This window comes from Adiantum capillus-veneris, chromosome 11 (genome assembly GCF_014529385.1).
Source record: "Adiantum capillus-veneris isolate H3 chromosome 11, ASM1452938v2, whole genome shotgun sequence".
Taxonomy (NCBI): domain Eukaryota; kingdom Viridiplantae; phylum Streptophyta; class Polypodiopsida; order Polypodiales; family Pteridaceae; genus Adiantum; species Adiantum capillus-veneris.
Genome location: NC_140941.1, coordinates 33,113,099 through 33,185,187, shown reverse-complemented (window position 1 = coordinate 33,185,187; position 72,089 = coordinate 33,113,099). Strand labels below are relative to the sequence as shown.

The 72,089-nt window shown below is 41.4% G+C and overlaps 1 protein-coding gene and 1 pseudogene across 1 annotated transcript; both read right to left on the bottom strand.

The window, feature by feature from the left end:
* Positions 1-15,168: 15,168 nt before the first annotated feature.
* LOC147447079 (uncharacterized) lies at positions 15,169-16,455 on the bottom strand. The gene has a single exon (XM_086523571.1). The coding sequence runs from the start codon at positions 16,453-16,455 to the stop codon at positions 15,169-15,171; it is 1,287 nt and encodes a 428-aa protein (XP_086379697.1).
* A 4,833-nt stretch (positions 16,456-21,288) lies between these two features.
* LOC147447078 (uncharacterized) lies at positions 21,289-66,976 on the bottom strand (annotated as a pseudogene).
* Between the last annotated feature and the right edge of the window lie 5,113 nt (positions 66,977-72,089).

Below are 72,089 nucleotides of genomic sequence, written 5' to 3'. Positions count from 1 at the left end.
AGCATTGAGAATAGTGCGATTCTTTCGTTCAGCAACACCGTTCTGTTGAGGCGAATATGGAATAGTGTGTTCATGATGAATTCCACTGTCAGCACAGTAACTCACAAACTCTCGAGAAACATATTCGCCTCCATTGTCACTACGAAGCTTCTTAAGGCGACGACCAGTTTGAAGTTCCGCAGCCTTGTGGAATTGTTTGAAAACAGATAAGGCTTCAGATTTTTGTCTAAGTAGAAATACAGTCGTATACCTTAAGAAGTCATCAATGAAAGTAATGAAGTAGCGATATTGTGATCTCGAAGAAGGTAGAGGTCCACATATATCAGTATGAACAAGATCCAATATGTCATGAGAATGAGTTGTATTTGAAAGAGGAAAGGGTTTGTGATTGTGTTTCCCAAGAGCACAAAATTCACAAATTCCCATATGGGGATGGGCTTTAAGATCCATGCCATGAACAAGATCACGACGTTGAAGATCAAGGAGTTTTGAGAAATCAGCATGAACAAAACGGTGATGCCATACTTTGCAATCATGATCACCTGGAGCACTAACAACATTTGCTACAGCATCGTTGAGAGAGAGTTCAAACAAATTACCATTTCGAGGAGCAGTGGATATAGTCTGTCCATCTTTCTCAATTCGGCATTTGGTATGATCAAATCCAACAAACAGACCAAGATCAACAAGTCTAGCAACTGAAAGAAGATTACGTTGAAGATCTGGTACATGTAATACTCCTCATAAAATTCGAGTGGAAGAAGATAAGGTACCAAGATATAAGTCTCCAATACCCTTTACTTGACAAGTAGTATCATTGGCAAGATAAACAACACGTTGAACTGGCAATGGATGATAGTTATGGAGCCACTTAGACTGATATGTCATATTTCCTGTAGCACCAGAATCGACAATAAAAAGTGATCCATCGCGTACATGAAGTATTTTGTCTGGAGCAACTGAACATAGGACGCAGCTTGTTTCTCGTACAATGTTGTTTCGATGTTCAGTAGCATATGCTCTATTCCGATCTGTGTCGAATCGACGCTTATAGCACATATGAGTGGGATGATCAGATCGTCCACAATATTCACAAGAAGAAGAAGAAGAGTCTCTAGATAAACGTGGTTGTTTTGTGGTAATATTGTGTTCTTCATCATATTGACGTGCCCAACAATCATCTTCAGTATGGCCATTTTTGTTGCAGTAAGAACATTGCTTATTAGGAAATTTGAGACGAGAGAAAATATTACCGCGATGGCCAGCTCTGCGGTTTCCTCGTTGAAATGGACGCCTTCGAGCATAAAAAGCCCGTTCCATCTGTTTTGACTCAGTCTCCTCTTGTGAAATCATAGCTGTATCATGACCAGCATTACGACGTTCTTGACGTTGAGAGTATTCAATTAAAGACATGTAGGCTTGGTCGAAATCAAGACCATCTTTATTAGAGAGAATAGTAACAATGTTATTATAAGAAGAGTCCTTCACCGTATCAAGGGAAGTGTAATCAGGTGCTTTTGTGGAACAGGATCACCGACAGTAGCAAGTTGATTAATAATAGATTTGAAAGATTCAATATGTCCCATCATGGCAGTACCAACTTCATATTGTAACTTGTTAAGCAACCCTCTCAAATAAAGTATTTCTGTGACAGATTTCTTCTGAAAGTTTGCAATAAGGTACTTCCATACGTCGTGGGAAGTAGGAAGTTCATACATATCAAGCAAAAGGGAATCAGTAAGAGCAGAAAGAATATACCGACGAGTTGATTTATCACGTCGTTGCCAATCCGTATAGGCAACATTCCAATCTTCAAATATAGGTCCTTCAGTGATAAGCACGTTATCATTATCCGTATCAACAGGCTGAGGCGGACAAACACGATTTCCAAGAACAACATCGGACAGTTCATCGCCTTCAAGAATTAACAACATCTTTGCTTTCCAGCCTGGAAAACCTTGACCTTGGAAAGGAGGAATAGAACGCTGGCCAGAAGGAAAGCCGTTGACGAGAATATTCATAGCCATATCTTGTTGCGAGAAAACGTATAAGATAAGATCGCAGAATTTGCACACCATATATGGTGAAGGCCGCAATTGAGAATGAGAGAGATATGAGGACTACGTTCTGTCAACGATAAACGTAAGAAGGATGCTCAAGGAACGTCCAAAGATGTGAGAGGCGTCACCCAAAAAAGGCAGGGTAAAGGAGACGTTAATAATAAAAGATTCCTCAAAATAGAGTGGCGTGAGACGTAAGATTGACGACCACAATACGAATAGCAAAAAGCTAAATCTTCTCGAAAAAGTTAACGCCAAAATAAGAAAAACGATCGTGAACGCTTCACGAAGAAGTAGGACGAAGAAAGCTGCGTCAAGCTCAATTGCAGTAAAAACATCATAACTTTCTGCTGCGAACTCCGATTGACGCAAACCTAGAACTCAAATCGAAGATCTTGAGAAGACAAACAAGTTTTGGATGAAAAGTACCATTGTGCTACGCTCCATTGCGCTATTTCTCCAAATTTTGAGCAGAACATCAAGAAAAATTGAGATGAAATTCAGGGTGTCATCAACAAGAAAACGTAATCAATGATTAGATTGATTAGCAATAAACGCCACACAAAACACTAACCATATTCTTCTTAACACAAAACAACCACTGTTAACAAGAATCAATGCTCAAAAATAAAATTTGTAGCAATTTTGAATCTTACATGCAAATCGCATACACATACTGTTTTGTCACCATGAATTGAATCGGCGCATGATCGTTACTGCTCTGACACCATGTTGAGATGTAGAGAGAAAGAGAGAGAGAGACGAGACAAGAGACACACCATATACGCTCCCAAAGACTAATTCATATTGAGGACAATTAAGATACAAATATATAGGTGAGACCAAGTTGAGTAGAGTGAGCCATATATAGCTCCAACAGCATATACCAAAAGGAGACTAACAGTGATTGGCTTGCAATCATGTACTTGACAACTAGAGTGTCAAGCGTGACCTCGCACCGTATGCCAATCTCTTCCTTTACATACCATCCTCTATCAAGAAGTTTGTCACAGGATGACTGCTGAAATGACTTGCACATGAACATAGTTTTCGTAACACGGATATTGTAGCTATGAAACAACTCTATGAAGAGTGCAGCAGGACAAAAGTTTGCAATTCTAACCATTTTGGTGGGAATAGAGCTACGTAGAGACCTCTGTATATCCTTGTAGAGATTACTTCGCATTGCCTCCACCATTGTTTCCTCGGGAACTGGCCAGTCCACAATGGTCCAGTCGGTTGGTAGAGGCAGTTTCACCAACATGCCATTCTTATTCCCTGAGTTGAGTTGGTAGAAGTGGTCATAGAAAAATATTCCTTCATCAGCCAGGCTTTTGCTGCTCCTCCCTGAATATTGTAGAGAAGCAATGTGGGCATGAACAACAAGGAAGAGGCCTATTATGCACTCCACAGGCTCCCATTGCTCATAAGAAGAGGGATAAACATCTGCAAAATATATAACAAGAGTTAAACTAAGAGTATCAATAAGTAAAAATGAAAAATCTAATGTAGTTGAGCTGTGAAGAATGGAGACATTGCTCATAAGAAGAGGGATAAACGTTGCAAAATATATAAGAAAAGTTATAATGAGAGTATCAATAAGTGAAATGACAAATCAAATGAAGTTCATATGTCAAGAGTACTTACAATTGCAACGTGGTTGATGTATATCTGATACATTTCCACCGTTGCTATCACGTCTGGATGGGTAAACACATGCTGAACAAGAACTTCCTTTACAGATCTTTTGCCGATTTCAACTTTGAAATCCAACACTCTGGCCTTCCATGTTGAGTGGTAAACATTGATACCACTAGACCTCTTGGGTCTTCTTGGTTGCATGAAAACCCATGAACCTTTGTTTATCCTTTGTCCAACCCATTGGTTCTCAGCACTTATTGAAGTTGATATTGTAATTGAGGATATTCTACTACTTGGCCTTCTAGGAAAAGTGCAACTACTGGTTGTTGGTGTGAGAGACAGTAAATACCTAGAGCTTCTTGGGCGAGAAGACGTGGAAGCCATAGCTCTCAGAGAAAAGATTTAGTAGAGGGAGATTCACTTTCAAAGCATTCTAATGGAGGGAAAGTGTTTTAGAATTCCAATATCTTGTGCGGATGGCATAAATCCAATTGGTCAGAGATCAATATCTTACAGTGTATGGCCTATTGTCCTCGTCAACTACAACATTCCCCTGTGGTTGACTACCAAAAAAGGGGCACCTGTGGCTAAGTTTGATTGTGCCGGGGGGATATAAAGTAAAGAATATGGATGTGTGTCTTCGTCCACTATTGGAAGAGCTACAACAATTGTGGATTGGCATAGAAGTGGTGGATATGAGCTGACACACAGGTCGACGGAATGCTTTGATCACAGGAATTCCAATGTGGACCATGCATGACTATCTCGGACTAATAGAATGTTAAGGTGATTTACACTCAGACTCAAACACTATAAATCTTGGTTTTTTTTAAGCTTATCTATTGTCATGTGTATACATGCAGCGCTTCAAACAAGCGGATATAGAGCATGTGTCACATGTAGACCTAGACTTAATGCACGTCATGCGCCCACATTGAAGAATCAAATCTATGAAGGTCATCAAGCTTATCTTCTAGAGAATCATGAGTTACGCGATGGCTTTTTGGAAAGAGAGCCACCAAGAATGTTTGCACAAGCATGGTTAGAGCAGAAGGAGATGTGTGATGACGGTTTGCCCCCAGGGATGAAGAGACTCTCTCTATGGTACGAGTTACCATATTGGCCCAGACTCATGATCAATCACTTGCTCAATCCAATGCACATATTCAAGAATGTGGGTAATCTGCTCTGGGACCATCTGATCGGCAAGAAAGATACTTTGGGAGCCAGGGTTGACCTTAGAAATGCGGATCGTCTGGAGAAATATTAGTTGCAGACAGCATCCAATGGATTGATAAAACTCCAGCAGGTATGGATGATGATGAGTTTCTTTCTTCTTTGTCACCCAAGCATAGAAGGTGGTACGAGGACTTTCATCGCTCTGGAGCACCATCACGTCGTTCCACTCCTTCAGTGTCTGCCTCTGTTTTGGAGCATTCAGCATGCTCTGAAGCTTTGGTGTCGACGAGATTATCTTCACACTCGTCTAAGCATCGACGCTCTAGTGATGGTGGCGGCAATTGCTGTGGGGATGCCGCCGCCGATGCCTCGACACAACCTCATGTTCGACGAGACTCCTTACCTTCCCCTTCATTGCCCACCCCCACACCAGACCACGGTGTCGCCATCTACGCGAGGTTTTGCGCGGCTATCGGCCGTTCCTGGCTACACACCACTAGCTACTCCTCCGAGAGTCACCCCGGTCGACACTCTTTGCTTCGAGGCCCAGAATCCAATGGAGACACCTAACATCCGTACCCCCATTGAGATGCCTCTAGAGACCTTGCCGAGACACCCAGGTTCACGCATCACAACTGAGAGGACTTGTCGTACAGGATCAATATCAGTGGCAGCTTCATCTTGGATGATGAAGGTAAGAAGGTGATCTCGCACATGTGCGGTCTTTGCTAAAACAGGTGTTTAGACACTACATACTAAACACCTGGAGTGAAGTGCCAAGTGAATTAAAAGACAGAGTCATCAGCATGCTGCATGACGAGTTTCCCGTGTCAAGTCGGGATGAACGCTTCGTTGAAGACCTGATGAAGGTTCGAATATGCGAATACTGCAAGCACAAGCATTCTGAAGTACAAAAAACAATAAAGCATGTGTGGAATAGACCAGATTGGCTGGCCAAAGAAGATTGGAAGAATTTGAAGCCAAAAGCACGCGAGAATCCTGACAAGAGGAAGCAACAAACGGAGGCAGCCAAAGCGCGAGTAGAGGCAAGGAGTGGCACACCACTTGGGGAGCGGCGGGTGGGCATCATTTGAGGCCGATTTTGTAATTTTTTTTGCATTTCTCTTTAGGTTTAATAGTTACGTCTATTTGTACTTTTAAATTCTAACATAATGGAATCTTTGTAGGTTTTGAACAGTGGTCGATGATAGGACGTGACCCCACACCGTACGAGTGCGAGTACGCAGGCAGAAAGGGCTTAAATGCCCTGATGGACATTCTGAGTCCTTGTGGCGACATGATTAGTATTTCACTTTACTATTTTACATTTTTTGTATTTTAGTAAGCTAAGAAAATAATTTGTTTTGTAATTATATGTTTATACTTACAGAAAGTATGTCTTATTGGCTTTTTCTGCAAAATCGGACAAATATGCCGCTTGGACGCGATGAGACGTCTGATTAGATGACGTCAGTCTATAGCTGTAGCCATATCCAGATAGCATTATTTTCCTTTTGTCATAGATTGTATATTGAGATGATGTGTATATGTCGTTTTGTAACTATTGGAAAACCATCACTACAAGAGGTTGTGTGCTCTTGTGACGCTGTTAGCGACGGAAATACACTGGGTTTTTATAACCCCCGGCGTCGCTAAAACCGTCGCTACGAGCGTCGCTACGATAGCGTCGCTATATACGTCGCTATAGGAGTCGCTATATGCGTCGCTATATAGTGACGCTCATAACGACGCATATAGCAACGCCTATAGCGACGCATATAGCGACGTTTACACAGAAGACTATAGCGACGCTACAGAGCCATAAATAGCGACGCTTATAGCGACGCCCGAGAGAATTTTTTTTTGGTGGCAGGGCATTGAATGCCCTGCCACCCATCAACCATATTGTGCTTGATTCACTTTTTAAAAAAAGTGCAAGGGTAGATAATAGACCCAAAATAGTCACCCACAAGACGCATTGTTTGCAAAATTGACAATTGTACACATCATAGGCAAAATGAATTGATTGGCAAATGTAATAATGACAATTGTACAACATCATAGGCATAAAGAATTGATTGGCAAAAGGAACTGCGGTGACAAATGTAATAATATACATGGTTCAAAAAGACGTATAAAATCCGTCTCATGATACATAAGCTATGAGAAACCCTAAACTAATGCTATCTAGCTACGGCTAAACTGACGTCGTCTAGTCAGACGTCTCATCGTGTCCAAGCGGCGTATCTGTCGGATTCTGCAAAAAAAGACAATAAGACAGCTTTCAGTAAGTTTAAACATATAACGACATTTATAAAACAATACAAAAAATAAAAAAGAGTAAACCCTAATACTAACCATGCCGCCGCGAGAACTGAGAATGTCCATCAGGGCGTTTAAGCCCTTTCTGCCTGCGTACTCGCGCTCGTACGGTGTGGGATCACGTCCTGTCATCGACCACTGTCAAAACATACAAAGATTTCATTATGTTAGAACTAAAAAACTCATAAACCTTAAACTATCGAACATAAAGAGCAATGTGAAAACACTTACAAAATCGGCCTCAAATGATGCCCATCCACCGCTCCCCAAGTGGTACGAGCTCCCTGCCTCTACTCGCGCTCTGGCTGCATCCTTTTGTTGCTTCCACTTGTCGGGATTCTCGCGCGCTGCATTCTTCGCATTCTTCCAATCTTCTTTGGCGAGCCAATCTGGCCTGTTCCACCCATTCTTGATTGCTTTTTGCACTTCGGAACGCTTGTGTTTGCAGTATTCGCGCATTCGAATCTTCATCAGGTCTTCATTGAAGCGTTGATCCCGTGTTGGAACGGGAAACTCATCATGAAGTATGTTGATGACTCTGTTTTTTAAATCACTTGGTACTTCACTCCATTTGTTTAGTATGTAGTGTCTAAACAGCTGAGAGCAAAGACCACACATGCGCGAGATCACCTTCTTGCCGTCATCATCCATGATGATGCCGCCGCTGATGTCGACGGAGTAAGGCAAGCCCTTTGGCCGGTGACGCGTGAACCTGGGTAGCCCAGCAGGGGTCTCTAGCGGCGTGTCGATGGGGGTACGGACGTCAGGTGTCTCCACCGGCGTCTGGGCCCCGAAGCGAGGAGTGTCGAGTGGGGTGGCTCCTAGCGGAGTACGTAGAGGTGTGTAGCTTCTAGGAACAGTCGGCCTTGCAAAACCTGGCGTAGATGGCGATGCTGTGGCTGGTGTGGGGGCGGGCAAAGAAGGGGAGGGTAAAGAGCCTCGTCGAACACGAGGCGGTGTGGAGGCATCGGTGGCGGAGTCCCCACAACAACCGCCACCGCCACCACTAGAGGGCCGGTGTCTAGACGAGTGTGAAGCTCGTCTCGTCGACGCCGAAGCTTCGGAGCGCGCCGAATGCTCCGAAAGAGAGGGAGATACGGATGGAGTAGGAACGCACGATGATGCGCCAGAGCGATGACGCTCCACGTACCACTGTCTCTGCTGCGGTGACAAAGAAGAAAGAAACTCCTCATCATCCATACCTGCCTTTCTGAATCCATGATCGTCTCGATGATTTCATCAATCTCGGGCTCAAACATTGCCTCGTTGGGAATTTGCTCTGCATGATCATCCCCCGAGCTGTCAGAGGCTACATCTTGTGGCCTCACATATGCTGCTTGACCAAAGCGCCTGCGAACACGTCTATTGGGTTGCAAGATTGCTGCTTGTTGGCCAGCGTCAGAGTCCGACGAGTTATAATTGGCAACAACTCGATCTATAATAGATGGATCGAACTCGCCAAATTCGTGAACGTGCTGCAAAGAAACACGTCTTGTCCGTCGCACAGCATGCTTGCATTGATTACAAGGACATAAGACCCTCGTTGAGAGATAGGTGTTTCGGTTGGACGGTCCCACATCCTCGTCGCTACTCATAATGAGGATAAAAAACTTATAACCTGGACAACAAATTTAATATTCTATTGGCATTCTTCGTCTTATCTCTCTCTCTCTCTCTCTCTCTCTCTCTCTCTCTCTCTCTCTCTCTCTCTCTCTCTCTCTCTCTCTCTCTCTTTACCTCACATTCTCTAGTCATGTCCAATCCCCGCACACCTCGGTCTAGAGGTGCACGGAGATCAGAACCACCGGGTTATAATCTCGTCTTTATTGGTCAATACCTATATTTGTGGGTACAAGAAATCTACACACCCACGTCTACATGATACTGCATGTAGTGGACAAAACCCCTTTGCCTCTTCTCTAGCTGTAGCACTTCACAGCATCTTAACATCTTTTCACAGTAGATCTTTTCACTGTTCGTCTAACTCTAAACCCTAAACCGTAAGTAATTCTTGCGTGGACTCGATCTAACGTAAATAAGCGTAAATCTAAATAAACGTAAATCTAACTAAAAATAAAGCTAAATCTAATTTAACGTAAGTCTAATGACTAGAGGTTGTCTAGATGGTCATTGTGTCGGGGATGTAGTGACTCTTGCCGCCCTGAAGATCCACCTTCTTCCCTATCTTCTGAAGACATTTCACCAGTACTTTTGGATCGACAGAGCCCACCATGAGTGAAGGCAGCAATACCCTATATTCCATTGAGGGCTTTCTTCACCCGCTTCATGTAGGCATCGTAGTCTCTTGAGACCTAAATCTAATATAATATAACGTAAATCTAAATCTAGCTTAAATAAACGTAAATCTAGTTAAAAATAAACCTAAATCTAATTTAATGTAAGTCTACATATAACTTAATCTTTAACGTCTTTTAAGATAGTTTGCTACGACGTTATAACTCTCTTCTTCTTGTGTGTGTGCGCGTGTGTGGATGTGTGTGCCAATAAAAAGAGATAAATGGTATAACCTTTCTATCACCCATGCCAAGTATGATAGATTGATTATGCCATTTCCCTTTTGAATAATAGGTCTTGAGTTCAACTCCTCGTCGGCTAGATCTTTAGGTCTTTTAATTTTAATTAGTTTCCTACGACGTTAAATTAGTTTCTCTCTCAATGTGTGTGCGTTTTTTTGGATCGTATGCATGTTTTCTCTCTCTTTTCCTCTCCCAATGTGTGCGTTTTTTGTTTATGCATGTTCTCTCTCTCTTTTCCTCTCTCAATGCGTGCGTTTTTTGTTTATGCATGCTCTCTCTCTCTTTTTCTCTCTCAATGTGTGTGTGCATTCTTTGTTTATGTATGTGTGTGTGCGTTTTTGTTTTTGTTTGTACTCTCTCTCTCTCTCTCTCTCTCTCTCTCTCTCTCTCTCTCTCTCAAAAACACTATGTGTGTGTGTGTGTGTGTGTATGTGTGTGTGTGAGAGAGAGAGAGGGAGAGAGAAAGAGGGGAAGGGAACATGAGAATGAGGAGAGGGAAGGAGCATACTTGGCTCTCCTTCCTCTCCTCGTGTGTGTGTGTGTGTGTGTGTGTGTGTGTGTGGAGAAGAAAAAGAGAGAGAGAGAGAGAGAGAGAGAGAGAGTGAGGGAGAGCGTTACCTGCTCCTTGCTTGAGGGCGCCGAAAAACTCAAATTTGAGATCTGAGTTTTTGGGCGCGCTCGGTTATTTTTTTACCCCAGCCGGCGTCGCTATGAGCGTCGCAAATTTCTTTGTAAATTTGCGACGCTCATAGCGACGTCGGGAATTTTTTTTTTGAGCGTCGCTGTGTGAGCGTCGCTAATATGAATAGCCTCTTGTAGTGCATGTATTTTCTCAATAATGAAAATTGTGTTGTAACTATTACATTTTCAAAGCTTAACAATCAAGTGATTTTTCCTATGATGTGTATAATTGTCATTGATTTACTTTCGTCAATTTACTTTCATCCAATTACTTTGGTCAGTTTTGTATCTTTATCTGCAAACAATACTATGCATGATGGAGTTAATGGTTATATTGTCTTGTGGGTGACTACTTTGGGTCTATACCTTGCACTTTCTTTCAAAGGTGAATCTGGGCTTATCGTGGATTCATTTAGGTTTACTCTATTATTGAAACATTCAATATGGTTGATGGGTGAATGCCCTGCCAACCAAAAGTTTTTACTCTTGGGCGTCGCTATAAACATAGAGCTCTATATAAGGCTCTGCAACGTCGCTATGAGTGTCGCTATAGGAAGCCTGCAACCATCGCTATCAGTGTCTCTATATAGAGACGCCTATAGCAACGCATATAGCGAAGTTCCCCTAGTGAAGCTGTTAAGACGGTCTTAATGACGTCGGGGAGTATAAAAACCCAATGTATTTCTGTCGTTAAAAGCGTCACAAGTGCACAAAACCTCTTGTAGTGAACCTCAATTATTAGTTGAGGGTCCCATTTGGGATTAGTCCCTCCTCTAGCCTTATACCCTAGTACCTTACCTAGGACTCCATGGTGGGTAAAATTCTATAAGTAAATCTAGGAAATCAACCCATATAGGGGCCTTGGTGGGTTTTTCTCGTTTGGGATTGAAGCCCTTGTACCACTTAAAGAATGAGATCGAGGTATTCTTAATTAGACATTGGCCTTCCGTGATCACTTGCAAATCGCTATTAGCGTCCTCAAAGAAGAAGAGGTAATAATTATTGGATGTGTGGTGGAAACAGATTTTGGTCCTCCCAGTTGAGTGAGATCCAGTTCTTTAAGTCTTCAAGAGAGGGTCTAGGGCCACGACAGAGGCCAATAATAACCCTATCTAGAAATTGGCTCTGCCAATCTTCTAAATCATGTTTTTTGATGGTTACTACATTAGAGCTTTTTGTGTAATTAGGTTCATCATTATGAGATGTATGATATGGTTTATGAAAAGACTGAAATGCATCATTAATGTGTTCATGATAATTAAAGATCACCATTTGCTTGATATGTAGAGGCTTACTGGGATGATTGAATGTGATTCCTTACATCCTCGCCATGCAATTTCTAAGTATCTTCTTCACGATAATTCTAGTCATTGTGGTAAAATAAATGAGATATGAAGCCCATACATGGAGTAGATTGTTGAGCTGCTTGGAACAAGGGATTGGTGAATCTATCTTTAGGCCCTTTAATAGCTTCTACATAGGACATTGACGACATGGGGCATGAGTCATGACTTGTGGGTGGTGAAGATGATGGAGAGGTTGAAAGTTATTCACATAGTAGGGATTGCATCCTCTTCTACTTGAAATCCGTGTCGCAATGCTTGTCCATCATGAAGCGGTTGGGTGATGACAGTTGGAGCAGTAGAGAGGGAATGTGCCAGAGGAAATACTTGAGTAGTGCGGGTTGGCGATGCAAGCCTTGCGGACACCATGGAGGCAGTAGGATTGCCTTGGTATGAAGAGCCATCTGATGCACCCCCAGAGCCTCATGGAGGGCCATTGGGGTTTCCCCCAAAGGGTAAAGCATTTGGCAGTGTCAGCAACAAGGATGAAGGAATGAGTGTGAAGGAAAAGATATAGCTTGTCGCGGTGACGATGGCTTGTTCTGAGAATCCGTACCCAACATGAAGTAGCTAGGGTGAGGGTTCAAAAAATAGTTTGCAAACTTTTGACTACATATGAGTAAAACCATGTACCAACAAGAGCAACAAGGGTTGCATTTTGATCAAGGTACAATGCAAATGTTTCAAGAATTTGTTATGTTTATGCAACAACAACGCGCTACAAAAAGAAGGGAGGTGTCAGCAATCAAAGCCCTCCAATCGATTGTGAGCAATATGGACCATTTTGAAGGAAAAGATTTCACAAATGATTTTTATGGTTATGTGAAGGAGATGGAGTTACAACAAGTACCGGAGGATGTGGCATCTCTCCCTGATATTAGTGAATCCCTCGTGCAAATGCTATGTATGGTAGCATTCATCTTATTATTATTCTTATCTACCCTAATCTCATCGATGGTAGGGTCTATGGTATAAGAGAGGTCCACTTGCATGTCCTAGCGATATCGAGGGGTCATAGCATCGGGAGTCTTAGCAGGAGTCTTGGCAAGGGTGAGGCCAAGAGTGGCAAGCGATGTGAGGTAAGGTGTGCCCTATGGTGTGAAGGTAGGAGTGGCTCATTGTCGAGCAAAAGCTAGAGTAGATGGTGACTATGTAGGAGGTGTGGGAGCACCAAACGAGGGGGCAAGAATGGTGCTTGAGATCTGTGAGGCAGTGTGGAAGTATCAGTGGTGCCACCACCGATACTTCCACCACCACAGCATCCCCCCCTTCCATCATTGGAGCGTCGGGCCCAGAATGTCTCACATGAGTGTTCGAGGGAGACGGATGACTGAGAGCGTTGTGATTGCTATGAAGATGTAGAGTGTGAAGGCAATGGTTGGTGTAAAGTACCATCACTATGGTTGTAAGCTGAAGAGGATGGTCGGTGTACATGTGAAGTGCTAGCAGCATGTGATGGTGTTGCGGATGGTAACTATGATGGGCCAATGCCTTGAGGTGGGATAGAGTGAATGTCTTGGCTTTTCCTTGTTTCCTTTCCCAAAAGAAATGTTCTTAAAGCTCTCCCAATTTTCTTTTTGAGGACCCTTAACATTTTAAAACTTTACAAACTACTCATATCTTTTGACCCTTGGATTTTTGCAATTGCCATACCATAGTGACATAAATTTCCACATACTTCAAATTCTGTTAGCGTCTCGTCCAAAACTTGGGAATGGTTGCAAAAGCATAATTTATGGTGGACTTGGAAATTTAGAAGTGAAGTGGAAATGTTGATCCTTTACATGCTTTTCCAAAGAGCCTGCAGCATTTAGCTACCAATGTCTTTAGAGACAATTACGATGTTGGCGAAGCTTACACTACTTTTGGGATCCTAAGTTCCCCATCCGTGGCAGAGATGGACTCAATTAAATGGTCCAAAGTCTAATTAGCCAAAAGATTGACTCCTCTCTATATGGTGTCTAGTCTATATGAATGTGTCTATGTCCTGAATCCTTTTCCCTTTGGTGGCTATGCTCTCGCCATCATAAAGTAAAGGGCTTCTAATCCTTATCTTTTTTCTTTTTATCTAACTCTTCTTCTGACGCAAAAAAATCACGACGGGTTAGAGCCTTTCCTCAAGGATGTGCAAGTTTAGTTGAAATAGTGCTTGCCAAAACTTCTAGGTCTAGGTGGTGAGAAAAATGACACATCTAAAATTCTTTGGTTTTGCATAAAAATATGAGTACAATGTGTGAAACTGAACCAGCTTCTTGAAGATGAGCTTGAAATCTGCCTAAGATATTGTGAGTTTTAGAGGTCCCTTTAATAGTACTCAACGCGGTCCACATTGTGTCCTCCACAACAATCAGAAGCAGACAATGACAATGACCATGAGAGTAAAACTGTCGAACCAAGGGGAGGGACTTTAGTGTGAGTGGTGCCCACTGCCCAACCAAGCAGTGTACGATTATGATATAAAGTCTTTCTAATAACCAATTTCCGACTAGTGTCCAGACTGGCCTTGTGACGTCGACGGTAAAACTGTGGACTCGTGGAGTCTGGAGTCTGGACATTATGGATAATGGGCTAGTCGAGTTTGATCGTGATTCGCCGACGGTTCCTGACTTCTCAAGCGCAACAAATCATATCTCAAGGAGGCACGTGAGGCTCGGAAGGCGGTAGCTCGTGAGAAGGGAAAGAAACGACAGCTCGCGTCGCGAGTCAATGACTCAATATTTTAGAGATTAATCATTAGAGACACCGTCGTGCCTGTAAAACACGTGGTGTCACGTGGTGTCTGCAGTGTCGTGGTGTCACACCAGCAGTGACCTGTGTCCTGTCACACCAGGCACAGCACGCATGGTTCACGAGTCTTGACTCGACAAATGGGTCATTCACCATGTGAGTCGTGAGTCCGACTCGTGAGTGACTGATTCGTCCAGCGTGAGTCTCGTGAGTCGGGAATTGTCGGGACTCGCAGTGGCGCAGCCTCGACACTGCTCACTCACCCTCGACACTGCTCACTGTACTGAGCCTGTGCACCGGCTCACTACAGTTGTCAATAATCGTTCCTGTTTTTTTTTTTTTTTTTTCGAGAAAGTTGAATTGGATTAAAAAGAGCAGAAATAAAAAGGTACACAGAACCCACAGGTGGGGGGTGGGTTAACGCTTATCACAAACTCAAGGAGCCATAGCTTCCTTCATCCTGATTCTAACAGCTTGGGTGAATCTCGGCACACAATGTCTCCATTTTTGCCATCTCATACTTTTTTGGAGCATGGTGCTGGTTACATTGTCAGGCAAGGGGAAAGAGGCCATATTACACAATTGGACAGCTGAAGACTTGAGATCTTTTTTAAGGATAGACAGGGGAAAGGAGGAGGGTTGTAGGAAAACAGTAGCATTTCTCTTCAGCCAAGTGAACTAGAGAATCTGCCCTCTCCAAATATTCCACAGGGGTACATACATTCCTTTACAGTTTCCCAGCAATAAGTCTTTGTAATCAAGCTTACTAACAGAGAATTGGGACAGAACTTCCTGCATTAACTTGATGATTCCTCTATTTTCTTTACAGTTAAACCAGAGGTGTACACAATCTTCTATGGTAACTTTGCACCGGCTGCAGATTCCATTGCCCAGACCAGCCTTCAGAGCTCTTTTGGCAGTCCAGATACCCTGATGCATTAGGAGCCACATCAAAGTGCTATGCTTATTTGAACTTGGGTAAGCCCATAGACAAAGAAATCTATAGGTCCACTGTTTACTGCTCCAGCTAACTTTCCACAGTTGATTGAGCTTTTGTTTAAGGGGGTGCTCAACAATGCCTTTATCTTTGAACTGTTTGTGCATCAGACGAGATAAATATTCCAGCTTGCAGGTAGCTTGAGAAGCTCTTATTGGCACTTGGCACTTATCCACGCAATTATTAGCCCATTGAATGCACCACCTAGCATCTGCTTCTGGTAATTGGAAGTCTCTCTGAAGAGTAATGGGAGCCTTCAGTGTTCCATTCTCCATCACATCTTTCCAGCATCTTATACCTGCTTTAAAACATTTGTGTCCTCTTCTGCCAGGACCAGCTTCATATTTATCTACAAAAAAGCCAAGCCAGAGAGAGTCTAGCATAAAGGAGCAGTAATTAGATAAAATTTCCTTTTTGGGATTCCAATTAGCTTTGACCTCATTCCAAGCATTCCACATTCTGCAGACCAGTTTGGAGCCATATGGGACACACATCACAGGGGCCAGTAGAATCTCTCTGAGTTGGAGGTTACTCCATGCTTTATAGTGCTTTAGCTTGAATTTATGAATATCCCTCTTCAGCAGTAAGGCCCAGTAGTCTACGGATTCTGAAGCTCTCCAGATCCATTTAGCTGCCATTTTTACAGCAAGATGTTTAAGGTTGAGAATGCCAAGACCCCCTTTCACCTTTGGTAGGCAACAAATGTCCCAAGAGACTTTGGATACTCTGTGCTGACCTATGCCTCCTCCCCACAGGAAGTTCCTAGCCATACTGGTTATTTGCTTCAATTGAAATTGAGTTGGAAACCAACAGGACAAAAAGAAAACAAGAGAAGGTAATAAATAACGATTAAGCACAAAAGCTCTAGATGAAACTGAAGACTGATGGTATTGCCAGTATTGCAATTTCTGTTTGAATTTATTGACAACCCATTCCCATCTCTGTGCATAGGTGACTCTGAACCCCATTGGGATGCCAAGGAGCCTGAAGATTTTCCCTTCTCTTATTTGCATACATCCAACATCCATAATGATCTATGGGATCTGATCTATGGAACATCTGTACCCAGTTTTTGTATGGTTGATTTGAGAGCCACTTGCCAGGCAAAAAGTGTCTAAGCATTTCCAAAAGGACTCAACCGATTCACTATCATTACTCATGAGAGAATTGGTGTCATCTGCAAACTGCTGGAGGACCAAGTCCTTATGAGAACCAGGGATTTTGATGCCTTTTATTTGGACCTTGTCTAGAGCATCCTGCACTAGCCATCCCAAAGAATCAAAGCTTATGGCATACAACAAAGGAGCTATAGGACAGCCCTGTCTAATGGATCTCACAAGAGGGAAAGAGTCTGAGAGATCTCCATTAATAGAAACCCTAGCAAAAGCATTGCCAAAAAGAATCTGCACATATTTTATGAACCTTTTGCCAAAACCAATGTCATGCAAAGATTGAAAAACAAAGTCCCATTCCATCCTTTCATAAGCCTTATCAAAGTCTATTTTGAAGAAAATGTAATCAAGCTCACTGTCCTGCAAGAAGTCAATGGCCTCCCAAAGTGTGATTATAGCATCTAAGATAAATCTGCCTTTTATGAATCCCTTTTTCTCAGGTAAAATGATCTGATGCATAATGAGGCTCAACCTCTTGGCTAGAGACAGGGAAAACACTTTATACACTGAAGTCAGACAGGAGATTGGCCTCCAGTTCCCAAGGTCCTCCTTACACCCCCTTTTATGAATGAGCCTAATAATACCAGTGTTCACTGAAGTAGCCAGAGCTCCTACCCTATTGGCCTCACTCCAAATGGACAAGAGATGTGGCACCAGAAAGTCCTTGTAAGTTTTAAAAAATTCATTTGGTAAACCATATGAACCAGGTGACTTGCCATCTTTAAGAGAATCAATAGCCTCAATTATCTCCCCCTCAGACAGAGGTTGATCCATCTGCTTGGCTAGCTGCACAGGAACAAATTTCTTCCTTATGCCAGCTATTTTAGCCCTTGCAGAAGTCTGATCAACACCTCTTTTGGGGGGAGATGAGAAAATGTCAGAGTAAAAGTCTTTAGTAACTTTCAGATTCATAGAGTGAGAATCCACCACATTCCCTTCAGAATTCTTCAAAAAGGGAATAAAGTCTTTAGTTTTTTTTTTCTTTAGCAGATTGAACATGTTTTTATCGGGTCTGTCAATCTTTCCTGCCCAGAATTCCCTTGTCCACTGGAGTGAGGCCTTGGCAGCTAAGAGCTCCTCTTCCTTCAAATTGTCTTTAAGCTCATTTAGGAAGGGGCTAGGAGGACTCCCTGGGACTTGGCCAGATTCTAAAGTATCAATTTTTCTCCTTATCATCATCCTTCTTTTACTCCTTAGGTCTCTAGCTTTTCTTTTATACTCGGTTAAAAGCTTTTGAGAGAGTTTCACAGCTTGGTCCCAGGCTTTAAAAGCAGAAGCATTGACAGCAAAAGAATGATTAAAAAAATCTCTGATTTTTTCTCTGATTACATCTATAGCAAACAATGATTGATCAAGATGGGGCCACCCAGCTTTATACATGCATGCTTCTTTCTGAATTTCAACAATGACAGGAGCATGATCAGACAGTAATAGAGAATTGTCCTTACTGCAAGTTACCTGCCACATAGTATCCATTACCTCAGTACTTACATAGATTCTGTCCAACCTGGCTGATCTGAAGCAATTGCCATACTGCCTATTAGACCAGGTCATACCAGTTTCCTCTGAAATATCTACAAGATGTAGCTTGGATACTGCATTATCCCAACTGACTTTTTCTTTACCACTTAGGGCTTGCCCCATCTGCTGCCATCTGTCCTTGACAGTTTCGACCATGTTATAATCACCAGCACACACACAGGGACTTGTCAACTTGGAAAGATCCTCCCACATGCCAGACCTTTCCACAGTAGAGTTGGAAGCATAGATGGACACAAGAGTGAAGTCAAAAGGTTTATCAATAGTTACAGCCACCCAGCTACCTCTAGCATCAGTTTGAACATTTTTCACCAGGTTAGCATATTTACTAGAAACTCCAAGAGCAGCTCCTCCTTTTCCATGAGTGTGAGAGGTGACATGCCACTTATATCCTGCACCCAGTCTCTACAGATTAGAAATCAAAGCTTGACCCTTGACTTTTATATCCTGCAAACATACAAAATCTGGCTTGAGGTTAGAGTCTAGAAACCAGTTTTTAATAGCTTGGGCTTTGAGAGGATCAGTTAATCCTTTACAGTTCAACGACACTATTTTTATGTCGGGGCACTTCATTTCTTGCTATTTTTGGTAGGTTTGGCCAATGTAAGAGAGGCCCTTGTAGGATCCTTACATACCTCTTTTTTTCTTTTAATTGAGAAATTGGGTGGAAGAGGTATCCTTTCCTCATCTAAGAGAGTCATCTGAGCATCAACAAACTTGGTAGCACCCACACCAAATTGCCCTTTAGCACTTGTATCTTGTTCTAACAGTTGGGCTTCAAAAAGTTTGTCCTCATCCTCCTGCCTATTCCTGATCTGAGAGTTAGGGATTTCCATTTCATCTGAATCTGATGAGGTAGAGTGCATCTCTCTGTCCTCTTTCATGGGACTATCTAGAGGAGAGGTTAAGTTCTGAAAGGGCTTGAAGGGTGGGTCATGGGGGACTCTAGGGTTATGCTGGGTAGAGTCTTTCCTTCCAGCTTCTTCAGACTTCTGGTCTTTAATGCCCTCTGCCTACTCACTGTTATCATAACTGAAAGGGTCAAAGACTTCTTCAAGAAGAGGGCTGAAGCTGTTCCTGTTCCTGGAGGAGGAAGGCTTATTTGATTTGAAGTTCCTCACACTATTCTTCTTGGCTACAGGCTGAAAATCCTTTTTTTCCGGTGGAATTTGAGCTTCTTGTACTGGTTGAGGGTTGAGCTCAGGACAATCCTTAATAAAGTGGCCTTGCTTTAGGCATTGGAAACAAGCATTGGGGAGATTTTTGTAAGCCAAAGATTGAAGATGAATCAGTTTTCCTTCTGAATCCTTAATGGGGACAACTGTTTTCAATTCAGACTGAAGGTCAACTTCTATAAGAAGCTGGGGATCCCACTTGGGGTTAATGTTCCCCCTTATCTTTGCCCTAGAACCCTCCCAATGCAAGAGCCAATGTTCTTCAGCCAAGGATAGTACTCCACCGGCCGGTCCGGGAAGTCAATCCAAATAGGGGCCTTAGTAGGTTTTGGACCTTTAGGGTTGAACCCTAAAAACCAGTTGAAGACCGACAATGGAGAATTCCTTATGATCCACTGCCCTTGGCTAACGATTTGAAATGCATTGCTTTCATCCTCACAGAAGAACAAATAATAATTGTTTGGAAGATACTGAACATGGCTTACCGTTATATTTTTGTTCCCCCAGTTGAGGCTCATCCAGGCCTTAAGAGCTTCAATTGAAGGTCTAACTCCATGCATAAGGCCTATGATCACCCTGCCTTGGAGTTGAGAGTGCCATTGGTCAAGTTCTTTTATGGGGATGGTGACACCATCTTCGTCCCCACTTCTCTCACTATGCATATTCTTATTCCTCTCAAGTGCTTCATCTGAGGCTTCGTGCTGCTCAGAATCTTGGGGCCCTCCGCTTTTACTCCCTAGGAGAGGATCAAAATGCTTCAGGCCTGCTTCGAACTCCAAGTGCTGAGAGAAATCCCTAAAGTCGGGGCATACGTTCTCCACTGTATTTATATCTCTGAGTATGCCTTGCTGCCCACCCATTACTCCTTGCTCATGTAGCAATGGCTCTACTGCAACAGTCTTTTGATGATCGAAGACGGAATAAAATCCTCTGTTTGGGCTTCGTGGAGGCATGCCAGCCATGGATGCATAAGACAGTGGGTGAACAGCTTTCGATGATCCTTGAATCGGCGCACTAGCTTGATACAATGGATTAAGTGAGCTACTTGGGGCAAGGTGTGAGTTCGCTCTGCTGCCCTGTGCCGTATGCACCAGCCCATTCCTCAAAGCGTCATGAAGCTCCATTTGCCTCCCTTCCCCAAGGGGGAGGGGAGAGCGACAGAGGCGACCAGGTCACGCCCCTTGCTGTTTCCTGACGAGGGCCGAGGCCTGTCAATTTGCCTTCATGACGCAAAACCCTCTCTCTTCTACTTGAAGTAATTTTTAATGATAATTGTTCCTGTTGCTGGCATCGTTCTCTCCTGTTGACAATAATCAGCGTTCCGGAAATTTCTAAAACTCAAACATCTAATTCTCCTCTCCATGTAATAGGCAGGCCGCTATTAGGTGTTTGAACCGGTTCTTGCCTTTTAGCATGCCCTGTAGCGAGCTACTCTCCCATTGCAACGATCTACAAGCGGCTTAGTTCCTTTTTTTATTAACGACCACCAACCTGCCTAGAGTCCTAGACCTACTCAAAATTAACTTGTAGAGACTACAGTCTTTCCCATTGTTATGTGTGTGCATGTGAGAGTGCCATTGTTGCATTTGTGTACTTGCATGGGAAAGTTTGTTGGGGAGAGAGAGAGAGAGAGAGAGAGAGTCATGCAAGTAAAGTTGATTACTCAATATTCTAAAACATTAAAAAAGTATTATTTCATCAAGAGACCATATCAGTAATATCATCAAATAGGAGAGGACAATGAGTTACACTACTCTATCCTTAGTTTATCCAAAGGAGTAGAGAATCACTTTTCTTTTAAAAACTCATTACAACATAGATAACAACCAGCATGGTTAAACATAAGATATCATGCATCAGCCTTTGATCATCCCTATGCACAAAAAGATGTCGTTTGGAAATAATATTCTACATTTTATGCATCAACCTTTGATAATCCCTCTGGTGCAAAAAGATGTTGTTTGACAAGATTCTTCCACATCTCAATGGCACTAGAAAAGTCCATATCAGCTTGACCTTCAATTGCAATCCTCATCAGTGTATCTAAGCTTTATGTTTCCATCCTATTACACCACTTAGTCTTAATCTTTGTGCGTGCACTAAATCCACGCTCGCATATAGCAGTACTACAACATTGAACCAGTGCTACTTGAGCAACTTTAAGCACATTTGGATACATGTCTTTCCAAGTGTCATTATTTGCAAGTAAAGATGCAACTTCAATGAGGCTCATTTTAGCAAAGTCGATACCTACTTGCCTCTTGAATTTTCTGAATTCATCTTTGAAAGCATCTCCATTGATAAGAGGAGGAAATTTAGTGTTATTGACAGTTATCTCAACCCCATAAAAGCAGCAATTTCTGAGCATTCTACATTGCCAAAGTCTTTTAATAGTTTTCCATGCATAGGATGTTGTGTAGGCACTAAGATTTTAATGCATCGCATTATAGAGTTGTCTGCAAACCTCTTTTCAAGACACTCACACACACGTCTTGCATAAGAGAATTGAAAGTCCAAGGCATGCATCATATTTGATCCATCAGCATCACGCATGACTTTTTGACCAAAAAACATGTGTCCTTGTAAAGAGCATCGCAAATCATGCAAGTGTCCCTTTTCAGGTCCATACTCGGGTATGATAAGATAGTTTCCCACACCTCTCTGTGAGGCATTCAAATCTAAGGTTCTCTCCTCTAAGTACTCATCTTTGATACACAAGATAGTACTCTGAACAATGCCATGCACGGTAGTTACATCAACATGGTCTTTCTGAAATCTTTTACTGAGCTCACTCATCTTTTCAAGTATGTCATCCAAGAAATGAATTGCATACATGCATTCAAATGTACACAACATACTATACAGGCCTATTCTATCCTTGTACAAAGCCACAAGTAGTGCATCCATAGATTTACATACCTTGGCAAGACAAGCATGCCTGCTTAGCCAACGAATTTCAAAGATACGCTGCATTTTAACCACATCACAATCCAACTCTTCTTGGAGAGCTTGAAGATTCTCCATGCGATTACTACTACTAGAGAAGTAGTTGGCAATCCCATTCACCAAGGTGTCAATTTGTCTAGCATAGGGAATCTTCTTGAAAGTATTAGATGTTGCCAGATTTGTTCTATGTGCTACACAGTGTATAGCAGTCAATCTAGGATTCACTTTTTTCAACAGAGTTGCAACTCCCTTCTTTCTCCCTACCATAGTGGCACACCCATCTGAACCGAAAGCAATAAGCTTTTTGACATATACATTGGCATTTTCCAGCTCTATTAATAGAGTATCAAAGATCCCTTGGGCCGTGCAATCTTGTGTACGCACCATTCCATAGAATGTGGTATAGGGGATAGAGTCTTGTTCCAAATAAGAAAAATGGATCACCATATGGTGATGAACGGAAATGTCTGTAGACTCGTCTATCATAACCCCAAAAAAAGGGCTTTTTCGGACTTTCTCCAAAGCATGGTTCATGATTGCTCTAGATATGAAGTAAATAATCTCAGCACATGATTTGTCATCATTGTATAGGCAAGTCATGGACCTGACCCCAGTGTCTCGCATCAGGTCAAGCAATGACAGAAACAATGCAAATGATAGATTGTTTATCCCAATAAAGTAAGCAGCCTTAAATAGGTTCACTGCCGCATCATCCTGAGTTACGCACATCTTTTTCAACCCCACTTGCAATGCTTTTCCAAACAATTTAGCATTTCATGCATCTCTGTGGCATTGTGTACGTGCATGAGACTTAAGGTTACTTGTTTTAAAATTTCTAGAGCCTTGTTTAGCATAAGTACTCTTTGCATGCGGGTAGTCTAGGCAAAATGAACAATACAATCTAACCTTTTGATTATCGTAAATCAACCATTTGAATTGTGTTAGCCAATCGTCTTGCCATAATGCCCGCCTCTCATCTTTCCTCGATAATGAATCTGACTCGAAACCTTCATCCATATCTTCGTCTGCTTCCGATGGAGGTATTTGCTCAACATCTTCAACACGATTCCGTTTAGCAAGCCGGGTGACACACCCAAAGTTGAGCATTGTAGTCTGTTTATCTTTCTTGAAAACCTAGGAATAGATAATGTATACATGATTATCTACAAACCTACCAATCATGATCACAATAAATCATTAATTTGTAGCATAGAACTCATCTTTAGTTGCTCTGTGCTCCTGTTGGAAGTGTTGGAGTTAGCTTAAGACATGATATATTTGAAGAGGAGTTACTGACAGCAAGCAAAAGAGGTTTTTTAGTCTAGAATAATAAAAATGCACAAGCTCTATACTACGACTATTATGTTGTGATGAAGAAACATTCATAACTACACTTTGAAAAGCTTAACCTTTTAAGTGAAAAATTCATTCAATTAATTCAAAACACAGAGGTAAGTTATAAGAAACCTGAAGCTTAATAGCAAGTGGTCGCTTCACAATCAGTTCATAGAAGTGAAGCCTCGAGAGCCCAAATGATGGCAAGCTCTTGTGTGTTGAGGTCTGAGGAGATGTAATAGCAGGTCGTTGCTTCTCGTTTTTGCTCAAGAAGCTTCACGAATTGTGTGGAAGTTGCTCAGTGTGAACCCTAAAAACTTGCCCCAATCGCCCCAAGGATTGGACGAGTCACAACTCACGACCTTGCCTCAAGAGCTCATGGCCTCACGCTGATACGAATCAGCAAGAGCTGAAACTTCAAAGCCTTGAACTTTGAAGCTATGCAAAATGCATTGGTGCGATTTGGCGCTCCCTCCATAATATATCTTCTTGGAGAGCTTAAAGCCTTAATACTTATGAACTTGGTAGAACCGCCCATTTAGAGGCATTAATTAGGTATTATTAGAAGTTCAGCCTATCAATATCAAGCCTAGGATCTAGCTTTGAGAGAGGGAGTCCAATAGTAGACCACTTTAGTTGCCAGCCTGGAATTTACACTTTATACATGTAATTATTTATTTCCTGTTCACCCTCCATGTATCCAGCTAAATTCCTTCTTAACCAAACCAAAGGTGTCTATATCTCCCCTTAGGCCTAAATGAAACCTTCTAAATTCCTTTTTTCTAAAAAACTCTCCTCCACCATATTCCCTTTTAGCTTCACCCTAAAGTGCAAACCTCATATCTTAGCCGGCTCAAGGATGAACTGAGACACACTTTTCCCGAACACTGCCAATAATAATAAGAATCTCGTTCCTGCTGGCGTCGTTGCAAGAGTCCAGTACGGACCTTAGCTTTCTGAGGACTTGCTTGGGGCCAAGTTCTAACCCACCCCTTCCTTTGCTGCCATGATCCATCTATTCTCCTTCTGAATATCAGTGATATTAACATTAGGGTCAGGGTCTCTAGGCTCTACTCCCCTATTAGACTCAGCATGAGGGATCTCCGTTTGTAGAACCTTTTGGGGTTGTCCCACCCCCTACCTGTGGGACCTTTGTACCTCCCTTTTTTTATTTTCTATTAATCATTATCACTCTGTTCAAAAAAAAAAAAACCACCCCCTTCCTGTGGGTTCTTTGTAATCTTTTATTTCAGCATCTTTTAATACAATTCAACTTCTCTCAAAAAAAGAAAAGAGTCTAGTACGGATCTTAGTGTTTGGGGAAAATCAATTTCACAAACACACACAATTCCCTTTAGGGCCGGGTTGCACCATGTGCTAGTGGGCGCAATGTGGGTACAGCTATGCATAATGCATAAGGTCGCACCCTTATTACCATAGAGAAAAAAGCTAAAGTTCTATTTTCAAGGGAAACCTGGGAGAGTTGTGATAGGAGAGGAGAGGCCTAAAAGTAAGGAGACTCTTTCACTCCCAAAAAATAGCTTAAACCCTTCAATTTTTAAAGTGATAGTAGGGCTAAGAATTACCTTTGACATAAACATGGATCACCTTTATTTTAGTAAATACTATCCCTACTAACCCATGGTGCAACTGAGCTCTTAGTGCCCATTGCTTACAACTCTAGCCTACCTTCCACAACCTGTTAAGCTTTTTTTTTTGAGGGAATAGGAGATATATTAAAGAAAAAGGAAAAAACTACAACAATGCCTCACAAGAAGGGAGAGAGGCATTCCTTAAACAAAGAAAAGACTAGAGTTCTAAACAGGCAAAAGCCATAAGCAGTATCTCTCTTGAGTAACATTTGAGCATAATCTCCTTCCATAGCTGCCATCTGTGTTCTCTTTAGATAAGATACATCTGGCAAAGACAAGAGATATAGATTTTCTTTTAATTGAAAGACAAATCCTATTGCATTGTCCTCCAACTTCTGCTTGAAGATAGTCTCTATTCTCTGAGTCCAACACGTCCACAAGTAAGCCAATCTTCACATGTTTCAGAGTGGAATATCCATTCTAATACAATCCCCATTCAATAACTCATGTGCTGAGAATTGCAAGGGATGAAACTCTTTGCAGCTCATGCCCCATAAGCTTTGAGTAATTAATTGGCAGGACAATTCACAAAGATGTGGTGAAGATCCTCTGGTGAATTGCATCTCTAACATCTCCATCTCCAATACAAACTTAAAGAGCTCTCTGACCAGTCCAGATTCCTTGATGCAATATCAACCATACAAGGAAGCTATGCTTTATAGGAATTGGGAATCTCCACAGGAATTTAAATCTATACACCCACTGTTTTGAGCTCCATTTGAGGCCCCATTTGTTGCTTAGTTTCTTTCTCAACCGTTCTTCCAATCTAGAATGCAAGAGAACTTTTTGTAGGCCTTCCAAGCATAATGATGGAGTGAGATGACCTTGCTATGCTTGAATACTGAGATATTAATTTGAAGATAAAATTTCAGCTCCTCCACCCTGTTTACTATATTTGCGAGACAACCAGAACAAATATTAAATTGATTAGAGATCTGATTCGGGGTTAACCAATCATTATTTTACTACAGATCTCCCCAAGTTCTGATTCTTGCTTTGAAACACTTATGGGCGTTTATTGTTATCTTTTTCTCAAGCTTATTTGCAGTCCAGCCCAACCATATAGAGTCTCGAGCAGGAACAATACTGCCAGACAAAAAGGTTGGAGGTAGATAGAGGTTCTCTTTGATTTTAAACCGAGAATCTCACATTCTGATGATAAGCTCCGAACCTACTGACCTGAGCTTCCAGCTTGAGGACATCACATCCTAGAGAGAGAGATCACTCCAAGCCTTGTATCCCTGCACATAAAATTTAGAAACATGTCTTTTTATCAAGCAAGCCCAAAAATCATTACTGTCTATGGATCTAAGTATCCATTTGCTTGCCATTTTAATAGCCATTTTGTCTAGATCAAGATACCAAGCCCACCTCTTGTTTTGTGTAGAGAACAAGTCTTCCAAGCAACCTTGGGGATTTTATTAGACTCCTCCGATCCTCCCCAATGAAATCTTCTGGTGAGAGATACAACCTGCTTGAGCTGGGAACTGACAGGTTTCCAACAAGACAAGAAATAGATCAAAGAGGGAAGCAAAAAGTGATTCAGAACAAAGGTCCTAGAAGCAAGAGAGGGCTGAAAATCATGCCACATAAAGATTTTCCTTCTAAAATTTTCCATAACCCACTCCCACCTTTGTTCCATGGTTACTTTGAAACCCATAGGAATCCCTAACAATCTGAAAATTTATCCATCTGGTATAACCTTGCATCCAGCTTCACTGATATAGGTGGGAGTAAAACCATTGGAGGCTTTGAACCTAGTTTTCTGATGATTAATTTGGGAGCCACTGGCAAGACAAAAAATATTTAGGCATTCCATGAAAGAATGAGCTGGCTAAGAATCTGAATTAGTAAAGACATATATATCATCTGCAAACACTTGCAAACAAAGAATTAGAGAAACCAACAATTTTGATGCCCTTCAACTTCCCTTCTTGCATTTTCCTCTTAACCAGTCAACCCAAAGCATTTGAAGTAATGGTAAAGAGCAGTGGTGCAAGAGGGCAACCCTGCCTTATAGACCTCATCAACCTGATCACATCTCTCAGTTCACCATTTGCTAAAATTTTGGCAAAAGCATTTCCAAACAACACATGAAAAAACTTAATAAACGTTTTGCCCAGTTCGAGATAAAATAGTGATTGAAGAATAAATTCTCAATCCATTCTATCATAGGCCTTGTCAAAATAGACTTTGAAGAAATAGAAGTCTTGATCATTTTCCATAGCATGTTCCATACCCTCCCACAGGGCAATAATAGCATCCGGAATGGAGCTGCCTTGAATAAAACCCTTTTTCTCTTGCAGAATGAAACTGATCATAAGAGGACTGCGTCTCCTTGCTAAGGGCAAGGAAAACACTTTATATATAGAAGTCATACATGTAATGGGTCTCCAATTACTGAGATCCTCCCTACCTCCTTTTTTGTGAACGAGCTTAAAAACTCTAGTGTTAACACAAGCAAGAAGAGCTCCTAGTTTTCCACGCAAGGATCAGATAAGGTGAAATATAATCTTTGAATTGCATATAGGACTCATTAGGTACACCATCAATACCTAGGGTTTTGCCAGTCTTGAGGTTGCTAATAGTTTCTTTGATTTCCTCAAGAGAGATAGGTGGGTCTAGGAGGTGTGCTTGATGAGGAGCAACAATCTTCCTCCTGGACTGGGCTATAAAAGCCCTAGCCTCTTGTATTGCTCTATCTCTCTTAGGAAGGCCAGAGAAAATATTAGCAAAGAACTCATGGACCAATGTGAGATTGTCCTTATGTGACTTGGCCAAAATCCCATCCTTATTTCTCAACAAAAAAATGAAATCTTTAGATTTTTTCTTTTTCAATAGATCAAACATGTTTTTTTAGAGGGGCCTACCAATTTTTCCTGCCCAAAAGGCAAGGGCACTTTTCACATCAAGGAGCTATTCCTGCTTAAGAGACACTCTGAGTTCTAAAAGTCAGGAGGGGGAGGGTTATCTTTGGAGAGAGATTCTTCAAGATGAAGAATTTCTCTGGATATCATCATCTTTCTATGATCCTTAATGTCATTAGCTACTTTTTTATACTTGGACATAACCTTCTTCATTTCCTTTAGGGGTGAAAGCATGTTAACCTGTCATGCTTTTTCATGTCCCGGACAATGCTAACTAGCACAATTTTGACATATGCTAACTAGTACAATAACTTGAGCTACATCTCCAAGATCTATGACATATGATATATCAATAGAAAGCACTTGAAACAAGGAATCCAAATGTACAACCTCCGACAAATTTTGATATTATTTGTAAAAAATTTACCGGACGCCCAACTTTTTGAAGATGTGCTAACTTGAAACTACTAACTAGCACAAAAAGCGCGACACGTTAACATGCTTTCACCCTTAGTGCAGTCTCCCAAGCCGTGGCAAGAGAGGGGTGTAGAGCAAAGGACTCCGACATAATGAGTTGAACCTTGTTTTTAATGAAGTCAATGTCAAATAGTGATTGATCAAGGTGAGGCTAGCCAGATTTAAAGTTATTCTCAGATCTCATGAACTCAAATAAGACAAGCTTATGATCAAATAAAAGAATGACAACATCCGATTTGCATTGTACTAACCAGTGTTCTTGTAAGACACTGGTAGACATGTATACTCTGCCTAGTCTAGCTGACCAGAAGCATTTCGCATTATGTTTATGAATCCTATGTACATGTTTAGAAACATAAATCAAATTCAAGGACTCAACCAGTTCAAGCCAGTGTACCTTTTTATTACCAGAAATGACATGTCCAAGAGACCTTGATTTGTCAGTAATTTTCTCCACCATATCAAAGTCTCCTGTCAAGACCATATTTTTTGGTAGAGAAGACAATGCCAGCACTGAGATCTTTCTGTTTCACTGAGTTAGGAGCATAAACACTGACTAATGTATAGTTTATAGGAGCTTCAAAGGTGATGGCTACCCAGAATCCTTTAGTAGAGCATTGCACATTTGATAGATTAGCCCACTTGCAAGAGATTCCTATCATTGCTTCTCCTTTTTCTGCAGTAGGAATAGTTTAATGCCATTGAAAACTAGAACCAATGCTGTTCAAGTTGAGCTCAAGATACTTACCTTTAAGGTTGACCTTTTGAAGACAAATATAATCAGGATGCAACGATAGATTTTGCATCCATTTGTTTTTATAACCACAGGTCTTACAGGTTCTGACAACCCGTTACAATTAAAGGAAAAACCAAAAATATTAGGGCAAAGCATTTCTTACTGCTTTTGTTAGGTTCGACCATTGAGACAAAAGCCCTATTGGGATCATTAGACTTCTCTACCTTTCTCTTGCTTTTGGTTACCTGCATATTAGGAAGAGACTCTTCCTTTGCTTGAGTCATGACAGTGTCAACAATAGGAATTTGGGAGTTTTCCATGGAGACTTTGATAGATTGTCTTTTGCATCTAGTTCTTTAGAAAAATGCAGGACATCCATTGAAGCTTCCTTAGTATTTAGCTGAGTGCTTTGAATGCATTCTTTAGGCTCACCATCAGATTATGACAAAACTCTTGTATTGTCATCAGGGCTGTTTGGAGGAATGTGAGTGGGATTAGGGCTCTTTAGTGAAACTTTTCCTCATGTGAATTTTTATATGCTGATCTATCAGTATTAGAGACCCCTTGGATAGAGTAAGGATCAAAGACATCTTCCAAAAATAAATCAAAGTAGTTAGAGTTATCATTGTTAGCAACTCTTCTCCTTGGAAATCTATTATTGCTTCTCTTATGTACAGGTTGAAAGGACTTTTGATGATTGGGTATGTTCTCCTTAGTAGCTGCCTGATTTTACAAAGCAAGGACATGATAATATTTTATAAGGTGACCCTGCTGGAAGCAGTGGAAGCAAGAATTTGGCACATTTTTATACAGTACTCTCTACTCATGCAACAGGTTGCCTTCACAATCCTTGATAGTGACAATCAACTTAGGGGCCTTGCAAAGATCTACCTCACTAAGACGTTGTGGGTCCCACTTGGGATTGATTCCCCCTCTAGCATTTTGTCCAAGGACCTTACCAACATAAGCACAATGTTCCTTAACCAAGGCCTAGGTAAAACTCAACTGGAAGATCAGGGAAGTCCACCCATATAGGAGCTTTAGTAGGTTTATCTCCTCTGGGTGAAATCCCTTGAACCATTTAAAAAAGGAAATGGGTTTGTTACGAATAAGCCATTGCCCTTCAGTGATGACCTCAGAGCACTATTAGCATCCTTAAAGAAAAACAAATAATAATTATTGGGTAGATATTGGATCTGCTGAGGGAAGACATTTCTATTTTCCCAGTTGAATGCTACCCAGCTTTTGATAACTTCTAGTGATGGTCTACATGCATCCATGACACACTCTTATAACCACTCTATCGACCAGTTAATTATTGCAGGAGTCTAATTATCTTTTGCTAATGGTAAAACATTCCTCCTCCTCATTTAAAGCATTAGGGTTATCCTCTTCTTGACGTATAGAATTAGTATGCAATCGAGGAGCTTTACAGTCAGCTAGAGAAGGGGCTTTTGTAGGGGAAGATAGGGGGAAAAACATTTTCTGACTCCACATGTCTAGGAACAATAGTGTTGTGGTTTGTAGTAGTAGTATTAACATTCCATTCATTGTTAAGAATGAAAAAAGACCTAAAGTTCATACCTTGATCGGCATGCAAATTTGGATGAAAGAGCGGGTTGTCGATTCTCTTTGCATGACCTCTGATAGCTTTAGCATAAGTGAGATGGGGAGCCTGATTGATACTCAATAGAAAGTAAAACTAATTGTCATAAAAACTGAAGGAGTACGAGCGGAAGTGCGATGCGAGAGAGAGTGCGAGAATAAGAGCACAACGATATGGTGAACTCGCTCTACTGTAATGTGTAGAGCATAGTGAGTTCTTATTAGGTTTTTACAAAAGAATATGTGTACATACCTATTGGCCCGCCCACTTACCTGGGCGACCACATTGGGCTTTATACCCCAACAACCTCCCACTTAAATTCCAATGTGGTACTTTGAGTGTGAGAGAAGCTACTATACAAGCTAATACACAAGAGATGTAGAGAAGTGATGTACTACCCTACACCTAACTGCTTGCGAAAATGCGCAAAGCTCTCTGAGGGAAGTCCTGTTGTAAGTAGATCAGCAGGATTTTTTGTGGTGTGAACTTTGACAAGCTGAAGTTGCTTATCCTCGAGCATTTCCCTGATGAAATGATACTTCACATCCACATGCTTTGTCTTTGAGTGATAAACTGGATTGCGAGCCAATTGTATAGCACTTTGACTATCACAATATAACACAGGCATCTCTTCTTTGATTCCCAAATCTGTTACTAGTCAATTAAGCCAAATTGATTCTTTGCATGCCTCTGATGCTGCAACATATTCAGCCTAACTACCCACTGCAGACGCATATGGAATCTTATCCATTTCAGCCTGTTCTTCCTCAGACACAGGACAATCTTGTTTGCTAAGTTTCACATATGGTGGCAATGGAACACTCAGTGCCTTTCCCTTCTCCATATTGAAACGTTGCAAAACCTTGTCAATATACTCTGTTTGAGATAACCAAATAAACTTCTTTGATCTGTCTCTCTCAATGCGCATACCAAGTATATGACTTGCCTCACCCATGTCTTTCATGTCAAACAATTTTGCCATCTTTGAGTTCAAAGCTGAAATTTCTTCCAAGTGCTTGCGAGCAATCAACATGTCATCCACATACAAAATAAGGATCAGCCAACTACCATCCTTAGCCTTCTTTGTATATAGACAGTGATCGAACTCACTACGTTTGTAGCCTTGAGAAAGCATAAACTTGTGGAATTTATGGTACCATGCCCTCGGTGATTGTTTTAAGCCATAAAGACTCTTTAACAACTGGTATACCCAATCTTCCTTGCCTTTCTCAACAAACCCTTTTGGCTGCTGCATGTAAATTTCCACATCTAAATCACCATGCAAGAACGCTGTCTTGACATCCATTTGGTGCAACACCAAATCTAATATGGCAACGAATGCAAGAAAGCATCTCAATGTAGTCATGTTGACCAGCGGAGAGAAGACTTCCTCAACGTCAATGCCTTGTTCTTGCTTAAAGCCCTTGGCAACAATCCTTGCTTTGTACTTTGGCTGACTATCATGAGCGGTGATCTTATACCTGTAAACCCATTTACAGGGTAGAGCCTTGTTGCCCCGTGGTAATTTAACTAGCTTCCATGTCTGGTTTTTATGCAGAGCTGTCATCTCTGACTGCATGGCCAATTGCCAATGCCCGGAGTCCTTCATTTGCACTACTTCCTTGTAACATGAAGGCTCATTGCAATCAGTCAACATGACATAGTTCATAGATGGAACAAACCTATCAGGAGGTCGCGTGACACGTCCAGATCTATGCACAATAGGTGGCTCAGGCTCAACCACAACTTGTGGTTCCACTCTATCCTGTCCTTGCTCCTCTTGAGCCTTGACATTTTGTCTTACACGTGCAGGTCCATCTTCTTGGAAGACAACTCTTCTAATCTCCTCAACCCTCTCTCGTTTAGAATGATATTTGGATTCATTAAAGTGAACATCATTGCTACGGACAACCTTTCTGGATTCGGGATCCCAAAGTCTGTACCCCATCTCACCAGAATTACCATAGCCTAGAAAGATGCACTTTCTACTCTTTGGCTCAAGTTTGTTCCTAAATTTCTTTGGAACATGAGTATATGCTTCACAGCCAAAGACTCTGAGATGCTTGTATGAGGGCATTTTGCCTGACCATACCATCTCTGGCACTGAATCCTTCTGCAAAACCTTGCTAGGAGATCTATTTATAAGATGAACAACTGTTGATACAGCTTCAGCCCAAAACCCATTTGGCAGCTGTGTTGAATGAATTCAGATTGTGTCCCTTCTTTCATCTTCAAGTCAACAAGCTTCTTAAGCCAGTATACCTGTGAATCTGCACTCTGCTTCTCATAAAGATCACTCAACTTTAACCATGCTTGATAAGCCGACATCTCGTCTGCTACATTGAAGTAAACGCTTTCTGCCAAAGTTAGCATAATGGTAGAAAGTGCCAATTCATCCATTTCGCTCCATTCATCTTCGTCCATATCTTTTGGTTTTATCCCCTTGAGCTTTATAGGTTTTATCTGCTTCTTTTGTACCAACACGTGCCAAATCTGCTTCTTCCACAATGGGAAATTGGTTCCATCCAGCTTCTTGATATTGTAAAGAGCAGTGTCTTGTGATCCAGCCATAGCTACGCTTCACAGTAGTTTACTTTCCTGGGAAAAATTCGGCAGAGTTTCCCCTATAAACTAACCTCTGAACCAATATCAACCTGTCAAATGAACCAAGAAAGCTTCAGATTCTGCAGAAATTTTGGCAGAGTCTCCTTTGTAAAATGGCTCTGGTGTACTAAAAATAGACCAAAAAACAGCTCAAAAAACCACTGTCTCTCTAACACTGTAAGCTATGGGTAAACCTGTCCTGCACCTGTACTGTCTCTGACTGTCGTGTCACTGTCCTGTAAGCATAGACTGCGACAATGCCTCAACGACAGTAAAGCAAAGATGCAATCCCAACTGTCTAACTCACAGTGAATACATCCTAGCTGCCTATCTAAGGGTGCTCGAGGGATCGCTCCAAGACCTGTATCATCGAAAGGATCTCAACATTCGAGAATCCCCCAGCTCAATAAAACCTCACTCGACCCTCAACAAAGGCTGCAGTAAGTCTAATAGTACATAGAATTCCCACAAAGTCATACATCCACAAATTTCCCATTGTATGCTGTAACCGCTGCGGCAGTTGTTTTCTACGTGACTCACACCCAGCAAACCCTCAACAGACATACATCATCTCTGACAATACATCCCATGTGGAAGTACCTGCAATGTCAGGATGAAATCTGGAATATCAAGCAGCAAACACAAGCTACCTGATGAACTAGTGGATGTCGCCTATACTCTGTGTGTAGATGCGCCCGTGTCGTATGTGACACGTCTCCAAGAACTGTGAGCCGTCCTTCGATGTGGAGACAGCCACAAATCAACAGTCTGGGAGTGTCGATATCCTCAGCACTTGCAGTCGTAGGCCGAAAACCCCAAATTTACAGAGTCGGATCTGCACCCGCTGAGACCACGTAGTCGAAAATGGCCTACGCAGACCTTTGTCGAAGCCGAATGGTGGCCGAGATGACCTCAGAATGAAATTCTGATTACAGCCAACCCTTCGAACCTTCCCACAAGATTTGGGGCCGTGTCTTCGCTTGTCAAATTTCACTCCAATCTGAGTTGGTGACTCTAGCCTCCTGCAGTGCTGCCCCGAGCCTCGATCTGAGCTCTGATACCAGTTGAAGGAGTACGAGCGGAAGTGCGTCGCGAGAGAGAGTGCGAGAAGAAGAGCACGACGATATGGTGAACTCGCTCTACTGTAATGTGTAGAGCATAGTGAGTTCTTATTAGGTTTTTACAAAAGAATATGTGTACATACCTGGTGGCCCGCCCACTTACCTGGGCGACCACATTGGGCTTTATACCCCAACAAAAACTAATATCTAACCAACCCAAACGATTTTCTCATATTAAACTGATCACTTAATGTGGGAGAATAAATGGGAACAAGGGTTGAGATATAGACATGTGCTTTTAGATCTATCCCAACACGGGACCATTGGTAAAGGAGCCCAAATGAGAGATGGTCTATCAAAGAGCAAGGCTAACCAATGGAGCATAAGACCTTAGGGTTAGCTTCATTGAAGACCTCCAATAATGTGTTTAAAAGTCCTTTGACCTTCGGTAAGCTAGGGCTGAGCTTGAGGCGCGGGAACCCGACCTAGCTCGAGGTGCTTGTCCTGCTTGTCATGCTTGATGACTAAGGTGCTTGAGGTTCTTGAGGTGCTTGACATGCTTGACATGTTAGGGTTGCACTTGAGGTGAGAACCCAGCCCAAGCTTAAAGTGCTTAAGGGCCAAGCTTGTGGTGGGAACTCGGCCTATGCATGAGGGGTTGAGGTGTCAAAAAGTCAAAGATTCAATCCCTACAAGGAGGGAGCGAGCCCTATATGAGGGGGGATGAGAGAGAACACCCACACACGCACACAAGGCATGCATGGTACAAAGAAAGCAAAAGGGACACTTGTCAAGTTCCTCCTCATGTTGCCCTCATGGTGTGTCTAAAGCCTATTGGTTGGCCACCGCAGGGGTCCAATGATAATTTAGGGAATTTAATTAATTTATTTTGCATTTATCAAGTCGTCTCTCTCAAAGGGGAAAGGGGGCCACTTGTCTCAAGGCTACCCTTGCTGCTTGTAATGCCTCCTGCTTATGATTGGCTAGGCCTTGAGGGGTCAAATGAGCTTCAAGCATGAGCTACAAGGGGGGGTCGACCCAAGAAAGCTAGGTGGTTGCTTAGGGGGTATACTCACCCACACACACTCACAAACACTCTCATTGTGTACTATACAAAGTGCAAGAGATCCCTCTCCTTCTCCAAGCAAGTAGAGGTTGAGAGCCTACACCAACACTCTTGGCTATGGAGTGCAAATCCAACCAAGAGCCATGCTTCAATGCTTAACCTTGCCATCTCCTTCTTCTTCATTACTATGCTACTATGTATGCTAGCAACAAGAGTTATGATAAGTGAGGAACTAATTCTTTCTCCTATGGAATACTTCTTTTTCCTCTTCCCTACCCTCATTCCTTGCTAGCTCTCTCCACCTTCGAAGGTGTTTGAGGTCTTGGGACTGAGGCTTGGGATAGTTAATTCTTTCCACAAAGTGCATGTTGTGCTTATTGCAAGAAGGCTAATGGTTTATTGCAAGTAGATTAATTGTATTGCAAGGAAGATTAATTGTTGCTTTAGGCACAAGTTGATGCATAAAAGTATACATCCTCATGCACTCAAATGATTTAGGGAACACAAAGACTAATGATGTTCACGAGTTCTTGATTGTTTTCAAGCTAAGATTGATTGTTGATATTATGCAAAATCTTGGTGTATGAAGCTTCCATCTCCATACTGCCAAAGAGGTCTCAAGGAACACAAAGATTGTATTGTACCAAGTCTCTCTTAATGAGAGAATCTATAATACAAATGCCTTTTGGAGGGGGGACTGGCTCCACATAAATCCGGTCCTCAACTGTTGTCATATTCTCTAAAATCTCTCTCTCTCTCTCTCTCTCTTGCAAAGGTATTGCTCATGCCTAGTTAATTAAGTGTTATGATTAAGTTGCTACTATCAATTAAGTTCACCATCTATGCTCTCAAAGTTTCTCACTCTAATTCTCTTAATTCCGCTATTCTCTAAGTTCATAGGCCATTTCCATTACATTGGATCAGAGCATTTGGTTTCTCTTTTCTTGCTTAAGAAGAGAGGTCCTTAAGTAGCCTATAAATGGTTGATGTTGTTAATTATATTAGGGTAAGTGGAACTGGGATCTATTATCGGTTTTGTTGAGCCCACTATGTGGGATATGGTGCACACCTCGGGAGCTTTGGACTTAATAATGGAGTCTTTTTAGACTTGCCTACGGCTTTACCATTATTGAGCCATAAGAAGTCCGAAAGGAGCTAACCCTCGGCAACTCTGCTATGTTAGACCTACTCCTCTACTCTCTATAATTAACCACTTTGAGCCATGGGTGTAGATACTTAAGAGACGATTGTCAAAGGCTAAGAGGAGTGGCAACTAAGGTTTTGAATTGCCAAATCATACACTAAGTACATACATAAATTTTGTTAACATGGCTGACAATAATCAAGAGAGTAGAACGAGTATTGATAACTTTGATTTTGCACATGAAGGTGCTAATGATGATGCTCCCATGTTTATCAAGTGTCTTGTTTGTAAGCTGCAACAAGCTATGGGAAACCCAGCCCTACATGGTGAAGTTTTCCGACAAGTTCATAGTTATGGGATTCTCCAAACTCCCCCAAACGAGAGAGCACCTGAGAAGTCTCTTCAAGAGATTTCCAAGAGAGGGCTCTCTACGGTGAGAGAAGAGGAGAACCCATATGAAGCGCTTAAACGATTACTAGCAGGCTTACCTCCATCCAACAAGAAAGGTGAAGTCTCTATTATAGAGCCTTCCCCAAGAGAAGGAGAAAGAAGTGAGTCTCCCAATACTTTTGAAGATGTGGCTCCAAGAAGATGGCAGCCTCAACGATCTCCAAGTCCCCCCAAGAGAGAAAGATTTCCAGAAAGTCCTCCTCCTCGTTATCACAAAAACGAAGAGAGGTACCAAAAGAAGGAAAAGGAGACAAAGAGGTCACCCTCTTCTCCATCTTCATCACCTTCCTCATATTCCAATGAAGGTAGCGGCTCTTCTCTCAAAGAGCCCAAAAGGAAAGGCCATCACAAGTCCTATCCGGTATGGAGAAGGTCCAAGAAGCTGAAGAAGTTCAAGGAGGGAGGAAATGACACCAATTTTCTTACCTATGATGGCACCTTTGGTGATATGGAAAAGATTTTGGCCTTCATCCAACAGTTTGATGTGGCCTTTGGTGATGAGGACTTCATGGAGTCCTCTAAACTGCGTCAGGTATCTATGCATTTTCAGAGCTCCGCTCGTCAATGGTGGGCTAGCCTACAACCCCAAAGGAAAGCTCCAAGGACATGGAAGGCTTTAAGAGCCTCCATCATGGCAAGCAACACTAAAGACAATGTCCTCACAGAATGGAAAAGCTTGAAACTCTCTCCCTATGAGTCTATCCAGAAGAATGTAGATAAATTTTGGGATTTACTTCTCAAGACCAGTGTCTACAAAAAGATAGGCTTCGAGGAGCAAAAGCAACAATTTTGTGCGGTTCTTTTTGACGAGATGGCCGAGTATATCAACTCACAAAGTCCTAATGCCATATCGGCAGTCATACACCATACTATGGTCGTCTCTCAAATCAATTTCCAACAAGGGGTTAAGAGAAACTCTAAGCCCATGGAAGTGAAGGATCAAAATGAGCTTAGAGGAAGGAATAATGCTCAAACTTCCTCCAAAGGAAACTCCAGCAACACCGATAACAAAGCTAAGGAGAAAGGAGTCTACAAAGCTAAGAATAGACTCTCTCCAACAGAGCTAGAGTGTTATAGTAAGGATTACAAATGCTACAAGTGTGGACAACAAGGGCATGTCTATCGTGCTTGTCCCCAAAGAAATGCATGCAACAAGCTGCCTTGAGTTTCTATGCTGGAAACTCCAAAAGAGGATGCTCATAGCAAAAGGCTTTTGTTTTTCCTAAGCTAGGAGATATGTACATACATGTTTATGAGTCGGGTAGCATCCTATACCATGCAAATATGCATGCTTTTCGTACGTTAATGAAAATCTATATATATTCATATACATGATTTTTGTTGAAAAGTCTGTAAATGAATTCAATGTTTCAACCAATAACAATAATAATAATAAAAAAGACGGGAATCAAGAGGAATTAGAATTGTCTACATTCCTAAACGGATTCCAAAATGTTTTTCTTGATGATACCCCCGTGAGATATCTCCATAATGAGGGGACAATGACCATGAAATGGAGCTTTTACCATGAAGCTCACTGCCTAATAAGCCTCCTTATTGAGCTTTATAAGCTCCACAAGAGGAGTTCAAAAGGAATAGCATGAACTGGTAAGTTTTGAGAGAGATTACGCTTTCCTCTAACCAAAAGAAAAGTGGATTTTTTTATATAAAGAGATTCAAAAATTAGGTCACATTATCTCTAAAGGTGGTATTTGTATGGAACCACAAAAGGTAGAGGTAATAAAAAGATGGCCTAATCCAAGGAGTCTACATGAGTTGCGAAGCTCTAAAGGTATGAGTGCATACTAGAGATGCTTCATAGGAAAAATTCATGCTTATAGCAGGTCCAATACATGACTTAACAAAAAAGAACGTTAAGTGTACATGGACTACAAAGAGAGAAAAATACTTTTGAAAAGTTCAAAGAGAAACTTATCTCTCAACTTATGCTTACACTACGGGATCTCTCAAAGCTATTTGAAGTCCAATGTAATGCCTGGATGCATGCCTTCAAGCAAAAATTTTCTTCAAGAAGGGAATACCATAGAATACAAGATTCAAAGACTCAAATCCAATGAGCGAATGTTGGAACCAAAGGAACTACGAGCTGTTTTATATGCCGTTTGACACATGGAAGTACTTCTTGTGGACTCCATCCATGATACAAACCAATCTTTTTGACAATCAAATGAGGTGGGAAAATTTCTTTTTGCAATTTAAATTTTACATTGCTCACATTGCTGGCAAGCACAAACATGTAGCCGATGCACTTTCCCAATGGCCAAGGATAGATAGGACATCAATAGCAACTTACAATGAACTATATTTTATGATAGTTAAATATGCTTCTAACCTAGGATTTAGGGATATAATAATAGCCTTTACAAATGGAAGAAAAAGAACCACTCACGTTAGAGGATGGTTATCTTCCATACCTCAATAGGCTATATCTTCCTCACTTCCCATGCTCCTCCCATATGCGGGGCAAAGAGGAATTCGAATTCATTCTTTTAGGAATAAAATCATACTTGTATTGGCTTACCAAGAAACAAGGACATACAAGAGTTTGTTTCAAAATGTATGGTATACCAAAAGATGAAGTATGATAGAAGGACCATGGCATGCCAACATCTAATTGTGTTGGATAGAAATCCTACCATGACCACTAATTTCTGATAGAGTCTCTATCAGAACTAGAGTAACCCTCTTATGTTGGCCTACTATTCCAACGGATGGCCAAAAGGAAAATCACAAAACTAATGATCCTTGATCTACTAAAAGCTTGTGATTTGAGGTAGATCAATGCTCAAAATGGGAGAAGTACTTACCCTAACAAGAGTATGTCTCTAATAACATGAACATTTAAGGTACTTAGGAAGATCTTCATTGAAAAGGAGTATAGACGAGATCAAAACGAATCTTTCTAGAAGATTAAACAGGCTATATCCATCTTTTAGCTAGGCAAAAGAGGCTCCTGCAATTAGGAATAAAAGAGCCTTATCCTTTCAAGAAAAAGAAATCTTTCTTTGGGTCTTACTAAACAATTAAAGTTGCCCAAGTATTGGCTCATATATATCATTTTTCATGAGAGCCTATTCGAGCCTTATTAAGGAGATCCACCAATAGAGGCTATAAATATAGACCCATTAGAGATCGAAGATGAAGCAAACGAGCTCCAACCCAAGTTTATCCTTCGACAAGAACACAAGGTATTAAGAAATGGTAAGATTACTGACAGTATCTTATTTAAGTTAAGAATTATCCTTTCAAAGATGCTAAATGCATGCAAAGAACATAGCTTAAGGATAATATGAACCTTGTTTATGATGCTTACAAAGACACAAAAGAGTAAGGAAATGTAAAAGAAATGCATTTTAAATGATCAATGTTTTTGTCTTATAAGACTCTCTTTTTATGTTTCGTGCACAAATTTTAAGAAGTATGCATACTTAGGATCATGTTTGTGGTGACTACGTCTCCCAAACACCAAGTAGAAATTGTCACTCTACTTTCGAAGTATGATATGGACTAAAAAGAGCAGACATGCTTGCGGTAGACAATGTTTCTCAAGCACCAAGTGGATTAGTCATCCACTCTAGAATGATGTCGTAGGGTAAAAATGGATCCTCTACCCGCTAAGACCAACGGACTAATGGGTGAGACTTTACCATATCTACCTCATAGTCGAGGACGACTATGACTTCAAGAGACAGGTAATGTCATAAAAACTAATATCTAACCAACCCAAATGATTTTCTCATATTAAACTGATCACTTAATGTGGGAGAATAAACGGGAACAAGGGGTAAGATATAGACATGTGCTTCTAGATCTATCTCAACACGGGACCATTGGTAAAGGAGCCCAAATGAGAGATGGTCTATCAAAGAGCAAGGCTAACCAATGGAGCATCAGAACTTAGGGTTAGCTTCATTGAAGACCTCCAATAATGTGTGTAAAAGTCCTTTGACCTTCGGTAAGCTAGGGCTGAGCTTGAGGCACGGGAACCCGACCCAGCTCGAGGTGCTTGTCCTGCTTGTCATGCTTGATGACTAAGGTGCTTGAGGTGCTTGATTATTGAGGTGCTTGAGATGCTTGAGGTGCTTAATGATTGAGATGATTGACATGCTTGAGATGTTAGGGTTGCACTTGAGGTAAGAACCCATCCCAAGCTTAAAGTGCTTAAGGGCCAAGCTTGTGGTGGGAACTCGGCCAATGCATGAGGGGTTGAGGTGTTAAAAAGTCAAAGATTCAATCCCTACAAGGAGGGAGCGAGCCCTATATGAGGGGGGCTGAGAGACAACACCCACACACTCACACAAGGCATGCATGGTACAAAGAAAGCAAAAGGGACACTTGTCAAGTTCCTCCTCATGTTGCCCTCATGGTGTGCCTAAAGCCTATTGGTTGGCCACCCCAGGGGTCTAATGATAATTTAGGGAATTTAATTAATTGATTTTTCATTTATCAAGTCCTCTCTCTCAAAGGAGAAAGGGGGACACTTGTCTCAAGGCTACCCTTGTTGCTTGTAATGCCTCCTGCTTATGATTGGCTAGGCCTTGAGGGGTCCAATGAGCTTCAAGCATGAGCTACAAGGGGGGGTCGACCCAAGCAAGCTAGGGGGTTGCTTAGGGGGTATACTCACCCACACACACTCACAAACACTCTCATTGTGTACTATGCAAAGTGCAAGAGGTCCCTCTCCTTCTCCAAGCAAGTAGAGGTTGAGAGCCTACACCAACACTCTTGGCTATGGAGTGCAAATCCAACCAAGAGCCATGCTTCAATGCTTAACCTTTCCATCTCCTTCTTATTCATTACTATGCTATTATGTATGCTAGCAACAAGAGTTATGATAAGTGAGGAACTAAGTCTTTCTCCTATGGAATACTTCTTCTTCCTCTTCCCTACCCTCATTCCTTGCTAGCTCTCTCCACCTTCAAAGGTGTTTGAGGTCTTGGGACTGAGGCTTGGGATAGTTAATGCTTTCCACAAAGTGCATGTTATTCTTATTGCAAGAAGGCTAATGGTTTATTGCAAGTAGATTAGTTACTTAATGCAAGTAGATTAATTGTATTGCAAGGAAGATTAATTGTTGCTTTAGGCACAAGTTGATGCATAAAAGTATACATCCTCATGCACTCAAATGATTTAGGGAACACAAAGACTAATGATGTTCACGAGTTCTTGATTGTTTTCAAGATAAGATTCATTGTTGATATTATGCAAAAGCTTGGTGTATGAAGCTTCCATCTCCATACTGCCAAAGAGGTCTCAAGGAACACAAAGATTGTATTGTACCAAGTCTCTCTTAATGAGAGAATCTATAATACAAATTCCTTTTGGAGGGGGGACCGGCTCCACATAAATCCGGTCCTCAACTGTTGTCATATTCTCTAAAATCTCTCTCTCTCTCTCTCTCTCTCTCTCTCTCTCTCTCGCAAAGGTATTGCTCATGCCTAGTTAATTAAGTGTTATGATTAAATTTCTACTACCAATTAAGTTCACCATCTATGCTCTCAAAGTTGCTCACTCTAATTCTCTTAATTCCGCTATTCTCTAAGTTCATAGCCCATTTCCATTACACCAATAGTCATTTGCATATGAAGTTTTCCATATCCATTTTGATTGACAACTGCTCTAGGTTGAAGATGCCAAGGCCTCCTTTCAATATTGGTTTCCATATTGATTGGAACAAATTCTCTTTTTATTTATCCGTGAAATCACTATTGTAGGTGGCTGATATTACTCTTACAAGTTTGTTGGTGAACCTCGTGAAATTTATCCTTACCTTAAGTACTTTACTACCTGACTACTTCCTAGCTACATTAGAATCTTCCCACATGTAGGTGGTGTAATTTCCATGACCATGGGCATGTATTCTCTTGCAAAAAGATCACACTTGAGTCAATATTGGCTCACTTCCATCATGCGGTAGGATTTTAATATTCACGTGATCACGTGAAATTTCTTATGATCACAATGTTTACTATCATAATCACATGATCACAATTAATGTATATGGTGTGGACATTAGGAAAAAACTGGACCCCCTTGGGGCCATGTAAGGATTCCTAATTTTAAGGGATTAAAGCTAATTTTGTAGGGATGGAGGGAACAAAGACAATAAATAGGTCTACTTTTGTAGCTCTCTCTCTAACTTCTCTCTATATAGGAGAGGGGGGAGAAAGTAGGGAATGAGGGTGGTAAATTAGCAGGAAGAGGGGGGGTAAAGTCGGGGAGAGAGGGGGGTAAAAAGAGAGAGAGGAGTAAAACTAGAGAGAAGAACCATTCTCTCTCTACCTATCACCAAACAAAGAGAGTAAGTAGTTATGACAAAATCCACTTTTCAGCTCGTGCATCAATTCACCCCAAAAAATGATTTTTTTACACTACAAGAGGTTGTGTGCTCTTGTGACGCTGTTAGCAACGGAAATACACTGGGTTTTTATAACCCCCGGCGTCACTAAAACCGTCCCTACGAGAGCGTCGCTATAGGCGTCGCTATATAGAGACGCTCATAGCGACGGTTATAGCGACGTTAACACAGAAGTCTATAGCGATGCTACAGAGCCATAAATAGCGACGGTTATAGCGACGCCCGAGAGAATTTTTTTTTGGTGACAGGGCATTGAATGCCCTGCCACCCATCAAGCATATTGTACTTGATTCACTTTTTTTAAAAAGTGCAAGGGTAGATAATAGACCCAAAATAGTCACCCACAAGACGCATTGTTTGCAAAATTGACGAGCGTAAAATTGACAATTGTACACATCATAGACAAAATGAATTGATTGGCAAATGTAATAATGACAATTGTACAACATCATAGGCATAAAGAATTGATTGGCAAAATGAACTGCGGTGACAAATGTAATAATATACATGGTTCAAAAAGACGTATAAAATCCGTCTCATGATACATAAGCTATGAGAAACCCTAAACTAATGCTATCTAGCTACGGCTAAACTGACGTCGTCAAGTCAGACATCTCATCGCGTCCAAGCGGCGTATCTGTCGGATTCTGCAAAAAAAGACAATAAGACAGCTTTCAGTAAGTATAAACATATAACGACATTTATAAAACAATACAAAAAATAGAAAAGAGTAAATCCTAATACTAACCATGCCGCCGCGAGAACTGAGAATGTCCATCAGGGCGTTTAAGCCCTTCCTGCCTGCGTACTCGCGCTCGTACGGTGTGGGATCACGTCCTGTCATCGACCACTATCAAAACATACAAAGATTTCATTATGTTAGAACTAAAAAACTCATAAACCCTAAACTATCGAACATAAAGAGCAATGCGAAAACACTTACAAAATCGGCCTCAAATGATGCCCATCCACCGCTCCCCAAGTGGTGCGAGCTCCCTGCCTCTACTCGCGCTCTGGCTGCATCCTTTTGTTGCTTCCACTTGTCGGGATTCTCGCGCGCTGCTTTCTTCGCATTCTTCCAATCTTCTTTGGCCAGCCAATCTGGCCTGTTCCACCCATGCTTGATTGCTTTTTGCATTTCGGAACGCTTGTGTTTGCAGTATTCGCGCATTCGAATCTTCATCAGGTCTTCATTGAAGCGCTGATCCCGTGTTGGAACGGGAAACTTATCATGAAGTATGCTGATGACTCTGGCTTTTAAATCACTTGGTACTTCACTCCATTTGTTTAGTATGTAGTGTCTAAACAGCTGAGAGCAAAGACCACGCATGCGCGAGATCACCTTCTTGCCGTCATCATCCATGATGATGCCGCCGCTGAAGTCGACGGAGTAAGGCAAGCCCTCTAGCCGGTGACGCGTGAACCTGGGTGTCCCGGTAGGGGTCTCTAGCGGCGTGTCGATGGGGGTACGGACGTCAGGTGTCTCCACCGGCGTCTGGGCCCCGAAGCGAGGAGTGTCAAGTGGGGTGGCTCCTGGCGGAGTAGGTAGAGGAGTGTAGCTGCTAGGAACAGTCAGCCGCGCAAAACCTGGCGTAGATGGAGATGCTGTGGCTGGTGTGGGGGTGGGCAAAGAAGGGGAGGGTAAAGAGCCTCGTCGAATACGAGGCGGTGTGGAGGCATCGGCGGCGGAATCCCCACAACAACCGCCACCGCCACCACTAGAGCGCCGGTGTCTAGACGAGTGTGAAGATCGTCTCGTCGACACAGAAGCTTCGGAGCGCGCCGAATGCTCCGAAAGAGAGGGAGATGCGGATGGAGTAGGAACGCGCGATGATGCGCCAGAGCGATGATGCTCCACGTACCACTGTCTCTGCTGCGGTGACAAAGAAGAAAGAAACTCCTCATCATCCATATGTGCATTAAAGACACGAATATTTAAACTTAATATTGAATGAATAGAGTAGACAATGACGCAAAGACCATTAGATACAATGACGTAGTGACGCATATAAATACAATGACGCAATGAATTGAGTGATAGAAGAGGCAACTCGAAAACTCATAATTTTCAATCAAAAGATGTGAGCGCGAATAGAAAAGAGCGTCACCGCATTGTTGTGCGCTTTTCAATTGGTTGTGCAACCATCTTAAGCTCATGAATGTTGGTAGGCTCTCCAGACCCGTCGGATAGTGCCTCGGTGGTCGTCTTCCCCGTCTCCACTCGATTCGTGCCCTTTTTCGCTCTTGCTTTGCATCCTCATATTGTGAAATCCACTTTTGCATCACTGGATTGTGAAGCATGCAAAATCGGTTGATTTTAGCCTCTAGATCTTCCGTCATCTTCTTCTCAACACCGAGATTGCACATGACAATCCCAGATATGCGCTCATCATCTATGGTTCTCCATAGCGTGTCCCGGGCTTTATCAAATCCGTCTAGCCACTCTCCAATGTACACTAGGGACTCTGATACCAACCAACCTTCTGCCATGCTACCCTCCAGACGTGCCTTTTGACGCACATATCCCTTAAGCGTTTTCATGAAATGTTCTAAGAAGAACATCCATCTGGAATGAACTATGCCAGCTATTTCCACCTCATCAACTATGTGAACAAGAATGGTATGGAGTCTACGTTGATCTCCTTTTGTGAGATCCATTGCACCAGCTTTGCAAGTTTGTAGATTGTGTTACGGATGTCGAGAGACAAACATCCCTCAATGGAAACCGGTAAAATAAACTGTAAAGGATGTGCAGTATGATATTAAAGTCCACATTTTATGCAATGATATTAAAGTCCACTATGAATGTACCTGACACATTTTATGCCAATCGTGTGACTTCAAACCGGTAAGATTTCCTTCTTTAGTAAAACACGTTCGGAGCGAGTGCATTACGCCAGTGGGGGTCCGCAAAGATCGAATGGTCTCTTTTACTTTGCGTTCTTGGGCTCCTGTGAAAATTCATGGTGCTTTAGGGAGTTTTATCGATCCATCAGACGCTGTTTGCGGCCAATATTGCTCCATACGATCCACATTTCTAAGGTCAACTCTGGCTCCCAAAGTATCTTTCTTGCCGGTCAGATGGTCCCATAGTAGATTACCCACATTCTTGAATATGTGCATTGGATCGAGCAAGTGATTGATCATGAGTCGGGGCCAGTATGGTAACTCGTACCATAGAGATAGTCTCTTCATCCCTGGAGGCAATCCGTCATCGCACATCTCCTTCTGCTCTAACCATGCTTGTGCAGACATCCTTGGTGGCTCTCTTCCCAAAAAGCCGTCGCGTAACACATGATTCTCTGGAAGATACGCTTGATGACCTTCATAGATTTGCTTCTTCAGTGAGGGCGCCCTACGTGCATTCAGTCTAGGTCCACATGTGACACATGCTCTGTATCCGCTTGTTTGAAGCCCTGCATGTATACACATGATAATAGATCAACTATGGGAAAAAACAAGATTTACAGTGTCTGATTGAGGAGTGTCAATAGATCACCTGAGCATTCTGTTAGCCCGGGATAGTCATGCATGGTCCACATTAGAATGCCTCTTATCAAAGCATTCCGTCGTCTTGTGTGTCGGCTCATATCCACCACCTCTATGCCAATCCACAATTGTTGTAGCTCTTCCAATAGTGGACGAAGATACACATCCATATTCTCCACTTTATATCGCCCTGGCACAATCAAGCTTAGCCATAGGTGCCCCTTGTTCGTAGTCAACCACGGGGGAATGTTGTAGGTGACGATGACAACAGGCCATACACTGTAAGATGTTGATCTTTGACCAAATGGATTTACGCCATCCATAGCCAGGCCTAAGCGCAAATTTCGAGCTTCCTTGGAAAAATCCGACTATGTTCCATCTATAGGTTTCCAGGCTGGACAATCTGCAGGAATTTGTAGCACACCATCCGAAGATTTATTTTCCTCATGCCATGATGCTAGGGCGGCCATGGACTTACATTCAAAGAAATGCTTGATGCGAGGAAGCAGAGGAAAATGTCGCAAAATCTTTTGTGGAATTTTTGTCCCGTGGAGATCTACTCGATATCTTTCGGAATAACATTTCGGACACTTCTCCATGTCTATGTATTCCCCTCTGAAAAGAATGCAGTCATTAGGACAAGCGTGGATAGAATTGTAATCCATCTCCAAGTTTCGCAAAATCTTTCTTGCTTCATCTCGGGAATCTGGCAACATTGTCAGCTGGTAGTATGTGCTCTTTAAGCAATCTACACAACATAAAAATACGATACAGTCGTGTAAAAATCTATCAGATCATTATACTTTTAGAGTTTTATTAAAGTAAACTAATTGTAATAGATCACCTGAAAAGCGCTGTGACGCTAGTGTCACTCCATCCAAACTTTGCCTGCATGTTGAGAAGAACCAGGAGTGCTTTCAATCTAGACATACGTGCTCCATTATACAATGGCGTATCGGCTTCACTTTTCATATCATCATAGATAAGCCTTTCTGAATCCATGATTGTCTCAATCATTTCATCAATCTCGGGCTCAAACATTGCCTCGTTGGGAATGTGCTCTGCATGATCATCCCTCGAGCTGTCAGAGGCTACATCTTGTGGCCTCACATATGCTGCTTGACCAAAGCGCCTGCGAACACGTCTATTGGGTTGCAAGATTGCTGCTTGTTGGCCAGCGTCAGAGTCCGACGAGTTATAATTGGCAACAACTCGATCTATAATAGATGGATCGAACTCGCCAAATTCGTGAACGTGCTACAAAGAAACACGTCTTGTCCGTCGCACAACATGCTTGCATTGATTACAAGGACATAAGACCCTCGTTGAGAGATAGGTGTTTCGGTTGGACGGTCCCACATCCTCATCACTACTCATAATGAGGATAAAAATCTTATAACCCGGACAACAAATTTAATATTCTATTGGAATTCTTCGTCTTATCTCTCTCTCTCTCTCTCTCTCTCTCTCTCTCTACCTCACATGCTCTAGTCATGTCCAATCCTCGCACACCTCGGTCTAGAGGTGCACGGAGATCAGAACCACCGGGTTATAATCTCGTCTTTATTGGTCAATACCTATATTTGTGGGTACAAGAAATCTACAGACCCACGTCTACATGACACGGCATGTAGTGGACAAAACCCCTTTGCCTCTTCTCTAGCTGTAGCACTTCACAGCATCTTAACATCTTTTCACAATAGATCTTTTCACTGTTCGTCTAACTCTAAACCCTAAACCGTAAGTAATTCTTGCGTGGACTCGATCTAACGTAAATAAGCGTAAATCTAAATAAACGTAAATCTAACTAAAAATAAACCTAAATCTAATTTAACGTAAGTCTACATCTAACCTAATCTTTAACATCTTTTGGGATAGTTTCCTACGACGTTAAAACTCTCTTCTTCTTGTGTGTGTGTGTGTGTGTGTGTGTGTGTGTGTGTGGGTAAACCTAAATAAAACTAAGTCGAATCTAATATAACATAAATCTAAATCTAACGTAAATTATGTTATATTAAAAACAAAGTACTAAACTAATAGGGATTATAAGAACCTTAAAACTGATTTAACACATAATTTTTCACATAACTCGGCAAGAGTTGGCATTCTCATCACTAAAGATGTGAGAGTTAACTTCCGGCGGTGACGCTGCCTCATCTCCATCCACATCTGATGACAGCAATTGGCCCTTTGGACCGTTCTTGCTCTTGTTACTAACTTTGAAGTTGCTGTTGAATGACTAGAGGTTGTCTAGATGGTCATTGTCGGGGATGTAGTGACTCTTGCCGCCCTGAAGATCCACCTTCTTCCCTATCTTCTGAAGACATTTCACCAGTACTTTTGGATCGACGAAGCCCACCATGAGTGAAGGCAGCAATACCCTATATTCCATTGAGGGCTTTTTTCAACCACTTCATGCAGGCATCGCAGTCTATGGAGACCTAAATCTAATCTAATATAACGTAAATCTAAATCTAGTGTAAATAAACGTAAATCTAACTAAAAATAAACTTAAATCTAATCTAATTTAACTTAAATAAACCTAAATCTAATTTAACGTAAGTCTACATCTAACCTAATCTTTAACGTCTTTTAGGATAGTTTCCTACGACGTTATAACTCTCTTCTTCTTGTGTGTGTGCGCGTGTGTGAATGTGTGTGCCAATAAAAAGAGATAAATGGTATAACCTTTCTATCACCCATGCCAAGTATGATAGATTGGTTATTCCATTTCCCTCTTGAATAATAGGTCTTGAGTTCAACTCCTCGTCGGCTAGATCTTTAGGTCTTTTAATTTTAATTAGTTTCCTACGACGTTAAATTAGTTTCTCTCTCTTTCTCTCTCAATGTGTGTGCGTTTTTTTGTTTATGCATGTTTTCTCTCTCTTTTCCTCTCTTAGTGTGTGCGTTTTTTGTTTATGCATGTTCTCTCTCTCTTTTCCTCTCTCAATGCGTGCGTTTTTTGTTTATGCATGCTCTCTCTCTCCTTTCCTCTCTCAATGTGTGTGTGCATTCTTTGTTTATGTATGTGTGTGTGCGTTTTTGTTTATGTTTGTACTCTTTCTCTCTCTCTCTCTCTCTCTCTCTCTCTCTCTCTCTCTCTCTCAAAAACACTATGTGTGTGTGTGTGTGTGTGTGTGAGAGAGAGAGAGAGAGAGAGAGAGGGAGAGAGAAAGAGGGGAAGGGAACATGAGAGTGAGGAGAGGGAAGGAGAATACCTGGCTCTCCTTCCTCTCCTCGTGTGTGTGTGTGTGTGGAGAAGAAAGAGAGAGAGAGAGAGAGAGAGAGAGAGAGAGAGAGAGGGAGAGCGTTACCTGCTCCTTGCTTGAGGGCGCCGAAAAACTCAGATATGAGATCTGAGTTTTTGGGCGCTCTCTATTTTTTTTTTAGCCCATCCGGCGTCGCTATGAGCGTCGCAAATTTACAAGTAAATTTGCGACGCTCATAGCGACGTCGGGAATTTTTTTTTGAGCGTCGCTGTGTGAGCGTCACTAATATGAATAACCTCTTGTAGTGTTATAAAATCTTCAAAATGGGTCTTTTAATATTTAAAAAGGTCCATATATATATATATATATATATATATATATATAGAACAATATTCTTTTAGAAGAATCTAGCTTTTAGAAGCTCCAAATATAAAATTCCTTGGGTCCCTCTCTACATTAACTCCAAGAATAAATAGATAATGCCACATCATCAAAACGTCCATCTAATATTAATAAAGCCTAAAAATTGAAAATTTTAAAAATTCCTCTCCTTTGAGCTAAAAAATTGAACCTATATATGTCTACATATGAAAAAATATATTTTTAAGTCTTTTTATCCCAAAAAGTATATCTTATCTATTCTTTTTCCCATCATAACTTTCCACCATGTCTCTTTGCGACATATCCAATGAATCACATGCGCCGTCATCTACTAGGTCAACTAATGTCAGTCTGCATCTACCGATCGAATTTGCTCCCACAAGAAAAAAAGACGAGAAAGCATCTCAACCGGCATCCATACAACGGTTTTGAGGAGAAACCAATGTTGATTTGTGGCTTGATGGAGGGTTGTATCCAAAATATCCACTCGTGGGCTATCATCTGACATTCCGTACACTCCCAAGCTTAATCAAATATGTGGGAGAAGGAGAATGTGGTCTTCTTGGGTATTGTAAGAGATTGGACTCCAATCAAGCAGGTGCGTCGGAATGGTTCCGATAACAATGTCAAGTGTTACACATTCATTCCACAAATCTCCAACAACAACTACATTCCACAGAGAAACAACTCAAAGATCTTAAAGAGGAGATGCAAGCTACAGAAATAGAGGTAACTAAGCTACGGATTGCAATGATGCACCTAAAAGCCACTCCATTTGGCATGCGTGAGTGTAAGACGGAGTTCTCTTCCATTGAAAACTTAACTTCTAATGGAGGGGCATGTAAGAAGCGGATAACGGAAACTAGGTATTTTTTTTAAATTCACAGTGTTCATCACTTATAATAATTTCCATCAATTTGTAACTCAGTTCACCTTTTGAAATAGGACATATATACAAGATGTGTGTGGAAGTTTTAGACAAGAGGACTGTTCATCACTTATAATAATTCACTTATAATAATTTCCATTAATTTGTAACTCAGTTCACCTTTTGAAATAGGACATATATACAAGATGTGTGTGGAAGTTTTAGACAAGAGGACTGTTGCAATCTTCTCCTAGAATGCATCTCAAAGGAAGATATACTTTACATCATAGGTTGTGAAAAGGCCAAACACATGAAAGATGCCATCACAAAGGAGATCCTAAAAAAGATCTCTAACCTTGTGTCTGAGGATGATGTCCAGAGGCACTTCATGGATTGATGAAAGATGAATTACGAGAGCAAGGCATCACTGAGAAGTTGTTTCCTATTCCATATAGGGTTCGACTTGCAAAAAAAGCAAACAATGATCTCGTTCGGGAATCCCTTGGCGAATACAAACACATTGAAGGATCCATGATGTACTCTTCCACAAGTGCCAAGTCACATGGTAATATAAAGGGGGGCAATACTATTCCTAATGCGGCCAAGTCTTTTGGTTATCATCAATTCAACAATATTTTTGGTAACTTGAAACGACTACAACGAGCTATGGTTACTCCACAAGGTAATACAAATTGTAATGTCATTTTTTATCTATATTTAACATCATTTAGTATAAAAATTCAATTCCTGTGTTGTTTCAGTACTTGGAGAGAAGCTCATATTTATTCTTAAGCTAGATGAATGTCAAATTGTCAAAGGACGGAGATTGGAATGTATGAGTGATGGTGGTTAGGATCTTTTGAAGTTCTGAAAGAGACTCATGAGGTGTTGGCATGGGTCTTCTCTATGATCCCGTGGATCACAGAGGTTCTTAAGGAACAACTAGAGGGAGAAAAGCTAGAAGTAGATGGAGTAGGTACATTTGATGTTGAGTGGCACTTAGGAGGTGATCTAAAAACAATCAAATGTATTCTTGGGTGTAAACAAGGTGCTTCATCACTTCTTCCTTTTCCATATTGTGTACAAGGATACAAGGAGAGTACTCGTGGCTCCACGTCTTCAAAGAAAAGTATCAAGGGAAGTCAGGCAACAGGGTCAATGGATGATGATGCAAGGGAATGGGTGTGCTTGGTGTTGAAGTGTCCTATCATGGAGGTCCCCAATCGGTCGACAAAAGATAGAACACAGCATCCCATTATCAATTTTCCACTTACAAATGTACACTTTTGCACTTTGCATGCCTTCATGCGTATATTTGATCGCTTGTTAAAGTTTCACATAGAGTACGCTTTCACAATGAAACCACTTTCCAGATATGTGGAAGCCATTGGAATAGTTGAAGCAATTATAAATTCGATTGGATGTCATGGTGGCAATGTTTCTATCATCCGGTGAAGTGAAAAATATGCATGAAGTGCCACAAAAAGTATCTATGAATGGTGTGAAATCACGTAGGTTTTTCAAGAAACCAGAGATGCGAAAGGAGAGGGGTGAGGAGGATGCTCCATGGGAGCTATGGAAAGCAATTTGCAAGTGTACGATTGATCAAGATTCAAATCTCATGCTTGCAAATTTGCGTAGGCAAGTGTGTCACCACTTCGAGATAGTGCTTCAAATCATGTGGAAACCCCAAACCATAAGCGAGCAACAAAATTTGTTCAAAGATCACATTTCTAATTTCACTAAAGCATTTGTGCAAGCGTGGGGAGAGAGCAATATCACACACTACATGGTAAATTACTTTGTTCAGTTCAAATTTTGATGCTATACATAAACATTCATTTGATCTAAGCATTTTTTCTTGATGTAGCATATTTTGTATGCGCATGGAGCATTCTTTATGTCAAAATATGGTTCATTACACATGTGGAGCACTCAAGGAATGGATAAATCACATTATCGAGCCAAAGGTGTTTACTTTAAAAATACACGTCACGGTGGTGGAACTACGAGATCCAACTACATGAAGGAGATGTTTGATTGGTTCTTTTGTTGTTCTTTGGGGATATGTCATGCCATAGAGCGAGCGTGAAAGTCAAGTCTTGCCAAGGAGGTTAGGAGACAATCTCGACTTAATGCTAAAGAGAAATGGAGAAACTCCACCGGACCCCTTAATCATGCTAGGTGGTGTGAAAAATCGCCATAGAGTGGGCAAACATTGGTTACCCAACATGTAAAACAAATAATGCTATGCGATGTAATGTTTATGTTTGTAGATGTCTTTGTTGAGTTGCATATAATACTTCTCCATTTATCCATTTTTTGTTTTTTATATTTTGATGATATTAAGATTTTTTTTAAGTGGCCTAGTCAAGTGTGAAGAGACCTATTTTTTTTAAAATAGGGGGCTTTTAGAGAAGAGGGAGTCTCATTTCCCCTTCTTACACAATGGCACACACAAAGCAAACAACAAGAAAAGATCAACCTTTTTTTTCTCACCCTCTCTCATCTGTCCAAGGTGCTCAAAAACCACCTTGGATACACGAACAAGAGCTCGTAGAAGAGACGGAGAGGGAATGGTCAGGTGAAGAGAAACAAGATGGACAACCTTCATGCAAGAAGAAACGGGTAGTGACTTCAGAAACTAAAACCGAGACGGACAGCGAAGCACAAACCCCACCATGGAGCAGATAGGAGATCCCAAGCAATCATCGAGTCCAGGCTGGGAAGACATTGCCACGTGGCTTCAGAACTCTGCCGTCAGATGAGCCTAGACGTGATCATGGGTTACTAAATGAAGAGGATTTTGAGGATGTAGAAGACGAGCCAGTTGGAGCGAACGGTGGAGTTGAAGAGCCAGTCGGAGCACATGGTGGGTTGGAAGATGCGCAAGCTGCATCACAAGCCCTCTCATAGAAAGAAAAAGTTTTTCAAGGTTGGCCCTCGCAAGGCCCATGTCCCAGATCCTACCATTCCTCAACAATGGGCTCCTGCTGTGAAGCGACGCATTCCAAAGACCTTGCAAGAGATTCGTCACTATCAAAAGACTTCAGACCTTCTCATCTGCAAGGCACCATTTGCACGTTTGGTGAAAGAGATCATGCAAAGTTATCGAATGACGTTTTGAGTTCAAGGTATCGCCGTCGAAGCTCTGTAGGAAGCGGCAAAATATCAACTAGTTTCTCTTTTTGAAGACACAAACTTGTGTGCTATTCATGCAAAACGGGTGACAATAATGCCTAAAGATATAGCTCTTGCGCGTCGAATCAGAGGAGAGAGAGACCGAATTTGAGTTTTATGCAATTTTGGCAATGTAAAGATATCTTTTTCAAATATAACGAGTTGTGGCTTTAGTGATTTCTTTTCCATCGTATTGAACATTTGTGTTTATAAGTGATATGATGTTGTGAGATTTATTCTAGATGTCGGTTCTTTCTTTCAAAAGTGAGTTCTTGTGGTTTAAATGGCTTTCAAAGAAAAAATGATTTTAAGTAGAACTAGGTAGAGAGAGAGAGAGAGAGAGAGAGAGAGAGAGAGAGAGAGAGAGAGAGAGAGAGAGAGATGTCGATAGAAGTTGATTACAAGAACTGTCAGCTGATTGTGGTTAATTGCAAAACCAAAAAGGCATAATATCAGTGCATCTTCACAAACCTAGCCAAGAAAAGGTGAAAAAAAGTTGTCTGGGGGCCTGCCGCAAAGGCGCGCGGGGGGGCAAAAGTAACAGTTACTTTTGCCCCTCCGCGTGCCTTTGCGGCAGGCCTCCAAGAAGCTTTTTTTCACATTTTCTTGGCTAGGTTTGTCAGGCTGCACTGATAATATGCCTTTTCTTGATTATTTATATGAAAAAAAAATCTTGATCTTGGTTCAGAGAATTGCACAATCATACCACAATATAGAGCCAATCACCTACTGTCTATCGTACCATAAACTCAATACAGAATTTCACACTTAAAATCAAGTTCCATTCCAAATTTGAAATAGCAAATTACAAAGATGTGATATATCCCATTACAAATTTGAAAGAGTTAATTACAAGATATATGCAACTATTGAGTGCTTGAGCCATCTAAGATATCGCGAGCAATGTTTTCTCATCGCTCTTGGGCGCAGGGAAGCTGTTTGTGCAACACATCCCAAGAAATTTGTTCCACATTGCTTAGACCTACAGCTTGGCTTAAGGCCACATTACAAAGTACACGACCACGAATGTGTGTCGCAAATGCAACACTGGCCAGAGATTAATTTACAAGATAAATGACTTGGGAGGCTTGAGATATGGTTGACACATTAGAAAATTTCGGAGGTCATTTGGAGGGCCTTGTAAGAAATTGTATTTCTCTCTCTAGAAACTTTTTTTAAAATGCACTTGCACCTTGTGAGTACGTCCAAAAGGACAACCAGACACTTTAAAAAGTAGATTTATATTCCCAATCGTCCTTGAAAACGGTCATTTTTTTATTTAATGTGAGTGTCTTTTTCAGGAGGCAGGTGCGGCGCATTCAAGGCAGCTTACGTCATCATTGAAAGTTGAAAAGTCACAAACTATCAAATAGTGATAGATTTTGAGGCTTTGGACACCACCAATGCGTCTGGAACGCCAAAATACCCTAAAAACGAACGTCTACTTGTCTCATTCCGACATCCGGAGAGGCAAAAAATGTCAAAAAACCCCAAAAAATGGGCTTTTTACTTAAGGCGCGCGAGGAGGCATTCTAAAATGCTAGAATGCCCCTCTGCGCGCCGTTAGTACAAAGCTCCTTTTAGTGATTTTTGGACAATTATCTTTCAAGAAAGCCTACCCATGTTTCTCTATTGCACTTTTGCACCATGCTCTCTCTCTCTCTCTCTCTCTCTCTCTCTCTCTCTCTCTCTCCTTTCTATAGCTTAGCATATTTAAAGAGAGAGAGAGAGAGTGAGAGCCTCCCATTACTAACGGCGCGCGTGGAGCATGTTTTGACCTCAAAAAACACCTCCTCGCGTCGTTAGTATAAGGTAACAGAAAGACTCTCTCTCTCTCTCTCTCTCTTTTCCCCGCCTTACTTCCTCTCTCTATAACACTCACACATACACACATAAACATATACACTGGTGGATGCACAGTACTAAAGGCGCGCATAGAGACATGCACACCGGTTGTGCCTCTCTACGCGCGCCTATAGTATAGAGAGAGAGAGAGAGAGAGAGAGAGAGAGAGAGAGAGAGAGAGAGGCTCTTCGTGTTTGTGTGTGTGTGTGTGTGTATGTTATATTTGTGTGTCTGTGTGTTTGTGAGTGTGTGTGTCTCTGTGTGTGTCTGTCTGTGTGTGTGTATGTTATATTTGTGTCTCTGTGTGTTTGTGTGTATGTTATATTTGTCTGTGTGTGTGTGTGTGTGTGTGTGTGTGTGTGCGTGCGATCAAAATGCACTTTGTAGAATTGTAACAATGGGTGTGCGTGCTCACTCTTATAGACCCGAAATTATGATCTCTAAGGCTAAGATGATGAAGAAAAAACCTATGTGATAGATGGAGGCCTTTTTAGAGATTTTTTGACATTTTCCTCTCAAAAATCTCTCTAAAAGAGGAAAAAAGGGGCTTTTCACTAACGGCGCGCGATGAGGCATTCCAAAATTTTGGAATGCCCCTTCGCGCGCCATTAGTAAAATGTTCTTTTAGGGGGTTTTGACATTCTTTGCCTCTTTGGATGTGGGAGCTAGGCAATTGGACATTCATTTCTAGGATATTTGGGCGTTCCGGACGCATTGACAGTATCAAAAGTTTCAAAATCTTCCACCACTTGAGAGTTTTGTAACTTTTTGAATTCTAGTGATGACGTAAGCCATATCAAATGCACCGCATCTACCTTCTGAAAAAGGTGCTCACATTAAATGAAAGAGAGTGATCGTCTTCAAGGACCACTAGATTATTAAATGAGGAGAGGGACACCTTTTATATTTTTGTTAATATCAATCTATTTTTCTACGTAACGTAGGCTCTTCTCTCATTGGAGGAGCTTATTTTCCTCTCTCTTCCAAAAGGCCCTCCAAAAGACCTCCGAAATCTCCTAATGGGCATAGGATGCGGCTCATTGCTTTCATCATTGACACTCAAAATTGACCACAAGGAGTGTACTCCTTGTGGATTATTGCAAAGCCGTCCTGGGGGAGCTAGACAAGGTAATGCGCAAGGGATGACTGCCATCCAAAAGCTTGGCGCCTACCATCTCCTCCCCGACCTGCATGCTCATCCAGATCCACAACATTCTACAAAGAAATCAATAGGTAAATAAGATTTCAGAATGCAACAATGAAAATTAACGTAATCACAAAACAGAAACTAATTGATACCTCATGTTTTTCATCGTCCTCATCGTTTATGCCTTTGCTATCAAGAGAAATGGATGAATTGGGAGCCATAGCGACACTCTCAAGTTCATCCATATGAACAGGCATAAGAGTGCGTTTGGCTTCAAGCAATGCGCGTGTAGCTAAAAACTCATCCTCTGACACAGATGAGTGCGGTGCAACTGTCACCACTACCATTGCCAACTCCACTGTATCTACCACACTCTCTCCAAGGGGTAGGAGGCTTTGATCCAAGGGATCAGAGGAGGGGTCAAGCGGCAGAGGACTCTACAGTGGCATAGAGGATGGACAGGCACTCATTCATGCGGATGTCAAAAGGTTTTTCAAGATCATGTAAAAACAAATATTCCTCCCTATTTATGAGAATTGGGGAAAGGTGTTCAAAAAACACCTCCGGAGTTAATGTCTCCTCCAGCGGATCTGCAGCGGCCTTGAAGGATGCTTTTGCATCCTTATCACCCATGGATTTTGCGGCATCCATGACACCTCCTGGGTAGGTTAGGGCAAGAATATTGTCCTCTTTACTTGCATCCTAGGGCGCTGTAATGGGCTCCTTTGTGTCCTTGACGACACCACCAAGGCGCAAATGAGGCAAATTCACCTCAGATCTTTCAGGCTCCTCTACAAGAAGAAACACAACAATCGCCAAGTGACTTAGAAACTGGGTGCCGACCTTCTTCTTTATCAAACGTGAATCTTCAATTTATACTGGCCTGCCTCACCCGCAATTACACAAAATCGCTGAAGCTGCTCGGTGAAAGGCCGATCGCCTTTGTGTATGTAGCAAAGCAAATCGCATGGAATCCACAATTCCTCTTATCTGACAATTGGTACAACATACTTATCGATGTAGATTTCAAAAAATTCCAAGATAGGCTGAAAAGATTGGATGTTTAAGTGAAGAAATTATGGATATCGTCACGATCTTGCCACTCGGTTGTTTGTAAAAATGCTTGGAAGCATTGTAACGCCGTGGCTTAGGGAGGGGTGGAGGAGGATGCCATGATGCTAGCTGCTAAGGTAGGAATGGAAAGAGTGCTAGAGCTCAAATGAGAGTGTGAACAGGCTATGTAGGTGAATTGTGAAAATGGTAGGGTTTAGGAGGCTTTATATAGTGTGCCCCCCCCCCCCCCCCCCCAAAAATTAATAACAATAAATAAAATATGAAACAATTTTCACACAGTAACACAAATAACAAGAAGTTATAAAAAACTTTCAAGTTAAATTACAATCATTTAACTCAAAAAACACATTACTACGACTTTAAGATAATGTGCATTGCCAAAATTTGATACAACCATCTGTTTGAACTTACAATTGTGATATTATAGGAAATTTAAGTACAAAACATAACTACTCTAATGATAAAATCAGATTCTCCTCCGTCATCCATGCCTTTTCAATTTGAATCGTGCTCTCCATGCGGCTACCAATCTAGCAAAAAAATAAGAAATAGCATCCACCTTAGAGTGAGGAATAATCCAAAGAACATAAAGATAACATAATTAAGAGAGAAAGATCATTCACCTTACGTCGTCCAATGAAAAACTTTGTAGCTTTTCCATGCTCTAAACCCATTATCACTAAGTGCTCCCGCACATTGGCCAATGACCAATGCTTGTTCACTTGGACGGTCTCAACAACACCACTCGACAATTTGATTGCAATTTCAAATACCTCAATTGTAGCATCGGTGGATTGCAATGGAATCCATTCACCAAGCTTGCACATCCATCTTTCATAGAAGTACTGCGCGTAAAGGGTGGAGCGCACCTTGATGAAATGGATAGCAAATCCGAAACTTCCAACCTGACAACGAAAGCAATCTCCGTTGTGAAGTCCTTCAAGATACCCCCACTTCTCACCAAGGATGGCTTCCAATGTATCGTAATGTAGATCTTTGCAAACATACATAGTGTCTGTATGATGGAAAGGCAAATATCCGAATATGCTAGCGAAGACATGATCAAGACAACACCATCCAAGCCCAACGGAATGCCCAGCTTTTCCAAATTTTAATGATGCTATCACATCAGCTACAATCTTGGCTTTCAAAGACATTACAGTGAATGCATCTGGCTTTGGCCACTCCATGCTACACAAGGTTGTAGCCTCCAAAGGTTGTAGCTCTCCGTAGCCTTGCTCATCTGTAGGTACAATGTACTTGTGGGTATAGAAGAACTCCCTTTGCCGTGCAAGGTTTGATGAAGTTGTGTTGGGGAAGAGCATATCCCCAAGACTTGCATGCATGGCCGTAAATGTGCCTGAAAGGCACGAGAGCGGTTGCTCCTCCACAAGGCTAGAAGGAAAAACATCAACATAGAAACAAAATAGTCCGTGAGATGTAAAAAGTACAATTCTTTTACCACCAAAACCATTGAAGTGCAAGGGACATACAATTACAAGGAAAATCCCTTGGGTTCGTGATCCCTCGTAGACGCATGTGTCCAAGCATGAAGACATGTCGAACGATTGACACCGTACCCTTGTCTCTTACTTGCTTGAAGCCTATTAGTCTTCCCTTCCAATGGAGGTCAACAATTGTTCTTTCACGAACACAATGGGGACCGATTGCGGAAGGTTGCATGTAGACCCAAGAACCTTCATGAAAAACCTGAGGTTCCCATTGCTGGTCCTCATTCTTCGAGTTGTGGAGAACCATACTTTGAATGATGGGTTTGGGGCATCTATTTTGACCTTTGTTGGCCATGGATGCTTAAGTGGGAGCTTGAGATTACAATGGAGAGATTGGGGAAGGAGGAGGGAGATAGAGTTTAGAGAGAGAGTGGGAGCTTAAAATTGCAATGGAGAGCTTGAGGAAGGAGGAGGGAGACAGAGTTTAGAGAGAGTGTGGGAGCTTAAAAGTTGCAATGGAGAGCTTGAGGAAGGAGGAGGGTATAAGAGTTTAGAGAGAGAGAGTGGGATTTGTGTTATGGAAAGGGGCTATGGAGGAACGCAGTCTTGGGAAAGAGGTTCTAGAGTGAGAAAATGACTTTTTGATCATAGGGTAGGTTTGGGGGGAGTTTTGGATAGAATATTTTGAATTTAAGTTTTTTTTTGAAAATTTTGAAATTTTAGGGTTTTTGCAAGAACGTATCTGTGGACCCACACCGCCCCCCCCCCCCCCTTTCCCCCTTCCCCTTTTATCCATCCACCTCCCTCTAGGAGACAAAGCAATAAATGAGTGGACAACCCTATTATTCTTTCTACTTTCTTAGGTTCTAGACTTATATACATTGCTCTCTTCCTATTGGCTGGAGTTTAATTAACCTTAATCCTATATGGCCCAAGGTGAGTCCACATTTTTTCTAATGACATAACGCTCTTGAGATTGGTGTAAGTAATGGAATATGCACCGGGTGATCTCTACATACAAGATACCCCTCACCTCTTTTTGGGTAAAAGCATCTTAATGTGACATGATTTTTTGTGCTAGTTAGCATACCTAAAGAAAACTTGGGTGCTTGGTAAAATTTTCACAAATAATATCAAAATTTTCCAGAGTTTGTACATTTGGATTCCCTATTTTGGGAGCTTTCTATTGATATATCATATGTCATAGATCTTAGAGATCTAGCTGATGATGCAACGCAACCTAATTGCAAATGTAACCTACACACACACACACACATGCACACACGCACACACGCACACGCACACACACACACACACACACAGACACTAGCTAATTTCAAATTAACACGAAGGGTAGTGGCTCAAGGAGAAAATCCATGAACATGCCCGAGCATGGATAATGAAAATTCATTAGCGGTGCTTATTAGAGAGAGAAGGATCATGGATGATTGATTAAGAGGTATTAATCACTTTGCACGCTTTGATACTAGTTGAAAGGTTATGGTGGAAAGATAAAAGCGCCACTCATACTGATTTTATTAGACTTTGAGAGATAATTACATGCTTTGCATAGTGGCTATTTATAGGCTCTAGAAAGGAAGGTGGCATTAAATGCTAGAAAGTGATTCTCATCACATGTGGAAGAAAGGTCAAGCAATATGTGGCTACTGAGAATAGCATGTGACTATAAAGAAGCCTGTCTTTAGGGAAATATATGTAGTGGGATGCATACATGCACATAAGGGTACATGGTTGGTATGATTGGCTTTAGGGGTCAGTCATGTGAGTCGAGTGTAAGCTAAACGGCTTACTCCAACAAAGTTCTACATCATCTTTAAATAATCCTTGTTAATGAGGAGAGATGGTGGTATGAGCTTGTATTTCTAATATCTTTCCTCAAATCCTACATCATCTTTGATTATTCTTGGACTCAAAACACATAAAACTATGATGAAAGGGTTCTTATATTTGATGAGCTTTCCCTTGATCCAATGATGGAATTTTTCTTACTGTATAAGATCCATCATGTAAACTACTTCTTACATGTTGTGAATGAGGTGAAATCTTCTCCAAGAGCTTCTCTTGTTGACCTCCAACTTTGACTTGTTGAGAGGTTTTCCTTGTCTCCTTTCTACAAGACTTCTCCGAGATTCCATATCCTTTCTTTGAGAGTCCTTCTAATCCTTGTGGATCTCTTCAAGATTGCTTGATGTGTTCCATTCTTAGCCATGGCTTCTTTGCTTATTTTTTATTTGTGTGAGATGGTCATTATATCTTCCATCTCTAGGTTGTCTCCTTTTAGCCTTCATGCAGGCACTTCCATTGCTTGCCTCTCATTCTTGCAACAACACATCATTGTGGTTTCTTTTCATCTTCTTCAATTTGAGCTTTGAGAAAGGCACAAGCAGCATCCTCTTGCCATACTTCATGTGGGAAGGAGAGGATAATCTTTGTTGACTTTCCAACCCCCCACACTTTTGTGAACATGATAGGGTCCCATCCACCATAATTTTAGCTTTCCTTTCCAAGAGTTGAACCTTAGCACAAGATCAGTCTCAAACATCTTAAGACGTATTCATCTATCCATCTGTTTCTTCTTCTAGATCTATAACTCCCTCATCAACATAAAACTAGTGTATCTATCCTCTTGCAATTCCAAAAAGTAGTCCATCCAATAGGCCATTGAATCCTTAGGTAACAGTCTTTCAAACACCGCAATGTGCATGCTAGGAACCATGAATTCCAAGGGAAACTGCTTCTATTCCGAATGCCAACATAAATGGAGTACATCTCATAGCCACTTTAAATGACGTGCGGTATACCTAAAGTGCCATAGGGAGCTTCAAATCCCAATCATCATGTTTTGCAGCTACTAAATTTGTTAGCATTTGCATGATCACCTTATTGCTACTTTTTTCAATCCATTTGTTGGAATTAGGGTTGCAAGGAAACACATAGAGCTTGTAGAAGATGAAGAAGCTCAAGGCATAAAATAGAGAGTGTATATTGCTTAGTGCACAATAGAAAGACAAGCTAGCACTATAATGATTGGCATATATACAATGCTTAGGAGAAAAAACCTCCAAGTGAGGGAAAAAATGACTTGGTAGTCCTAAGTGTGTTGAGACATATCACTACCTCATATATGGTAAAAAATTCTCCTTGGGAGAGATGTAGTGAATGATAGCTAGCACATAGTGTATAAAGAATTTCTATTCCCTGAGGACATGATCAATACACAAAGGGTAGTAATCCCAAAGCTTTGCATAAATCTTTGAACTTCTCATGATGGAATGTGTTTGTGAACAACTCGGCAAGGTTATCTTGTGTGGGCACATAAGCCATGCTGATCTCTTTTGTTGAGAGTCTCTCTTTTACATAGTGATAATGTACCTCAATGTTCTTTGTGCGAGCATGAAAATTTGGGCTTCTTGCAACTACCAATGCACTCCGACTCTTAGTGTAGATGATTTTGGTAGTTTCCTCTCCAACATTTAAATCAGCCATAAGGGGTCTGAGCCTTACACAATCAGTTGTACCTAATGAATTTTACCATATACTTAACTTTATAATTGGAAGTGTCCATAATAGGGTGTTTCTTACTCAGCCATGACATGCATGAACTAGACAAAGCATGAAACAAAAACCACTTGTGGACACTTTCATGTCATAACAACCAGCCTTGCATGTAAATATGGTGGCAATGATACCCCCTTGGGATTAAAAAAGCCAAGATGTAAAGTGCCACTCAAGTAGTGAAAAGTCCTCTTGACAGCTTGCCAATTCCTAGACCCTGGGCTATGCATAAATCTTTTAACATGTGAGATTGTAAACTGAAAATGTGGCCTTGTATTGCATACATAAATAAGGCATCCAACAAAAACTGTTTGATAAAGTGGCAAGATCACCAACATCATGAAGACTCAATTTGAAACCTGTTTTCATTGGAGTAGAAATAGGTTTGCAATCCTCAAGTCCAAATTGACATAGTAATGTCGCTATGTAGCTTGTATGACACAAGGAAATACCACCATCACACTGCTTAAACTGTATGCCCAAATAATGATGCAAAATCCCCAAGTAATTCATTTTGAAAGCAACATTTAAATCAGCCTTGAATTCAGCTATGCGTGTCTCATTTGGACCAATACTCAACAATCATCTACATATAGAATGACGATGAGAAATACATCACCCTCACACTTTACATTTAAAGTGCTTTTTTTTGGACTATTATGAAAGACTTCTTTAATGAAATGAGTGTGAGTTTTCTCATAACAAGCACAAGGAGACTGTTTCAACCCATACAAAGCTTTCTTACATTGCACACTTTATCTTCTCAAGTCCTATCTTCACAAAACTTTCATTAAACTTCCTCAAATATATCACCATTCAAGAAAGCAACAACAATGTCTAATTGAGGTACATCCCATCCAAAATGAGGTGGCAATGCACATAGAAATGAAATAGTAGTCATACGACAAGTGGAAGCAAAAGTTTCTTCATAATCTATGGCTTTTGTTGTGCATAACCTTTTGAAAAAAGTGAAGCCTTGTAGGGATCAATCTCACCATCCGGCTTACGTTTCAACTTGTAAACCTGCTTTGTACCAATGGCCTTTTTGCTAGGAGGAAAATTACATAAATTCCATGTTCTATAAGTGCATTATATTTTGATTACACGATAGCCATCCAATTTTTTGAATTCTGTGCTTCATCAAACGATAGAGATTTCTCCACATCACATTAACTAGAAACAACTACAGCATAGCCATCTGACACTTAAGATGCATGGCGAGAACCTGAATAAATATGACTACACATAGGTGCATCCAATTTACTATCATGCAAAGTATACACTAGCCATTTTGGCATACCACTAACCTCGTCATTCTCAGTTGTGTCCACATCAAGTACACCTGCATCAGAAATAGGTTGGTCTGTGACATTCTCAAAACCCCCCATAGGATATACACTTGCCTCATTGGAATGTACATTCAAGTGTCCACCATGAAAGATAAGCAACAAAGTGTCATAAATGTCCTATGAGCTTACATTACTGTCTCTGGTACATGATAACAAAGACTAAACACAATCTTCCACAAACACAACATCTCGTGAAACCAAGATACACTTTGTCGGCGGACGGTATAACTTGTAACCTTTAAAAAAAAGAACCAAACAGAGCAGATTTGTATTAGAGAGACTTAAAAAAAATTACATCCATGAACCCCAGGAGGGGTGAGGGGATATACAAGAGGTTACAGAGGAAGGGCCAAAATAAAAAATAAAAAATAGCATTTAATTATGGATTGCTAGAGTATTGTTGTGGTTGTTATCCTTTAGAAAAAAAAAATTCTTTCAATATTGTAACAAAAAAAATGAATTTAATAGCCTTATCATCCAATTTTTGCGTTGTGTTTGTGAAACCAAAGTATAAGCTAAACAAGCAAAACTACACATGTGATTAATAGATGCCTTCTTATCATGCCATGCTTCATAAGGAGTCATAGATTGCAAAGATTGCATAGGAAACTTGTTAATGTTAGGTACAAGCTATGGCGGGTGGTACTTGATTACAGACATGGTGAGTAAGTGCAGAGGAATGAGAGCGAGAGAGGAGAAGGAGATCGACACAGTAAGAAAATTGAACGCTATATTTTTTCTCTTGTGAAACTTTACATATAGAAGAGGCTTTTAGGTAGCCATGCAAAAACAACTCGAATCCTAATTGAACTCTCCTTTGCATGCTCCAAGGGAGATTCCCATGAGTAGATGACCAACAAGGGCTTGAACCCAACAATCCCCCCCTCAAGCCCGAATTGGACAGACCACTCTCATGATACCTCGATTTTTTGGTATACTCGACAACCATGAGTTTTAGGTTCTCTCACAACCAAGGACTTCTGGTGTATCCATAACCTAGTGCTAGATCCGTAAACCCCCCTTGAACAGATAGGGTGTAGGCCAAATATATAGCTACCAAAAATTGGAGTTTTTGGTTCATTGCCAAACCTTGGGTTTATGGTGTACCCAGTAACCTCATGAGAGTGCAACAAAAATGGGCTGAGAACTGACATAAATTGGGAGGTCTTACCATTTATGGATGGCAGTGTCTATATCCCGTACAAATTTTGATATGATGAAAGCTGACAAGCATGACAATGTAAAAGAAAAAGCTTTGACTGGAAAGTTTATGACAAAACAAGAGTATAACAATGAATTGGTGAACTAAGTTGTGAAAACTTGTACTGCAACCTCGAAGGAGATATTTATGGTGTAGCATTTGTCGATGTACCAAAAGCTCGAAGCAAAGTGTTGAAAAAGTCATCGGGGGCTTTCTTATCACATAAGCTATGAATTTTGATTTACCTGCTTGCTCTTCTTTGGCATCACTATCGAAAGCCAAGTTATTCACCAATTGATCAAATTCAACATCAATATTCTTACCATCATCATTAGACAGTTTCTTTGCAGATGTATCAAACACTGCATGATGCTCATTGCTCAGAAAATCCTCCATGTCGTAGTAGTAGGTGTTTTGAGTTGCACTAAAGACCACCTCTTTTCCAAGTACAAGTCCGTTGATGATGGCATTTTGAAAAACTTCGTTATCGCCTTGGCAAACCTTCTTCATGAGCAGATTTTCAAGATCCTCCAAAAGTTGTGGATAATTTCTTCCACCGTTGCCAAGCACCACCTTTCAAACACTACCAGTCTTGACTAGCCTTGCTATAACCTATGATATGCGGCTAGCCTTGCCCTCTACAATTGTTTGTGAAATCTGCACTATGGCGCAAAATAGCTTGCAAATCTCTCCACAATGAGGCTGGAACGGGTTTGATTGGGTGAGAGGACCCTCTAATTAAGGATTAAATATGATGGCCACCACTATTTAAGAATAGTGTGAGATTTTCTTTTAAAAAAAGATGGCAAAATCTGCTGCAGACCACGCAGGCGCATATTCCACACATAGAGCGGCTGCTGCTGTGTTAACCTCTGCAAGGCTTCCTTCTCTCTTTGGGCTCTATTGGGCATGCAATCTCCTCGAGAGCTCGCATCCGGCATATTGTGAAGTGCCGAATCACCTCTTCTGCAGAGAAGAGTGCCGACGATGGCGTTCTTCTCAGAGCATGTAGAGGCCGAGCTGGCAAGGGCTCAAGAGGCGAAACCTCACCAGCAAGCGAGGGCGAATTCACTCATGCAATCCATGTTCACGTTGATACAGGTCGATGCTGCTTCCTCCCGATGTAAGGGGGCTACTCCCACGCAAGCCAAGTCGAGCCAAAGCTCTGATACCAGTTGTTAGGTACAAGCTATGGCGGGTGGTACCTGATTACAGACATGGCGAGTAAGTGCAGAGGAATGAGAGCAAGAGAGGAGAAGGAGATCGACACAGCAAGAAAATTGAACGCTATATTTTTTCTCTTGTGAAACTTTACATATAGAAGAGGCTTTTAGGTAGCCATGCAAAAACAACTCGACTCCTAACTGAACTCTCCTTTGCATGCTCCAAGGGAGTTTCCCATGAGTAGATGACCTACAAGGGCTTGAACATAACAGTTAAGTACCTAGGTAGCATACATGATAGCCTCGAGCCACAAAAAATGTACTGAATGTTGACTCTTGACCATAGCTCGTGCCATCTCTGTAAGTGCCTTGTTTTTTCTTTTAAAACAATCATTTTTTTTGAGGTGTATACAACATTGTACAGAGGTGTTTTATCCTACAATTAGACAAAAATGCATGAAAATTATTCCCCTCCTTGATTTAAACAGAGGGTGCCCATAGTACATTTAGAGTCATTTTTAGCCATAGCGAAGAATTTCTTAAAGCACATGTGTTGGGATTAAATCCCAAGTGGCCTCTTATACGGATATGGCCAGCCGCCCGCCTAACTCGCTTATCACTAACTCTTTGTATATACTCACTTATACTTTTGTGAATAATAAGATTTGGGAGATAACCCTTCAACTAATTCTCTGCGTACTGTGTAAGCTCTTTGTCTCTGTATCTCTGTGTCTGGGTGTGTGTGTGAGAGTCAATCTAAGCTCCACTCCGCGACTTCAATTGGTATCAGAGCAAGGTTTAGTGCGTTTTTGCGTAATCGTACGCGCGCATAATTTTCAGGCAGATTCTGGATTCAGAGCTGGGAAATTCACACTCGGCGTTCCAAGAGTATTTCTAGCGGACCACTTGAGGTTTTACCCCCCTTTCGAAGTTGTTTATGCCCTCAAAATTTCATTCTGAGCACTACATCAAAAGATAGGTTTCAACCGCAAAGAATTCCGTCTTATGTAGATTGGCAAGCAGGAGTTGTTCGGCATCAATATTGGCATTGACATACATCACTCATTAGTCTTCAAAGCATCATCTATAGACCAAGTACACATATATATAATCAGATATATATATATTGCAGTCTGCATTGCTACTTCTTGTGCTTGCCAGGTTCCAGGGGAGGTGTGGCCATACGACAGCTTGATACCACTGTCATGTATTGCAAATTGATGTATTGTGATTGTGGGTCTGCTAGTTGTGAGTCACCCTAGCAGATAGACCGCCATAGAGGTCAATGTTTGGTCTATTGTAGGATGTATGCTAGTTCTAGCCAGTTTGCTGAGCCATCTGAGAGGGTCTTGTGTGATTTTTTTTGAAGCCAAGCATTGGGGGCTGGTTACCTAGTGTGAGGTGGATTAGGTTGCTGGAGTTCCCCTCTACACACATCCTCTTCGGTGAATTTTATCCCATAGGATGTATGACTTTGTGTAGACACTGGATTGCATCTTATGCGTCATGCCATTGAGGCATTGTTTAGGGTTCAGTCTTGAGACAGATACAGGTTCTGTGATTGCCTAGATAGGAGACAATGTATACTTACAAGATAGCATATTACAGAGATTTCTTAGATTTGTCACTGGTCAGCTATTTATGGTTGTTTTTGAGCTATCTTTTGGTTTCCAGAGCTCAGTTTACAGGGGAGACTGTCAAAATTTTTCAAAATACTGACAGTTCTTGAGGAGAGGTGTTCAGATTGTTGTTTATAGCTTGTTTATTGTGTACAGAGGCCAGTTTATAGGGGAAACTCTACCGCATTTTTTCAGGAGTAAAGAGTTTGGCAGACATGGCATCTTCTCAAAGTGAGACTCTTTAGAACATAAAGAATCTGGATGGCACAAACTTTTCATTCTGGAAGAAGCAAATTTGGCAGGTTTTGGTGCAGAAAAAACAAGTGAAGCCACTGAAGCTCAAAGGGGAGAGACCAGAAGGTATGGTTGAAGATGAGTGGGAAGAGCTTGACGAGTTAGCTTGCTCCACAATCATGTTGACACTGGAAAAAAATGTTAACTTCAACATAGCAGAAGAGACTACAGCGTATGGCGTATGGCAAAGGCTATGTGGTATGTACGAGAAACAAAGTGCTGCTTCTCAGATTTACTGGCTCAAGAAATTGGTGGATTTGAACATGAAGTAAGGGAAAGCCATGTCAAATCATCTCAATGAATTTCACACAATTTTTAGCTAGTTAAGAGCACAGGAGATAGTCTTTCCAGATTCAGTGAAGGCTATGTTTCTCTTAATCACTTTGACAGACAGTTAAGATACTTTTCGCACGGCATTAAGTAATTCTGTCGTGCCAGAAGGTCTTACAAGTTCCAATGTACAAGGAAGCTTGCTCACAGAGGAAGTGAACAGGAAGAACATTGACAAAGGCAAAGGCAATAGTGCTTTGGTCGTTCGAGGGAGACAACAGTCTAAAGAGAATAAGGGTAAGAAGGCACAAAACCGAAGTAAGTCTCGCGACTCAAAGTCAAAGGATGACATAGAATGCTACCATTGTGGCAAGAAGGGTCACATGAAGAGACACTGTACGAAGTGGAAACAAGAAAAAGGCAAAACAACGAGTTCTGAGCAAGATGAAAAGAAGAGTTCAGTGAAGATTGAAGAGGTGAATGTCACAGGATCTGGTTAGAAAGTGATTCTGGTATAGCAGCTGGTGACATCTTCCTCACAAGCAATTTTGATTCTGTTTTCTTGACTATAGAGGATGGACATGCTATGAGTGATTGGATTACTGACTCAAGGGCATCTTTAGATGTTTCTCCGCACAAAGAGTGGTTTACATCATATGTGGCTACTAAAGATTATGTCAGACTTGGCAATGAGCAGGTTTGTGACGTACTTGGAGTGGAAGATGTGCAGTTGAAGTTTCAGAATGGCTCTTTTTTATGGCTCAAGAATGTTAGACATGTTCCAGCAATTCGAAACAGCTTGATCAGTACAGGGAAATTTGATTCGGTAATTATGTGACAATTTTTGGGAACAACGCTTGGAAGATCTTCAAAGGTTCAATGATCGTAGCACATGGCAGCAAGTTAGGAACTTTGTACACTTTACATGTTTCAAAGGTTAAAAACCATGTAATTAATGTGATTGAGCAGCCAAGTGTGTCACTGTGGCATCGTAGGCTAGGACATATGTCAAAAAGAGAAGAGGAATGGAAATACTTTCTCGTTATGGTTATTTACGTGGCTTTTCATTTCAAGATTTTGAGTTTTGTGAGCATTGTGTTTATGGTAAGCAAACACAAGAACCGCAAAGATCAAAGAGGAATCGTAGGGACGAACGGCTAGCTCTTGTGTACAGTGATCTATGCGGACCAATGTCTAGTTTGTCACTAGGGGGAGCAGTGTACTTTTGTACCTTTATAGACGACTATTCTCATAGAGTATGGGTTTATTTTGTGAAGCACAAGGATGAGGTGCTCAAGGTCTTTAAGACATTCTTGCAGCTTGTGGAGAATCAGAGTGGTCAAAAGCTGAAGTGCTTGAGAACTGAGAATGGTGGAGAGTACGTTTCCAAGGCTTTTCAAGACTTTTGTGAAGCAAAGGGGATTAAGCGGTTAATTACTGCACCAAATAATCCTTCACAGAATGGGGTTGTAGAACGTATGAATAGAACCATAGAGAAGAAGGTCAGAAGCATGTTGTCAAATGTTGAGTTGCCTGATGAATTTTGGGTGGAAGCAGTGGCGATAGCAGTCCATTTGATCAACAGTTCTCCTAGTAGGGTTCTGGATAAGAGTGGAGTGGCCAAGATGCTATGGAAAGGTAAGGCACCTTTGTATAATCGTCTCAGAGTATTTGGTTGTGAAGCGTATAGCCATATTTCTAAAAATTTGAGGAATAAGTTAGAACCAAAGAGTAGGAAGTGTATATTTCTTGGCTATGGAGAATCGGGCGAGATGGGTTACCGGCTTTGGGATCCTGAGTCCAGAAAATTTATTCGTAGCAATGATGTGCATTTCAATGAAGCCAAGGCTCATGCTAAGCCAGAGAAGATAGAGGAGATCAAAAAAGTTGTCTTTAGGGAAGATGGACCTAATGCTAGCACATCAAGACAGCATGGTCAGGCTCAAGAACAGCCTATAGTGGTTAGAGAGGTAGAATCAGTTGTGGTGAGACGTTCTGAGCGTGTCTCCAAACCACTTGATCGTTATGTGCCAGCTCTAAATTATGTCATACTCACGGATTGCGGAGAACCATCTTGTTACAAGGAGGCATTACAAGTGGTTGACTCGAAAAAGTGGCAGTTGGCCATGCAATCAGAGATGACGGCTCTGCGTAAGAATCAAACATGGGATTTGGTTCAATTGCCAGAGGGCAAGAAAGCACCTTGTAAGTGGTTTTACAGGTATCAGCATACTCCTCATGATAGACAACAAAAATACAAACCACGGTTGGTTGCTA

Excerpts from the sequence above, each read along its gene's own strand:
- LOC147447079 (XM_086523571.1), bottom strand. The coding sequence starts at position 16,455 with ATGGGGTTCAGAGTCACCTATGCACAGAGATGGGAATGGGTTGTCAAT.